The sequence below is a fragment of the Hyla sarda genome, chromosome 12 (assembly GCF_029499605.1).
Source record: "Hyla sarda isolate aHylSar1 chromosome 12, aHylSar1.hap1, whole genome shotgun sequence".
Taxonomy (NCBI): Eukaryota; Metazoa; Chordata; class Amphibia; order Anura; family Hylidae; genus Hyla; species Hyla sarda.
The window spans coordinates 61,111,627-61,183,715 of NC_079200.1; the positions used below are offsets into that span (position 1 = coordinate 61,111,627).

Here is a 72,089-nt window from a genome sequence, read left to right on the forward strand (position 1 = left end):
GATCACACGCAGTACCCCGCCATCGCGTTGCAGGGTGCTGCAGGGGAGACAGAAGGAGCTCCCTCCCTCTGTAAAACACTTATAGCCTGCGGTCGCTTCCGACCGCGGCCGTAAGGGATAAAACTGCCGGGACCGAAGTTTACTTCAGTCCCAGCAGTGCGGCAGGGTCCCGGTTGTGTGATACAGCTGAGTCCCTGCCACGATCTTGTGGGTACAATGGTCAGTACCAACGAAAACCATGGACGTGTATACGCGTACTGGTGCGGGAACGTGCATTGCCACTGCACGTGTATACACATCACATCCATGCTCGTTAACGTGTTAATGTTGTGTCCCCTCAAAATAAGACAAGTGTAAAGAAGTGAATGCAATCAGGATCTGCTGCGCTCCAAAAGCCGGCAAGTCAGTCACCACCACACTGGCTAACTGCTAAGGATCACATTGAGGGTGCCTACCACATAAACAAAGGCAATATTCCATATAGAAGCAAAGGGAAGTAAAGTCGCACTCACGTGAAAATCTTGATGTCCAAACAGAATTTTTATTCAAAGTAGTACAACACACAGAGAAAAATAAGTTTAATTGGCAGGGAGTGAGAACAGCCTTGTTCGGACAAGGGGGCACACCACTGAAGGCTACTAGTTTTACGTCATTAGAGGACGTTCCTTCCGGCCAAAGTATCCCCTCAAAATAACTCAACACACAGCCATTAATGTCCAAACTTTGGCAACAAAAGTGAGTACACCCCTAAGTGGAAATGTCCAAATTGGGACCAATTAGCCATTTCCCCTCTCCAGTGTCATGTGACTAATTAGTGTTACAAAGTCTCAGGTGTGAATGGGGAGAAGTTGTCATAAATTCTGGTTATAGCTCTCTTGCTCTCTAGTAAAGGTCACTGGAACTTCAACATGGCAAAGAATTCTCTGAGGATCTGAAAAAAAGAATTGTTGCTCTACATAAATATTGCCAAGACTATAGAAAGATTGCCAAGACCCTGAAACAGCTGCAATACAGTGGGCAAGATCAAGCAGTGGTTTCATAGGACAGGTTCCACTTATAAAAGGCCTCACCATGATCAACCAGAAGTTGAGTGCACATGCCCAGCATCACATCCTGAGGTTGTCTTTGGGAAATAGAAGGGGTGGGGGATAAGCCTATCAGTGCTCAGATCATATGCCACGCACTACAAATTGGTCTGCATGGTTGTCGTCCCAGAAGAAAGCCTCTTATAAAGATGATGCACAAGAAAGCCCACAAACTAATTGCTGGAGACAAGCAGACAAAAGACATGGATTACTGGAACCATGTCCTGTGGCAAGATAAACAAGTGTTTCTTGCCTACAGTCATGCATGGTGGTGGAAGTGTCATGGTCTGGGGCTGCATGAGTGCTGCTGGCACTGGGGAGCCACAGTTCATTGAGGGAACCATTAATACCAACATGTACTCTGACATACTGAAGAAGAGCATGATCCTATCCCTTCGGAGCCTGGACTGCAGGGCAATATTCCAACATGATAATGACCCTAAACACACCTCCAAGACGACCACTGTCTTGCTAAAGAAGCTGAGGGTAAAGGTGATGGAGTGGCCAATCATGTCTCCAGACCTAAACCCTATTGAGCATCTGTGGGACATACCCAAACATATGGTGAGGGAGGGCAAGGTCTCTAACATTCATCAGCTCAGTGATGTCATTATGGAAGAGTGGAAGAGAACTCCAGTGGCAACCTGTGAAGCCCTGGTGGACTCCATGCCCAAGAGGCTCAAGGCAATGCTGGAAATTAATGGCAACACAAAATATTGACACTTTGGGCCCAATTTGGACATTTGTACTGGCTTTTGTTGCCAAGGTTTAGACACTAACCTGTTTAGGATGCAGGGCATATGGGTACACCCTTGCGTCCTGGTACCTGTTTTTCTGCCGGGCGGTCATCGGAATGGAATGCCTGCTGAACTCATGCCCCCATGTAGGCAATCCCTGCAATTCGCTGGTGAATTTAGACCGGTGAATCGCAGCATTTCTGGGTCATTCGGGGACCCGGTGACCCGGAAAAGGAAGGTGATCGGTGTTGTAAGGAAAAGGTAAAAAAAAAAACACCGCACCATACACACCACACACACTACAATAAAAGTAGAGAAATAGCCTGCAGGGTGTTGTCAGCGGAGGATGCATACACCATGATGCTCTCCAAAACTGAAAGCACCAGTGAAGACGAGGAAAACCCCACTTCCCTGCTGTCTTCCTCATCCTCCTCATCATCTAGTGATGATGAGCTCTCTAGAAGGCGGCGGAGACGTGAGGCCACAAACTCCCCATGCTAGTGACCCAGTGCCCCATACTAGTTGCAACCCTTGCGCCCGCACTAGTCCGACTCTCCCAGTCAAGCTTACCTGTACCCCCTACTGGTGAACTAGTCTGAACTGTCCCAGAGGACTATGAAACTATGTCCCAGTGTCAGGCAATACTGGAGTAGGGACATCCTCTACCAGACCCCACTCTACAGTATAACATAAAAACTCCTCCAAACCATGTAGAGTCAAACAGGCGCTTGAGATCAAAATAAAATCAATAGTTTTCTTTATTCCCACAATGCAACGCGTTTTGCGGAAGTCAACGCATTTCGCGGAAGTTCCGCTTCATCAGGCATGGAAGTTGGAACAAGGTGTGTGGATTTTATAGGGAAAACCTTAACCCCTTCAGGGAAAAAGGATGAACCCTTTACACAGCTGATTACATTTATTATGCAAACCAATAAACATATACATACATAAATCACCAAAACATATTGCACATACAATTATTTTCACAATAGTTTTAAAAAAGAATGAAAAATAAGAATAAAAATAAGAGTGGGAATGAAAGAAAAGGACAAAAGAAGAAATTTTTTTTTCATATATAAATGAAATAAAATAAAAAAATTATATATATATATCTTTTTTATATAAAATGTTAAAAGTAAAAAACATATCTCAACAAGCATTTTCTAGAGTTTCATTAAGACGATCCGGCACCAAGGTTGAGAGAGTGAATATCCAAAATGCTTCCCTACTATTTAATCTCTGGATTCGGTTACTCTACAGTATGGCCATGACACGTCCCTGTTTGTAGGATCCCTGTGGATGTATTTCCATACTCAGGAGAAAAAGCCCTCCAAAATTTGTAACCCAATTTCCCCCATTACCCCTTGTGACAATGAAAAAAAATTAGTGTAAAAAAAAATTTCATTTTTACAGCCCACGTTTCCAAACATGTGTGAAGTGTAAATACTCACTGAACCCCTTGTCACGTTCCTTGAGGAGTTTAGTTTCCAAAATGGTGTCACGTGTGGGGGTTTCCGCTGTTCTGGCACCATGGGGGCTTTGTAAACCCACATGGCCCCCCCGAGTTCAATTCAGCCAAATTCTCTCTCCAAAATCCGCACTTTTACACCCACATATGGGTTATTTCCTTACTCGGAAGGAATTGGGCTACAAATTAGGAGACAAGGTAGGAGACAAGGGGGGGATGTAAATCAGTGCCCCCGTCATTAAAGGGGTACTCCCACCCTAGACATCTTATCCCCTATCCAAAGGATAGGGGATAAGATGTCTGATCGCAGGGGTCCTTCCACTGGGGACCCCCGCATTATTGCTTGCGGCACCCACCTGTGCATAGACTTGCATTGAGGGGACGGGCGTGACGTCACACGGGGGGGGGCGGAGTCCTGACGTCACGGACTTCCGTTCCAGGAGTGGCGACTCAGACCCTCCAGCGGTTCCGGTGAGAACACAGGTGGGTGCCGCAGGCAATAATGCGGGGGTCCCCAGCGGCAGGACCCCCGCGATCAGACATCAGATGTCTAGAGTGGGAGTACCCCTTTAAGTGAGGATAGCAGGGATAGAATCAGATGCCGAGCCCAGGCGGCTGCAGAGTGATGCCAACCCGGGCACCTTTAACATACCTCGGCGCCGTGGAGATTTTGGAGTCCATAATGTAATTTCACATTTCCCGCCGGGTCCCATGATTGGCCGGGACCCATGATTGGCCGGGACCAAGCAGCCAATCAAGGGACCAGCCGGGAAATTTGATCTTACAGTAGTACCTAGAAAAACTCAGCTGCTCCGTTATATGATAAAAGGAGCCCGGGCTGGCATCACTCTGCAGCCGCCTGGGACTCCTGCAGAATGGCTGTAAGATGTGCAGGAGCCGTCCCTGTCATCCCTCAGCGCTACGGTACACGCTGAGAGATGGCAGGGATGGCTCCTGCACATCTCCTGGCCGGCTGCAGGGTTAGGTCAGCCCAGGCTCCCTTTGCTACAGCACCGCAGAGTTTACTGTCATTTCAAATTACAGTGAATTTCTGATTACCACCGGCCAGGAAGCAGAGCACATTACCGCCCACTTCCCTAGCTTGCACGACTACAACCCCCAGTATGTACTTACAGTAAGGACATGCTGCAAGTTGTAGTTGTGCAGCGGGGCGGGTGAGAAGCTTGTCACCTGCCCTCTGCTGCACAACTACAACTCCCAGCATGCCCTTACTGTAAGGGCATGCTGGGAGTTGTAGTTGTGGGGTGGGTGATAAGCCTGCCACCTGCCGCACTATTACAACTTATTAAACTCTTACCTTACTGTAAGAGCCTGCATGCTAGGAGTTGTAGTTGGGCAGCGGGGGGGGGGGGGGGGGGGGTAGGTGACAAGCTTGTCACTCGCCCGCACATCTAACGCACCACAGCATTCTCGGGAGATGTGCGGCACGGGAGATGTGCGGGCAGGTGACAATAATTGTGTTAACCTTTTTTTTTGCTCATTTCAGATCCGTGTATCCTGTGGACTACTTCGGATTCGGTGGACTGCGTCGATCAGCGTTTTTTTTTCTTTCTGTTTAAAGTTTAACAAGGGCTTGTGGGGGAGAGTTTTTTTTTTTTATAATTTTTTTTTAACCTCCTGAGCGGTATTCCCGAGCGTGACTCGGGGTTAATTTTCCCTGCCAGGATCGGTAACCCCGAGTCACACTCGGGGTAGAATTACAGAGTTCCCGGCCGGGCTGCACGATATATCGCAAAAGCAATGCGATATAGCGATGCGGCCCCCCGGGAAAACTTGCGATTATCTGCTCTGGTCGGCTCCCGTTGCAGGGTCCGGCCAGAGCAGGTAAAGAAAAATACTAAAAGTGAGTGTTTCCCTACCAGGGGGCCTCCAGCTGTTGCAAAACTACAACTCTCAGCATGCCCGAACAGCCAAAGGCTGTCCGGGCATGCTGGGAGTAGTAGTTTCACAACAGCTGGAGGTACCCTGTCAGAAAAACACTGAGCTAAATGTAAAAGGAAAAAGTAGTAAAATAAAAAAAACTTTTGCTCACCTAGTCCCGTTCCCTGAAGATGTCGTTCCCCTCCGTGCGCTCTGGTCCCTGCTCTATTCATCTTACAGGACCTTTCACTTTTCAGCCAATCACAGGCCGCGGTGGTGTAAAGCCTGTGATTGGCTGAAGGGGAAAGGGCTTGTTCTGCAGCAAATACACTAGGTTTGAAATCTGCCGGCAAACCCAGTGTATCCTGCTGCAGGACAAGACAAGGTGACAAGGGGGGGGGGGGGGGGGGGGGGGAGAATGTGACAAAGGGGGGAATGTGACAGAGGGGGGGGGGGGGGATGTGACAAGGGGGGGGGGAATGTGACATGAAGGGGGGGGAAATGTGACAGGGGGGAATGTGACAAGGGGGGGAATGTGACAAGAGGGGGGAATGTGACAGGGGAGGGGGAATGTGGCATGAAGGGGGGGGATGTGACAAGGGGGGATTTGACAGGGGGAGGGGAATGTAACATGAAGGGGGAGAATGTGACAAGGGGGGGGGAATGTGACAGGGGGGAATGTGACAGGGGGGGAATGTGACAAGGGGGGAATGTGAAAAGGGGGGAAGAATGTGACAAGGGGGGAAGAATGTGACAAGGAGGGGGGAGAATGTGACGGGGGGATGTGACAAGGGAGAGGGGGAATGTGACAAGGGAGGGGGAATGTGATGGGGGAGATGTGAAATGGGCGGGGGGAGATGTGAGATTCGGTGCAAAAAATTGTACCGCTTTTGGTACAAATTTCCAGAAAGAATCATACCGCCAGGGAGGTTAAACGTGTTGTGTTTTTTTTAAATTTACTTTACAAGCTTAGTAGTGAAAGCTGTCTTATAGAGGGAGTGCATTACTATGCCAGGGCTTAAACATTAGCCACAAAAACGGCTAGCACTAGCCTCCAATTATTAACCCGGTACCCACCACCACAGGGGTGTCGGGAAGAGCCGCTACCAACAGGCCCGATGCATCAAAAATGGCGCTCCTGAGCCTAGGCAGTAATAGGCTGGTGTTATTTAGGCTGGGGAGGGCCAGTAACAATGGTCCTCGCCCACCCTGGTAACGTCAGGCTGTTGCTGCTTGGTTGGTATTTGGCGGAAAATAAAAATAGGGGACTCCCTATGCGTTTTTTTAAATTTTATTATTTATACAAAAAAAAAAAAGCATAATGTTCCCCCAATTTTATTCTTAGCCAAATCCAACCAAGCAGCAACAGCCTGACGTTACCAGGGTGGGCGAGGACCATTGTTACTGGCCCTCCCCAGCCTAACTAACACCAGCCTGTTACCGCCTAGGACCAGGAGTGCCATTTAGGGGAAAAAAGTGGTAACAAAAATTTAATAAACACACACACATATATCACACATTTTTTTCAAAGCTGCAAATTGGTGTTCTGAAGTAATTTATTGGTTTTTGCTTATGTGTGCTAAAAAACTTTTTATTCAAAATTGATTTATTGGTTTTTGCTTATGTGAGCCAAATTTATCACTCCTGTGATAGTATGATAAATGTGCCATACATAAGCAAAAAAAAAAAAAATACAGAACTTGCTTACCAAAGCAAACAATGATAAATCTCCCCCTTTGAGTTTTCTCCTCCACTTTGCTGCTATTCCTGTGAAATACCTAAAAGGTTAACAAACTTTCTGAATGTCATTTTGAATACTTTGAGGGGTGCAGTTTCTATAATGGGGTCATTTATGGGGTATTTCTCACTAAAAGCCCCCTCAAATCCACTTAAAACTGAACTTGTCCCTGAAAAATTCAGATTTTGAATTTTCCGTGAAAAATTTGGAAAATTGCTGCCAATTAATGTCTTCAAAAATAAAAACATGTCAACTTTATGATGCTAACATATAATTTATTTTCCATGTCAACTTTATGATGCTAACATATAATTTATTTTCCATGTCAACTTTATGATGCTAACTTATAATTTATTTTCCATGTCCATTTTCCTTACAAGCAGAGAGTTTCAAAGTTAGAAAATGTATTATGGGTCTTAGAAAAAGGTGGAGCCTGAAATGTATTTTTCCCAACAGGCTCTGCAAAGAAGAACAGCTGGAAGAAATCCTCAAGACGGTCTGGGCCAGATGGAGAAGAAAAAGGAAAGTGCCCGATTCCAATCAGAGAAAACGTCACCTGATGTAACTGTATGTAATCTCATTTATGGTCTGTTGTGGTAATGATGATGGTTGTTGTCAGTCACTTGATGTAAGTATATGTAATCATTTATATGGTATATTGTGCTAATGATGGGGGTTGTTGTCATTCACCTGATGCAACTGTAAGTAATATCTTATCTGGTCAGTAGTAGTAATGATGGGGGCTGTTGTCAGTCTCCTGATGTAACTCTCTGTTATTACTTATATGGTCTGAAGTGATGATGATGGGGGCTGTTGTCAGTCTGTCACCTGTATAGGACGTCCTCCTAAACTTAGATGACAGCTTGACCACGTTATTGCTGTTAAAGAGGTATTCCCATTCTGCATGTGCGTGCATGATGAGGGTGTGGTTATGGCTGAGGGCATAATTAGTGGGCATGGCTAAATGACAATCTATAGGAAAGAAGGTTTCACCATCATCACAGACAGGGATTCTTTACTGTAAGAGCAGAGAGACTATGGAACTCTCAGTTGTGATGTTTGACTTCCAGGGGACCTGGATGTGTTTCTGAAAAGTCGGGAAGGAATTTTCCCCTTATTATGGGGCAATTGGAGTTTTTTTTAGCCTTCCCCTGGATAAATACAGTAGGGTTTCAGGATAACCTTGATGTTGGCCAAGATCAGACCCCTAAATAGAGTGATACCAACTATGTATAACAAAAAAATAAAAAGTATGATACAACATTTTTTTCTTTCAATTTTCTCATTATTTACAAACTGGCCCCCAGCTGCCATCTTTACCGTTTACCACCTCAAAATCACATTGTAGTGGAAGAGCCAAGCAGAGGGCAAAGGCAGCCTCCACAGCATCTAGGCAGCTAAACAGCCAGGATCTGCATTATCTCCAATCCCAGCCACTGATGACACAGCCAGCACCTGTCACTCATGGAGGAGACTCAGATCCGGAGCCCATTCCATACTGTTTTCCCACTGTCCCTGTACCACCCTTCAATGTCCTGAGTGCTTCATGAGGTAGGATTAGGATGTCTGTGGAGTCCAGTGTTCAGTGTGAGGGTCGGTCACTTTTGACAGCAACAATAGTGCAGCATGCAACAGTATGTCAAAGTAACAGACACCAAAATGGTCCAATTATAAGTCAGTGATGTCTATGAGGACACATACAGACCCATTGGGGGAGATTCTCAAAAACTACAGTAACTTCTGTTCCAGTGATATTATTCACACCTTTTTTTTTCTCCTCACATTTTCAAAGGTCTTTTCGCGCCACTTTTTTATTTTTGCTTTATTTTTTTGCAGCAAATTTTTTTGTTTGTTGCAGCCAGATTGGATTTTTTTGCACCAAAACTGCAGATTTTTAGGCCAAATTTTACATCCCAGAAAATTCTGGCGGAAACATCTTGCAAAATAATCCATGATTACTAGTGCCCAGACAAGCGATAACTGTATAAATAAAAGATTTCTGAGCTTAGATGTGAGTGCAGGTGCAGTGACCAAGAAATAAAAATAAATTTTATATATATATATATATATATATATATATATATATTTTATTTTATTTTTAAAAAAATTTTTTGGAGGTTTTTTTAATAGCATTTTTCAAAAAATTTTTTTTTTTATAATTACTTAAACACCTCCCCCCCCCCAAAAAAAAAAAAAAAATTGAAAAAACAATAAAACAACTATTTCTGTGATTTTTACACTATAAAAAAGCTGGTGTGAAATTTTTGATGTAAACTGGACTCTCACCCCTTTGAAAATATCATGTAAAGCAGACGATATACGTGGACATGCCCACTTTTATAAAACTGATGTGAACAGTGTAAACCGCGGCACAAAGCTCTTTGAAAATGTGGTCGATACTTTTAGCGCCAAAATTTTGGCGCAAAATTGATTTTTTTGGGCACAAAATTCTTTGAGAATTTCCCCCTTTGTACGATAAACTGGGCACACTGCTATGGCTTTCTATTATGAATGGACGATCCCATAGGGCAGAGGTGAACAGAACCTGATTAGTCATAGGCAGAGTCTCTTGGGGTCATGTGGGACTTTTGTTCTGCAGTTTCCTAGCAGGTCTGATAGCAAGTTGTGCACATTTGTGGTGATACCTGTAACATTGCCTTTGCCTGCTATACACATGCCGATTTTTTGTGTTTGGTGTGACATTTTTGTCAATAAAATCTATAGATGAGGGTATCATTTACCAGAACTACTGAATGCCAATGCAACAACCTGACCTATTGCAGTGGTCTCCAACCTGTCGCTATCCGTTATTTCCAGAAAACAAAACTACAATCCCTAGCATGGCTTGACCACCTTGTTTCACAAAAGCTGGAGATTGCTAATGTATTGGATAAAGTTGGGTCTCCCTTTAAAATTGTAGACTCAAGGTACCCATACACCTTAGACTAGTCGGCTGTATCTGCTGCTTTCAGTGAATTCAGCCCACTGACTTAGGTGTATGGTGGCCTCTACACCAACAGATGTTATCGGTAGAGGAAAAGGTTTGGTATGTTCGGGGAGGAATAAGACAATGCTAGGAGTCTGCCTGCAGCTTACCACTCCCATCCCTGTAAAGGAAACATGAATGTTCAGCCATGACAGATTTTCCATTGTCAGGAGATATAACTGTTGGACTGACAGTCATTGAAAATATATGACCACCTCTCTCTTCTTCATGCAGTAGAGCAGTTTAGCAGAGTAACAGCCAACATCCATTAGACATAGAGGACAGCATTTCTGCTGAAGGTATAATGGATATCAATACCGTACTTATACATGATTACCTAGCCTGAGATTTGTGAAGCTGCCAAGGCTCTAGATCAGTGTTTTCCAAACAGTGTCTCTACCTGTTGCAAAACTACAGTACAAAGGCTGTAGTTTTGGAGCTGAAGATACACTGTTTGGAAAGCACTGCTCTAAATCAATGGTCTCCAAACTGTGGCCCTCCAGCTGTTGGAATACTACAAATCTAAGCATGCCTGGACATTTTCTCTATCGCCATTTTCAATATCGTAGAAAGACGTTGGGGGAAATTGGTCAATATTTTTATGCCTTGTGAAGCAATCACACAGATGCAGGATTGTTCCAGTTTACAGATATTAATTTTTGCCGCTGCACTAAAGAATATCCCAAGAGCAAATTCTTAAATGGGCCCTGTCAGATTCAAAAACTTTTTATATGTTGTACATCTTGGCAAAACATTAACCTTTCTAATATACTTCATAAGGAAATTTTATTTCCTTTTTATAGAAATCATGGCTTATAAAATCATGGCTTTGTCCAAGCTGAAGCACAGGCATGGGAAAATGTCCAATAAGTGAGGATGGCCTAGCACTACTCTGTGCACTCTCCTGTCTGATAGCACTCCTCTGTGCTCTCTCCTGTCTGATAGGACTCCTCTGTGCTCTCTCCTGTCTGATAGGACTCCTCTGTGCTCTCTCCTGTCTGATAGGACTCCTCTGTGCTCTCTCCTGTCTGATAGGACTCCTCTGTGCTCTCTCCTGTCTGATAGGACTCCTCTGTGCTCTCTCCTGTCTGATAGGACTCCTCTGTGCTCTCTCCTGTCTGATAGGACTCCTCTGTGCTCTCTCCTGTCTGATAGGACTCCTCTGTGCTCTCTCCTGTCTGATAGCACTCCTCTGTGCTCTCTCCTGTCTGATAGCACTCCTCTGTGCTCTCTCCTGTCTGATAGCACTCCTCTGTGCTCTCTCCTGTCTGATAGCACTCCTCTGTGCTCTCTCCTGTCTGATAGGACTCCTCTGTGCTCTCTCCTGTCTGATAGCACTCCTCTGTGCTCTCTCCTGTCTGATAGCACTCCTCTGTGCTCTCTCCTGTCTGATAGCACTCCTCTGTCCTCTCTCCTGTCTGATAGCACTCCTCTGTCCTCTCTCCTGTCTGATAGCACTCCTCTATTCTATCTCCTGTCTGATAGCACTCCTCTGTGCTCTCTCCTGTCTGATAGCACTCCTCTGTCCTCTCTCCTGTCTGATAGCACTCCTCTATTCTATCTCCTGTCTGATAGCACTCCTCTGTGCTCTCTCCTGTCTGATAGCACTCCTCTGTCCTCTCTCCTGTCTGATAGCACTCCTCTGTCCTCTCTCCTGTCTGATAGCACTCCTCTATTCTATCTCCTGTCCGATAGCACTCCTCTGTGCTCTCTCCTGTCTGATAGCACTCCTTTGTAATCTCTCCTGTCTGATTAGCACTCTTCTGTGCTCTCTCCTGTCTGATAGTACTCCTCTGTCCTCTCTCCTGTCTGATAGGACTCCTCTGTCCTCTCTCCTGTCTGATAGTACTCCTCTGTCCTCTCTCCTGTCTGATGGCGCTCATCTGTAATCTCTCCTGTCTGATAGCACTCCTCTGTGCTCTCTCCTAGACAGGAGAGAGCACAGAGTGCTATCAGACAGGAGAGAGCACAGAGGGGTACGTTCACACATACAGGATCCTGTGCAGATTCGATGCACAGGATTTGTAACTGCAGATTAGAAGCTGTGCTCAGTCATTTAGTCATTTCAGCAGAAAATCCTGTGCATCAAATCTGCGTACGTGTGCTAAGGCAATTTTTGCTTGCTGTCAGTGAATTGAAGTCTTTATTACATGCATAGGCTGGGAATCCATCTTGGTCATGTTCTGGTTGCACAATTTCAATAGCTCACATGTATTAAAACAAAAGTCTGTATATGAAAGGAAGAAACCGAAATCACTTTATTCACATCAATGTTGTAATGTCAGAAATGCATCGTCCATAGGTATACATTGGAATGAAATTACAAACAAGGTGCTTTGTATTCATTTACTGCAAAACGTGTACAGGAATAAATGCACATTACAAAGCTAACGAAGATCTTACTGGCATCAGAGAGGACCCATCGCCTGCTTAGGGCTGGGGCAGCTAAATGATAGGCAAAATGCATGTCCTTGCCGCTCTCATAACACCCCCCCCCCCATTGAGCTAAATATCGCTATCTGCAGGCCATGGGTCGCCTTACACCACATGTTCATACACATAAAACCAGACTCATATTGGCAACAAGAAAAACAAAACTAAAAACAATCATTTACTGAGATATCCAAAAATATATCTTCTCATCCTGGATTTACACACACACACAATGTACACAAAAAGACAAAAAAAAAAAAAAGTCTATAGTAATCCGCATCTCCATCCTCGGCTGCTAGAAGTTACCTCGTAAGAGCACGACCAGCCAGTCCGAAAGAAGAGACACTTGATGCTTTATTGCAGGGTACCAAGGAACAGTCGCCGATAAGGCTTCCCTCACCCATCAATAGTCCGGATGCAGAAGTTAGGACTTTTACCGTGGCAAAGTTAAATCCAGCAGGGACATTGATGCAACATATGCCATTGTAAGAGTCAAGTTTACAAATGGTTAAAGCTCTGCTTCGGCATTAAAAATAAAATAAATAAAAAATAAAATTAAGAATTCCATGACGGACGGAAAACATAACTTACAATATATAAATTAGAGACATAATCTTACTGCTTTATCATAAACGGTTCTGTAGGGTTCAGTCAAGATATAGTCAGGGTACATGCAGTACCCTAGTTCTACCACTAGGTCCATTGCTAAAGGTTTCACAAAACAGTCTAAAATATTAGCGGCAGCTATCTAAAGGTAGAAGTGGAAAGAATTTTAGACATCTACCCCAGAATGAAAAAATTGGGTGCAGACAAAAAGGGTGTATTACTGCTGTGTCATTATCGTGAGCAACATGACACAGGCCACATGGGCATGAGCAGAAGGGGTAGGGAAAGCTGGTGCCACTCGCATGACTCATATTGGCAGATTTTCTTATACAGTGGTCCCTCAAGTTACAATATTAATTGGTTCTGGGAATGACCATTGTATGTTGAAACCATTGTATGTTGAGACGAGAACTCTATGGAAACCTGGTAATTGGTTCTAAAGGCACCAAAATGTCATCCAAAATAGGAAAAAGTGAGGATTAAAGAAATAAGTAGATAACTAATATAGATAAAGCAAATCCTTACATATAAAAGTAAGAAAGATCTGCTGGGAGCTGTAAATCACTGTCTATGTCAGTGTTTCCCAAGCAGGGAGCCTCCAGCTGTTGCAAAACTACAACTCCCAGCATGCCCGGACAGCCTTTGGCTGTCCGGGCATGCTGGGAGTTGTAGTTTTGCAATAGCTGGGGGCACCCTGCTTGGGAAACACTGGTCTATGTAAAGGACAGAAGCTTCTTCGGGGGTCCTGTACAGTACGCAATGTCCTAAAAAAAAGTAACATGGAGCAGCCCTCACCTGGTGTCCAAAGGAGCAACTAACCCTGGTACAGGTAAGGAGTAGTACAGAACATGTTGTACCTCCCTGTACTGTAGAGGCGCTACCAGACACCAGTCAGTGCATACACTTCAGTAATACAGGGGTTTTACCAGTGAATGTCCATTCTGATTGGTCAGTTTCTGACGCGTTTCACAGATCTGGACTGTCCGTAGCATTGTATGTTGAGTCTGGTTTCAACTTACAATGGTCTAGAAAAGACCATTGTATGTTGAAACTATTGTATGTTGAGGCCATTGTAAGTTGAGGGATCACTGTACATGAGAGTGGGGAGAACTGTAAGCATCAGGTGAGCTATGTCCCTTGTGGGCTTCTGGCACCAACTGTGTACATTCAGAGGGGAAAGCAACCGTGCAAAGAGCGTGTGCAAATAAAATGCCCTTTTCCATGGCACAAACTACTTATCACAGTGATAATATGGACTTTTTACCTGCACAGGGTCTAGGTAGCCATTTTGCACACCATTGAGAACTAGAACCATTACGGTGCCATGATGCGCTTGATGCCTTATGCCACAGTTATCAAAGTACATTTCTTACCACCTTTGGGGGGGGGGGGGGGGGTCAGCCAGCAATCATCATCCAGAAGACATACAGCACACATGTGCCGAAATAATTCTCTAATATAGAGGTTTTCTTTCAAACAAATTTCTATGTGTAACCATGCTGGCTTTATAATAAGGGACCTTCACAGAGGTTATCTGGAGCAGAATATAAACATATGATTTTTTTTTTTTTTTAGTTCCAAAGCAGTTTAGAGAAACAGATATAATGGTCTATATCTAGCTGTGGAACTATGATGTCGCCACCCTACAGGCTGGAATTGGTAACACATCAGAATGTGACCACATACACAAAAAAGAATGCACACATATACAGTCACCATCAATAGGAAAATACAGACACAGGTAGGGTTAGGGACTAGCAGTAACACATCTATAAATTGCACCAGTATATCCAGTGCTTTGGGCCGTACATGGCCCATTTAAGGTGGAAGTCATCAGGTTATCAGGTAGTAACATCCCTGCTGTCACTGCTGCTAACAAATCTCCACTTTATTACAACATAAAAAAAACTGAAAAATAAAAAACACACCACTAAAGTGCATCCATCATGTTCAGCACAGGAGTGGCCTGCAGTATGTGTACTATATGGTATGCTGCCATGCTGTGTGTTAACTGTGGGTATTACATTGCTTACTGTTTTCAAGGTCTCGCAATGAAAACATTCGATCATGTCCAGCTGACCCAGTGCCGTGCTTATCTCACTTATCATGACTTCTCTCTGTGGTTACACAACAGACAAAATAAAGGACAGCACTGTGTGAACAGGACAGAAGCCTCTGCAGTTGTTAGGACATGCTTGAATTTGTAGTTTTAGAATTGCTGCAGAGGTCTAGGTTGGAAACCACTGTGATACACAATGGGGAGACTTCAATATATACTGGTCTTGAAAAGGTTATCCAGTAATAGAAACGGAGCTAAAAACCAAAACAGCTCCATACCTGTCTTTACGTTGAGTGTGGGAACACAACGTGGCTGCTTTCACTTCAGTGGCAATGAGCTACAATACCACACCCAAGGACAAGTGTGGCGCTGTTTGTGGAAGAAATCAGCTCTGTTTTTTTATCCTGGACAGCTCCTTTAAAGTGTTACTGTCATTAGAAACAACTTTTGACATTTCGATCAGACATGTCAAAAGTTGTCGATAGTATCAGGTCTCACTCCTGAGACCCAATGCGCTTGTGAGCTATTAATCAGGGAGGTGGGGGGGGGGGGGGGGGGGGGGCGTATTGTGCTCCACTCCCCGGCCGGCTGAGAGATCCATTGAGAGATTGAAAACAAATGCTTCTAGGTGTAAACATTACAGTACTACAGCTTGCATGCCATGAATACCTCTGCTGCCTTCATAACTTGGCACACAAAAGTGTAGCTATGATCATATTATACATCCATACGACACTGATCGGAAATTCTGGTCATGTGGATGATGTCTGAATGTAACGTGCGTTGTATCGACTCACCTAGAAGTCACCCAGGCTACATGGTTGAGCTCACCCAGCCAGCAGAATACAGAATGATTGTGCACAGAGGCGTGAACAACATTGCAACTCTGGAAGCTGCAGCTCTGTACCAGCACCAGTGTGAGCGAATGATGGATACACTTTAACAGTCTCTAAATCTAATGGAATAAATAAAATAAATCCTGATACCAGATCAGGGAAAATTCAGGCACATCGCTTTAAAAATAAAAGTATGCATATTTCTTTACAAAGTTTTTTTTTTTTTGGAATGAGACTATGTGGAAGTTGCAGATATAGCTCCATATACAGGAACCCAGGGAGCGCCGCTCCTTATTGCCTACTATGTCTAAGGTGTAGATTTGTTTCTTGGCTCATGTACGTCAGAATGCACATAATAATCATTTTCGAGGCTCCTTATAGAGCACAGAACCCTAAAACCGGACAGCTTCCCAGAGAAGCATCTTTGTTTATTTATTTGAATAACAAGCAATACGGCTGCCCTTGGCTGCTGTAGGCTTGGTCATTCAGCTTTTTCAGACTCTTGAAGTGCAAACCAACATATCCATGTACATACTATAATACCGCAATGAGGATAGATCACCATATATAATTAGACAGATTTGCCATTAATGCATTTGTTAAAGCTTGGTGACAATTCTTACAAGAGCTGCAATGGCAGCCATGTTGGAAACAGATATAGCTAAGATGAGGACGGCTCATGGGCATATATTTACTGGCATATTACTGAATACTGGTTTTAGGATGTAATGCTCTGTAACAGTCATATCTTGTAGAATATATGTTACAGACATCAGTACTGTCCAATAGGATCCATGTGAAAATTCACATTAACATCCTCAATGCCAGAGTGATTTGTGACACATTACCAAGGCACTGAAGGGTTAATTGTGCTTGTTTCTAATCCCCCAAAAAGGATAAAAAAAAGCCCCCATCCCCCCCTTTACTGACACTCAATCTTCTCCTTTGTCCTTTTGGGGTGTCACACACACAACATCTTGTGTATAGGAAACTAATCCTATTATTCTCATACAGTCAGATACAAAAGATAGCTCTGAATATTCAGAATTAAATAAAGAAAAAAAAAAACCAATCTAGACTGCTAAAAGGGAAGAGCAGTTTTACAATGTGAGACTGGGTGAAGATCAGACATATGTAGCAGATCCGGCCCCTCTGCCCTAGTAGCCAACTACTCTCACTACGCTGTGCTTTTGGTTAATTGTTAAGTAACATACTGCTCTACTGCGGGGCATACGGACGCTGAGCTCCATAGATGTTGACACTGGAGGGGAGGAGCTTGCTGCCAACTCCCTGGAGTGCGGCACCTCTGCCTGGATCTCATCTACTGCTGCTTGGTCAAGCGCCGATAATGAGGTAATACTTGGGCCTCGGGGAGGTAGAGTGCCAGCTCCATGGCCACCAGCACAGTCAGCTCAAATAGAACCAGGTCCCTTCTGTTAGATCGGAAGCGCTCTTCTAACTTCTAGAAAGAGGAGAGAAGGAGAATGTTAGTGACCAGGTTCTTCACAGCAGGTACGAACATTCATAGGACACCATTTGGGCATTTCACAAACACAATCCCTTTGTTGCAAATAGTGGTTGAATGGGATCTCCGACAATGGGCAACAATAGAGGGAGAGTCCTGTGATATCCATATGGCCTAACAGGACTTATGGTTGGGGGTTTCTACATGTGACAAACTGATTTAACCACTCAGTAACCAGCCTATTTTGGACCGTGAAGGGGTATATAAATATATATATATATATATATATAATTTTTTTGCACTTTACACTGTTCACTTTGTGGCAAAATTAACATCTGGCACGGAAATTCTGCCATGTGCACAGTGCAGGAGAATCCCACTGAATTCAATGGGACTCTGCTGCAGCGGAATCTCTATGCCCAATTCCAATGTGGAACCCGGCATGGAAATTCCGACGTGTGCACATAGCTTTAGGCTCTCAGCTGCCATAGTAATCCAATGGCACCCTGCAATCACATGATGGGGGTAGCAACTAACTGACAAAGGAAATTAAATGGCAGAGGTAAAATGTCCAGGATCACAGGTTCTCAATCTTTAGAGCTGCAGTTTTCATGTCATAATACACCTGAACACCCATTTCCCCCTGACAAGGAAGAGCCAAGCAGAGTTTATTTTTCGGCATCAAAAAATATGCATGCAGCAGAATTAGGTTCCCTTGTGGTTATCGCAAACAAAGTATTGCCAGTCACTGATGGGTTAAGCGACTTTACAGCTGTTCTAATAACAAAATGGTACCCACCAAAGTTTTAGTCAGAGCCAGACGATAGCTTGCCATGTCTGCCCCTTTCTTAAAGCGGACCTGTGACTAGTTATTTTATATAGAACCAGGAGGCTTGCCTAAGTGTCGCCGCTGCCTCCTGGGCCACAGCCTTTTTTTCCCCTCTCTCTATAGGTCCCTCCATTCCTTAGATATGTTCCTCCCCCTCATTGAATTATGCGCGCTATATTTATATATATATATATATATATATATATATATATATATATATATATATATATATATATATATATCGCTGGCAAGCCAAAAGGACATGGATGTCAGTGACTGACTAGAGGTAGAGATATCAGCTAAAGACTGCTTTGTTACATAAAAGGTAATGGTTCTATATAAAATAACTAGCGAAAGGTTCTCTTTAAGCCCAGCATGGACCCAATACTTACATCTAGAAGATGCTTCAGCTCAGGCTTCTTAAAGTCGCTGCTAATTTTGGCAGCTAGAAGCACGCTGGCTCCAGCACACAGTTTGCGGTTCTGCTTGTTCACCTTCCCTTGCATGACCAGCTTCTCAAAATAAACGTAGGACATGGCCACTGTGACAGGCTCCATGTTACACTCCTTCGCCACATTCCTCATCTCACGCTTCAAGCTGGTGACCGAGAAAGTGGAAGAAAAATAAAAAAATATAAGTAGCACATAAGATGGGGGAAAAAAAAGGAAGCAACATAATGCAGACAGTTGAAGAACAGTATATGAGAGGCATCAGAGAATACATATAGATGTAAGAGTCCTCTACTCTGTGACCTTACAGAAAAGAAAAATGGAACGTAGCACTCACCCCAATGTTGCAAATACCCATGGATTCTTTATTTCATAGACATCTGGGATAGTTACACGCAGGGACGGGAAGAACAAACAACATGGGCTCCTCCGAGCTCAGAGGAGCGTCGATGGCTCCGTTTCGCGGCTAAACCAGCTTGGTCACGCCTCGAGGCGTGACCAAGCGGGTTTAGCTGCGAAACGGAGCAGTCAATGGTTCTCTGAGCTTGGAGGAGCCCATGTTGTTTGTTCTTCCCATGTTGCCTGTAACTATCCCAGATGTCTTTGAAATAAAAAATCCACAGGTTTTTGCAACATTAGGGTGAGTTCTACGTTCCATTTTTCTTTTCTATTGGATTTTTGCATCTGTTTTCTCAACATTTGAGCACCACCTGTTGCTCTGTGTTTGGGTCTCCACACCGCTTAGTATATGTAAAAACCTCCTGCCACTTGGTGCCGAGCAGCTACCCTCTTTTGCCTGCATTACCTTCTGATCTTGCTTAGAGTCAGCTTTACATGAGGAAACTTCTCCTTAAACATCTCATTCATGTCTTTCTTCAAGTCACCTGGTTTCACATATTCAATAACTGTTGTCTGGAAAATAAGTTTAACACAAAGAGATACTCAGAAGATAGAAATCCAACTTTACTGTGTGCAGAATACAGGTGCACTTTATAGCATGTAGTAAATATTTGTATGGGGCATGAATCACTGACATCCTAACGTGGAGCTAAAATTATGAAACTGATAAGACATCAAGCAACGGAAAGCAATATTACTAGGGATGCACCAAAATTATGTGCCGAAAATTTCAGGGGCATGGCCTAAATTACACAGCGTACAGGTATGCCCAGGGACTTAGCGCACCAGAACATGCCTGTATGCCCCGAGTCCCACTGCGGCTATGATGCGAGTGCCGGAGCTGCTCTTGCATCATAGCACATGGGTCCCGGCTGCTTTTAGCAGCCAGGGACCCACCGGTAATGGTAGAATTTGTAGGCGGCTGATGTTGTTGCGCTGATGACATCATGAGCTGCGCCACGTGAATCTCTTCTGGTAGCTGTGGTAACCCGGGCTGACAGGGAGCTGTCTGCTGCTGAGCTACGGGACCACGAGCTTTGTGGATGAAGTGGCTGAGGCGGTGTCTGTGGGGTCTGAGTGGAGGAGGTCACTGTGACTCCACGAGTTTTCCGCCATAGTACGGCAGCTGCTCTAGATCATACCCAGCAGCCATCTTCATAAGAGGGAGCCCGGGAATATATAGTGCAGTGTTTCCCAACCAGGATGCCTCCAGCTGTTGCAAAGCTACAAACCCAGCATGCCTCGACAGCCTTCGGCTCCCTGGTTGGGAAACACTGATATAGTGTATGATCGTCCGGGATAGAGTACCCCTCCCCATAACAGTATATGGCTTATAACAGTGATAGAGTAATGGTGTAAACAAAACAAAAAATAAAAAAATCGAAGCCCAAAAATATGGATTTTTCATCAGAAAAAAAATTTCAAGTATGTAAAAAAAAAAAACATCAGAACTAGAAAAAGAAAAACAAAGAAAACTTCATATCATGGTGCAAAAAATAAGCCCTCATACATCCTCATATGTGGAAAAATAAAAAAAAATTATATAAAAACTTTTTTTTTTTTTTAAGTGGGCGGGGCAATGCATTTTCAGTTTTCAGCCAAGCACAGCCTAAATTTTCAGTTTTGGCCCAAAATTTCCCTTTTTCGGCGTTTCCCTAAAAATTACCATATAGGAAGCAAAGATGAGAACACGCTTGTGTTTTCCGCAGGGCCACTGAGGATCATCCAGGATATTGGGATTATATTCAACAGTATCAGATTCGGTGCCTAAAATGGAAGAGACAGAAAGAATGTGTGAAGGAAACCAGGGTTTAGGTTAATTTAGTCCATGATATAAGATACTGCAGTACATAATAGAGGGGGGAAAAAACAAACTGCTAAAAAAACATTACTGTTGTGCCTGTAAACTGCTCAGATTACATAAACAGGGGTCTATACACAGATCAGCCATAACATTAAGACATTATTGTAACATTATCTAGTGACAATTGTGCATGTCAAGGGGTAGGATGTTTTTCAGCAAAGAGCAGTTAGTGTTTGAACTTTATATTGAAAACAGGAGAAGAAAGGCCAGTCTTGTAAGGAGTTCCCAGTATTAGGTGGTTAGTACTAGGACTGTATGATTTGGGAATAATGTGTGATTGCGATTATGGAGGTAAATATTGCAATTTCAATATGCGATTGCAATATAATAAACGGTGAAATCCCCCCATTTCATGTCCAATTCCGCTATTTTATATAGCCAACCTGCCCTATTTCATGTTCATTAACTGAACATAAAATGAAGGGGAAAGGATACGAATTTGGGAGAAAGTAGCTCAATTACTCCTCCGAATTTCATGTGCCTGGTATAATCTAGACTGCACACTCTCTGGCATTATTTCATTGCTCTATGGTGCAGCGCAGCCGCATAGAAGGGAACACTGGGAGTAAGTGACTTCCCTTAAGGGTACGTTCACACACACAGGATCCTGCACAGATTTGATGCGCAGGATTTGTAACTGCAGATTAGAAGCTGTGATCAGTCATTTAGTTTACATTGAAATCTGCAGCAGAAAATCCTGTGCATCAAATCTGCGTACATGTGAACGTATCCCTAAAGGAGTTCTGTAGTGAAACATAATTTATCCCCTATCCAAAGGATAGGGAGTAAGTTATAGATCGCGGGGGGGGGGGGGGGGGGGGGTCTGACTGCTGGTCATTTTCATTAATGTTATATTTTAATAGTTTTGACATTTACGCACACAGAGATACCACATGTTTATTTTTGTTTACATTATTTTATTTTAACAAGGGGGAAAAAAGAGGGCGATTTAAGCTTTTATTAGGGGAGGGGCTTTTTTCTTTACAATTTTTTTAGTCCCCATAGGGCAGTGTTTTTCCAAACAGTGCGTCTCCAAGCAAGCCAAAGGCTGTCTGGGCATGGGGCATGCTGGGAGTTGTAGTTTTGCAACAGCTAGAGACACACTGTTAGGAAAAAACTGCCATGGGGACTATTACATGCAATCTTGTCATTGCAGACACTGATTAATGTTGTGCCATAGCACAACATTAATCCTTGTTTATTGGCGCTCCATTACTACAGGCTGCTGAGGCTGCCTGCATCATTGGAGCGCCGACCGGACAAGCCAAAGGCAAGTAGGGAACCCGTCCTCTCAGCTGATCGGGACCCCGCAGGTTTTGCTGCAGGCATCCTGATCAGTTCCACTGAGCAACTGGCATGCCTTTTTGATGCCACAATCAACTTTCATGAGGGGTGGTGGGGGTTAACCTCCTCCAATCGCTAGGCACTGCTGGGAGGGGAAAAAAGCGAGACTTATGCTGGAGGGGCCGGACCGCACTGCACGGAAGTTGAGCTATAGCTGCCCCCGGGACCGGAGCCAGGATGTCTGCTTCCGTGCTGCATGGCCCGGCCCCTCCAGCATGTGTCTCACTGTTTCTTCTCCCAGCACTACCTACATAATTGCAAAATGTTACAAAGGTCTGTTTAATAATTGCAAGATCTTTATAATTGCAATTCACAATTATTGTGATTTGATTGTGATATATCGTGCAGTCCTAGTTTGTACCTTCCAATAAGAAAGGAGAACTGGTGGCCAGGGTCATAAGCACCCAAGGCTCATTGATATGTGTAGGTGATAGCGAACCTGTCCGGTCTGATCCAACAGAAAAGATGCTGTAGAGTAAACTGCTAAAAAAGTTCCTGCTGTCTATAATAGAAAGAGGTCAGATCACACAGGGCATTGTGGCTTGCTGTGTAGCTGCAGACCAGTCAAAGTATCTGTGTCCCCTGTCAAACTCCGAAAGAATATACTGTACAATGACCAGTGCATCAGAACTAGAGTGATCGAAGAAGGTGGCCTGGTCTGATAAATCACAGAGATGGCCAGGTGAGTGTGCATTACTTTCCTGGATAAGAAATAGCACCTAGATGTAGTATGGGTAGAAGACAAGCCAGCTGTTTTCCTCGTAACTTGCAGGGTGTTCAGAAGTTACTGTTGATGTCTTAGTACAGATACCATAAAACACCTTCAGAGGTATACGGCCGGGTTCACACTTAGGAATTTCTGGCCGAAATTTCAAAACTGAATTTTGCTCAGAAATTTCGTAGTGTGAACCCGGCCTAAGGAGCCTAGGTCTTAATAGGTCAGAGCACAATACGGACCAACACAATATTAGACAGGTACCCCCCGCCCCCTAGAAAAAATAAGCTAAATGGATGAGACCCTAAAATGCGCTTGCGGCAGAGGGGACAGGGCTCTCCCACAAGTCACCTGTTAGAACTGCCCTGAATATGACAACCTGTCAAGAGCTATTACCATGTTCACCTCCTGCAGACACTGGAGTAAACCTGGCGCTGGAGAAGGTCCGTTTGGAAGCATCATGGGGACCCAACCTGACCTGTGGTGGCTGGCCATCTTCTTTTTGGCTAACAAGGGCGTTGGTTGGATATAAAAACTTTGCATAAGAAACGACCTGGGAAAAAATAAAAACAACATAAAAGACCTGAGGACTGCAAGAAGTGAAGAATGAAACAGTGCAGGAAGTCTCCTATAACAGAGGTGGACACAAGCTGTTTGCTACCTCATAACTCACACAATACGGCTGCATCTAACAAAGGTGCACTGGTCAGAAATGCAAGGTATATACTTCTTTGTATATAATGGAGCATTGAAACAGATGTGAACTTAGACTTAGAAGCTGCCCATTTGGATGTGACTGGTCCCCTAAGCCTGAAAAGATTGTGAAGCATTGTGCAGCTGACACCCCAAGCGATCAATTCTAACCAATAAATGGAAGAAATACCTGGCAATTACTGAAATAAATGGGAGCATCCGAGGTATGCTTCTATTTAGTGGCTCAGCTCCAACCCTCTCTTAACTGCACAGTAGACCATTCCTGATTTCAGTCATTAATAATTCTTACCTCCCCTTCAGCCCCCAGCTCCACACCTTCAATTACAAATGCCGGCTCTGTGGTGGAGATGGCACCCCCGGATGGGTGCCGCTGCTTTGTCCCTTCCACTCGCAGGTCACTGTGTAACAAAGCATAAAGAAGCATTAGAATCAGAGGAGACCTCACATGCACCAGATGACGGACCCTCCACATCCCCATCACAGAGCTGCTGCAATGTTCCCAGGCTGACCCCTCAGCTTATAACTAGAGCTCCAAGCAGAGGAGCCCAGAGTCCTCGCAGTCTGAAAGAGCAGATTTCTGTCCCCGTCCTCCACAACTCCTGGCAATCACTTTGTTGCGAGGGACAATGCAAGCTCCACTGCCACAAACTTCCCCTTCCTTCCTGCTCTTCCACAAATTACCAACAGGACATCACAGACAATGGCCAAACACAATTAAATGTTGGCACCCCTGAAATGTTTCTAGAAGATTAAGTATTTCTCACAGAAAAGGATTGCAGTAACACATGTTTTGCTATACACATGTTTATTCCCTTTGTGTGTATTAGAACTAAATCAAAAAAGGAAGGAAAATAAGCAAATTGGACATAACATCACACCAAACTCCAAAAATGGGCTGGACTAAAATTATTGGCACCCTTTCAAAATTGTGGAAAAATAAGATTGTTTTAAGCATGTGATGCTCCTTTAAACTCACCTGGGCAGGTAACAGGTGTGGGCAATATAAAAATCACACCTGAAAGCAGATAAAAAGGAGAGAAGTTCACTTACTCTTTGCATTGTGTGTCTGTGTGTACCACACTAAGCATGGACAACAGAAAAAAGGAGAAGAGAACTTGGGAACCAAAATTGTGGAAAAATATCAACAATCTCAAGGTTACAAGTCCATCTCCAGAGATCTAGATTTGCCTTTGTCCATAGTTCGCAACATTATCAAGAAATTTGCAACCCATGGCACTGTAGCTAATCTCCCTGGGTGTGGACGAAAGAGAAAAATTTATGAAAAGGTGTCAATGCAGGATAGTCCGGATGGTGGATAAGCAGCCCCAAACAAGTTCCAAAGATATTCAAGCTGTCCTGCAGGCTCAGGGAGCATCAGTGTCAGCACGAACTATCCGCCGACATTTAAATGAAATGCTATGGCAGGAGACCCAAAAGGACCCCACTGCTGACAGAAACATAAAAAACCAAGACTATATTTTGCCAAACTTGAGTAACCAAAATCCTTCTGGTAAAACGTCTTGTGGACAGATGAGACCAATATAGAGCATTTTGGTAAAGCCCATCATTCTACTGTTTACCGAAAATGGAACGAGGCCTACAAAGAAAAGAGCACAGTACCTACAGTGAAATATGGTGGAGGTTCAATGATTTTTTGGGGTTGTTTTGCTGCCTCTGGCACTGAGTGCCTTCAATGTGTGCAAGGCATCATGAAATCTGAGGATTACCAATGGATTTTGGGTCACACTGTACAGCCCAGTGTCAGAAAGTTGGGTTTGCGTCCGAGTTCTTGGGTCTTCCTGCAGGACAGTCACCCCAAACGTCAAAAAGCACCCAGAAATGGATGGCAACAAAGCACTGGAGAATTCTGAAGTGGCAGCAATGAGTTAAAGGGGTATTCCAGGCCAAATTTTTTTTTAATATATATCAACTGGCTCCGGAAAGTTAAACAGATTTGTAAATTACTTCTATTAAAAAATCTTAATCCTTCCAATAGTTATTAGCTTCTGAAGTTGAGTTGTTGTTTTCTGTCTAACTGCTCTCTGATGACTCTCGTCCCAGGAGCTGTGCAGTTCCTATTGGGATATTCTCCCATCATGCACAGCTCCCAGGACGTGACATCATCATTGAGCAGTTAGACACAAACCTTCAGAAGCTAATAACTATTGGAAGGATTAAGATTTTTTAATAGAAGTAATTTACAAATCTGTTTAACTTTCTGGAGCCAGTTGATATATATATACATAAAAAAAAGATTTTGCCTGGAATACCCCTTTAAGATCTAAATCCCATTGAAAACCTGTGGAGAGATGTTAAAATTGCTGTTGGGAAAAGGCGCCTTCCAATAAGAGAGACCTGGAGCAGTTTGTAAAGGAAGAGTGGTCCAACATTCCAGCTGAGAGGTGTAAGAAGCTTATTGATGGTTATAGGAAGCGACTGATTTCAGTTATTTTTTCCAAAGGGTGTACAATCAAATATTAAGACTGCCAATAATTTTGTCCAGCCCATTTTTGGAGTTTGGTGTCATTAAGTCCAATTTGCTTTTTTTCCCTCCCTTTTTTGGTTTAGTTCCAAAACATGTGTTACTGCAATCCTTTTCTGTGAGAAATACTTCATTTTCTTGAAAAATTTCAGGGGTGCCAACATTTACGGCAATGACTATATACTGACCCATTTGAAAGTGCAGTACCACTGTGTGTGTGTGTGGTGGCGCTGTAGAATTTTACAAGGGTGAAGAATGTGACTTGTGCCTTTATCAACATATTCATATAATAAAGACCGGTCACTGCCTCTTACAAGATAAACATAGTCCTCTCTTGAAATCTATTAACCCCTTAAGGACTCAGCCCATTTTGGCCTTAATGACTCAGACAATTTAATTTTTACGTTTTCATTTTTTCCTCCTCGCCTTCTAAAAATCATAACTCTTTTATATTTTCATCCACAGACTAGTATGAGGGCTTGTTTTTTGCGCGACCAGTTGTCCTTTGTAATGACATCACTCATTATATCATAAAATGTATGGCGCAACCAAAAAACACTATTTTTGTGGGGAAATTAAAACGAAAAACGCAATTTTGCTAATTTTGGAAGGTTTTGTTTTCACGCCGTACAATTTATGGTAAAAATGACGTGTGTTCTTTATTCTGAGGGTCAATACGATTAAAATGATACCCATTATTATATACTTTTATATTATTGTTGCGCTTAAAAAAAATCACAAACTTTTTAACCAAATTAGTACGTTTATAATCCCTTTATTTTGACGACCTCTAACTTTTTTATTTTTCCGTATAAGCGGCGGTATGGGGGCTCATTTTTTGCGCCATGATCTGTACTTTTTTTTGATACCACATTTGCATATAAAAAACTTTTAATACATTTTTTATAATTTTTTTTTATAAAATGTATTAAAAAAGTAGGAATTTTGGACTTTTTTTTATTTTCTTTCGTTCACGCCGTTCACCGTACGGGATCATTAATATTTTATTTTAATAGTTCGGACATTTACGCACGCGGCGATACCAAATATGTCTATAAAAAATGTTTTTTACGCTTTTTGGGGGTAAAATAGGAAAAAACGGACGTTTTACTTTTTTATTGGGGGAGGGGATTTTTCACTTTTTTTTTTACTTTTACATTTTTTTACATTTTTTTTTTTACACTTGAATAGTCCCCATAGGGGACTATTCATAGCAATACCATGATTGCTAATATTGATCTGTTCTATGTATAGGACATAGAACAGATCAGTATTATCGGTCATCTCCTGCTCTGGTCTGCTCGATCACAGACCAGAGCAGGAGACGCCGGGAGCCGCACGGAGGCGCTGCGGGCGATCCGATCGTTCATTTAAATCGCGAACTGCCGCAGATGCCGGGATCTGTATTGATCCCGGCACCTGAGGGGTTAATGGCGGACGCCCGCGAGATCGCGGGCGTCGGCCATTGCCGGCGGGTCCCTGGCTGCGATCAGCAGCCGGGATCAGCCGCGCATGACACGGGCATCGCTCCGATGCCCGCGCTTATGCTGACACGGGCATCGCTCCGATGCCCGCGGTTATGCTTAGGACGTAAATGTACGTCCTGGTGCGTTAACTACCACCTCACCAGGACGTACATTTACGTCTTGCGTCCTTAAGGGGTTAAAGGGGTACTCCAGTGAAAAAGTTTTTTTTGTTTTTTTTAAATTAACTTGTGCCAGAAAGTTAAAGATTTGTAAATTACTTCTATTAAAAAAAATCTTAATCCTTCCTGTACTTATTAGCTGCTGAATACTACAGTGGAAATTATTTTCCGTTTGAAACACAGAGCTGTCTGCTGACCTCATGAGCACAGTGCTCTCTGCTGACATCTCTGTCCATTTTAGGAACTGTCCAGAGTAAAAGGAAATCCCTATAGCAAACATATGCTGTTCTGGACAGTTCCTAAAATGGACAGATGTCAGCAGAGAGAGCACTGTGCTTGTGATGTCAGCAGACAGCTCTGTGTTTCAAAAAGAAAAGAATTTCCGCTGTAGTATTCAGCAGCTAATAAGTACAGGAAGGATTAAGATTTTTTAATAGAAGTAATTTACAAATCTGTTTAACTTTCTGGCACCAGTTGATTTAAAAAAAAAAAAAATATATAAAATAAATACATTTTTTCACCGGAGTAACCCTTTAAGATCATTGCCTCCTTATATGAAGTCAGCACACTGATCTCCTAAAAATCCTTTGTGCTTAAGACAGTGTTTCCCAACCAGGGTGCCTCCAGCTTTTGCAAAACTACAACTCCCAGCATGCCCGGACAGCCTTTGGCTGTCCGGGCATACTGGGAGTTGTAGTTTTGCAACAGCTGGAGGCACCCTGGTTGGGAAACACTGTCTTAGGAAGTCAACTCCTACATCTTGACACTGTCCGTTACATAAAGCTTTGTCTTCAATAGCAGGATCACATGAGTGAACAGGTCATCTGCCTCTTGCTGTCCAAAAATCCTCTGCGCTGCTTTTCTTTGTATACAGGCATTGTATCCTTTTATACTTGCCCGAGTTATTATTCATAGCTAGAGATGAGCGAACTTACACTAAATTCGATTCATCACGAACTTCTCGGCAGTTGATGACTTTTCCTGCATAAATTAGTTCAGCTTTCAGGTGCTCCCGTGGGCTGGAAAAGGTGGATACAGTCCTAGGAGACTCTTTCCTAGGACTGTATCCACCTTTTCCAGCCCACCAGAGCACCTGAAGGCTGAAATAATTTACGCAGGATAAGTCATCAACTGCCGAGCCGAGAAGTTTGTGACGAATCGAGTTTACTGTAAGTTCGCTCATCTCTATTCACAGCATTGCTGACATCTATGGTTGCACAACCTCTGTTCCCTATGATGTCTACTGGTACCTGGAGGGCATCTGACACGTGTGTTGCACAATCACATCCTGTTACACTGGTTTATGAGGTTTATCTATAGGATCCAAGTATACAGTTTGCTCAATATAACTGGCAATGTATCAATACTAATAGAAAGAGCGTTCACCTGATCCTCAGACTCTCCCCATACGGCAGAATGGAGAAGGCAGCGCACAGCGATCTCTTGGCGCAGATTAGGACAATTCTAGAAAAACAAGAGAAGGTAGAGGTCACATGATAGAGCAGTGTTTCCCAACCGGGGTGCCTCCAGCTATTGCCAAACTGCAATTTGTTGTAATTTGGCAACAGCTGGAGGCACCCTGGTTGGGGAACACTGTATCATACAGGTCTTCTATCGGGCAGGACCTCAGTTGTGACACGTACCTGCTGTTGCGGGTGTCATACTGTCTCATACTTTTGATGAAGTGTGTCTTCTTCAGGACGGACTGTCGGGGGGACTCAGGGACCTGCTTGGACCTGAAATTAAATGAGGACACAACCATGAGTGGGACTACATTTTTAGGTTTGCGTGACAGTGATAGGGTTAGTAGATGACAAAAGGGTTGTGCGGAAAATCAGAGCAGAAGATTCAGTTTATGAGCTCAGTAAAGAGCAGCTACCCCCCCCCCCCCCCCCCGTATAATGCAATGTGCTAAAACACAAGCGAAGAGTCTGCAATGTTGAAAAATGAAATGCAAATGGTGGCAAACTAGCAGGTAGTGTTTGTTGTCATGAGAAGCCCAAGAATCTGCTTCCTAAGCAAGTAAGTAGAGATGAGCGAACTTACAGTAAATTCGATTCGTCACGAACTTCTCGGCTCTGCAGTTGATGACTTTTCCTGCATAAATTAGTTCAGCTTTCAGGTGCTCCGGTGGGCTGGAAAAGGTGGATACAGTCCTAGGAAAGAGTCTACTAGGACTGTATCCACCTTTTCCAGCCCACCGGAGCACCGGAAAGCTGAACTAATTTATGCAGGAAAAGTCATCAACTGCCGAGCCGAGAAGTTCGTGACGAATCGAATTTACTGTAAGTTCGCTCATCTCTACAAGTAAGCTCCTGACAACACTGCCCTGCACTCAAGCACTGGGTGTGCCCTCTCTCAAATCATCAAAAGTGCTAAATTTAAGGGTGTTCTAGGAGGAGGAGGAGGAATACCCCCCTGCAGAAGAGCATTAGTGAGGCATTAGTATGGAGCAGCAGATCCATTAGACGTGTTAGGTAGGAGTCTCAAATACCTCTGAAGTGGTGTAAATTCTGCAATTTCCTCTAGGAACTCTAGAGAGCAGCGCTGAGACAGGTGACGTCGCCTGGAAGATGGAGGCAGTTATCAGAACAAGCTGAACGGCACAGAACCCGAAGTGCCAACCTAGCTCTAAACCTTTAAAGCGCTTACTTTAGTAATTAAAAAGGGGTATTCCAGGAAAAAAACTTGTCTTGGGAACTGCACAGAGTAGAAGAGGTTTGCTATGGGGATTTGCTTCTACTCTGGACAGTTCCCGAGACACGTGTCATCAGAGAGCACTTAGAAAAGAACAACTCAACTTCAGCAGCTCATAAGTAGTAAGAGGATTAAGATTTTTTTTAATAGAAGTAATTTATAAATCTGTTTAACTTTCCGGAGCTAGTTGATTATATATATATATATATATATATATATATATATATATATATATATATATATATATAATAAAAGTTTTTTTTCCTGGATAACCCCTTTAATGTTCACCCATTTAGATACAGGGTTAGGACAGAAAACAGGAGCTTTACCCCAGGTGAAGTGAAGTGCCACTCAGTTCCTTTCTCACAGTTTATGGTAAAGGAGGATGGGACCAACCTTATCCATTACTGCTGCCGATGGCAACTGCAAAGGGTGCCCTAGGCTTAGCATATGCCTTGTAAAGACCTGGTATAGATGTATATCCCACCCTATCACATTATCTACCTCCCCTATCAGGTGGAAACTGGGACTTTACTCAATAATCTTTGTGATGCCTCAATCTTTGTTAACCCCCTAAGAAGCACTTTTACCATAAAATGTACCACAAAAACAAAAAATTATTATTTGCTTTTAGGGGGGGGGGGGGGGGGTTGGTTTTTATGCAGTGCACTGTATGGTAATAATAATCCATTATCTTTATTCTGTAGGTCAATGGGATTATGACAATACCCAATGTACATAGTTTTTCTATTATTTAACTACTTTAACTCCTTAAGGACTCAGGGCATACCTGTACGCCCTGATCCTGCTAATGGGGTTTAAATCATTCTCAAGAGCGGAGAACGGGTTAAACCCCGTGGGTCCCGGTTGCTACGGGCAGCCAGGACCCATGCCCGGCATTAACCCTTTAGACGCTGTGATCAAAGTTGATTGCGGCATCTAAATTGAAAGTATCTATCCCGGCAGCTCAGCGGAGCTGATCGGGACTATTGCGACAGAATCACGATGTCCCGATCAGCTTACTGGACGACGGGAGGGTCCTCACCTGTCTCCTCGTCGTCCAATCGGCGATCTACTGCTCCATGCCTGCGCAGCAGAGCGCTGGTAACACTGATCAATGCTATGCTATGGCATAGCATTGAACAGTGTATGCAATCAAAAGATCGCATGGTAAAGTGGTACCTATATCATATGAGGTACCAGCGTGTGCGTAAATGTCCAAACTATTAAAATAAGGTTAGCTAAACCGCACGTTCGATGGCGTACACGTAAAAAAAATACCAAAGTCCAAAATTGTGAATTTTTGGTCACTTCATATACCATAAAAATATTAATAAAAAGCGATCAAAAAGTCCTATCAAAACAAAAATGGTACCAATAAAAACTACAGACCGCGGCGCAAAAAATAAGCACTCATATAGCCCCATACGCAGAAAAATAAAAAAGTTATAGAGGTCAGAAGATGAGAATTTTAAACATACTAAAATTTTGGTGCATGTAGTTATAATTTTTTTGAAGTAGTAAAATACATAAAACCTACATAAATTGGGTATCACTGTAACCGTATGGACCTATAGAATAAAGATTAGGTGTAATTTTTACCAAAAAATGCACAGCGTAGAAACAAAAGCCCTAAAAAAGTAGCAAAATTGTGTGTTTTTTTTAATTTTTTTTTTAATTTCACGCCACAAATAATTTTTTTGTTACCCTGCTGATTAGGTTATAAAATAAGAGATGTCATTACAAAGTACAATTGGTGACGCAGAAAACAAGCTCTTATATGGGTCTGTAGGTGCAAAATTGAACGCGTTATGATTTTTGGAATATGAGGAGGAAAAAACGAAAGTGCAAAAATGAAGATTGTTTTGAGTCCTTAAAGGAAAACTGTCAGCTTTCTCCCCCTTTCACTAACCAGGGGTACTGGCTGATAGTGCGGGGGACGCTGATCAGTTTGATGCCTACCGCGCCCAGATCCGCCGTGCCGTTCGGCCGTAATCTTCAATTTTTGGTATATGCTAATGAGGCGCTAACTGGCACTCTGACGTCACCGCCGCCGGCCGCAGTGCCGCTTAGCTGATCAATATTCCTCCACTCTCTCTTCATTACAGAGCGGGGAAAAGAGGGAGAGGCGGGAGGGAGGAATATTGATGAGCTGGGCGGCGCTGCGGCCAGCGGCGCTGACATCAGAGTGCCAGTTAGCCTGGCCAATGCCAGTTAGCACTTAATTAGCATATACAGAAAAACGAAGATTACGGCCGAATGGCATGGTTGATCCGGGCATGGTAAGCATCAGACTGATCAGCGTCTCCCGCACTACCAGCTGGTTGGTCCTTAAAGGGTTAAAAAAAAAAAAAAAAAAAGGCAAACTTTAACAAAATTGGTATGCATAAAATTGTCCTTTTCTGACCCCTATAACTTTTTTTTATTTTTCCATATACAGGGATGTGTGAAGGCTCTTTTTTTCATCATGGTCTGTAGTTTTTATCAGTATTTATCGCTATTTTTGTTTTGAAGGGACTTTTTGATCGCTTTTTATAATTTTTTTTCCCGATATATGATCTCATTTAAAAAAACTGTATTTTTGGTGTTTGGTAATTTTTTACGTTTACCACGCTGGATCATAAACATATTTTAGTAGTTTGGACATTTACGCATGCGTCGATATCAAATTAAAATATAAATTTGTTTTTATTTGCTTTTTGTAAAATAGAAAATTGTATTTTTTTTATTAGGAGAGGGGTTTTATATAATTTTAGAGACTTTTTTTTATTTTACATGTTTTTTTCCCCATAGGGGACTTTTATGCAATCATTAGGTTGCATTTACTGTATAATGCTATGCCTATGGCAAAGCATTACACAGTGAGATCAGCGATTGCCAAGCCAGAATACATCAGTGAATCGGCGATCGGCGGCAGGTAAGGGGACCCTCCTCCGCCATTGTAGCTTACCGAACCCCGTTATCACATTTTGGGGTTTTTGTAAGCTCCTCTGAGCTACCACAGATTTTTACTTTCACTTTAGACGCCATAATTGTCAATGATCATGGTGTCTAAGGGGTTAAACGACAAACAGTGAGTGTCTGGCTACTGATAAAGAAAGTGCGCTTGCTTCAAAGCCACTTAAGGCATCGGGGCGTCCTTAAAGGGGTACTCCGCCCCTAGACATCGGATAAGATGTCTGATCCCCAGCGGCGAGACCCCCGCGATCTCTTTGCGGCACCCAGCATTCGTTTAGAGCGTCGTGTGCAGCGCTAGAGGCTTGTGATGTCTCAGCCACACCCCGCTTGTGACATCATGCCCACGCCCCCTCAATGCAAGTCTATGTGAGGGGGCGTGACAGCCGTCACGCCCCCTCTCATAGACCTAAATTGAGGGGGCGTGACCATGGTCACGAGCAAGGCGTGGCCGTGACATCACAAGCTTCCACCCCACATCGCCAGTCCTCCGGCTCAGAGCAAAGTTCGCTCCGTGCACCAGATGTCTGGGGTGCTGCAGCCGAGATTGCGGGGATCCCCAGTGGTGGGACCCCCGCGAGCAGACATTTTATCCCCTATCCTTTGGATAGGGGATAAGATGTCTAGGGGCGGAGTACCAAGGGGTTAAGGTTTGTTACTTTTCTTGCAGCAGCTCAGGCAGAAAAGATAAATACACTTAAAAAACGCTGGATGACCCCTTTAATTGACATTTATCTATTTGATTTCTACTAATGTCTGGCTGACTAGTATATTGGATTTTACCTTCATTTTCCTTGGCTTTTATTTTCGGAGCTATCAGACTTTTAACTCAGACTTAAAATCGTGACAGTCCATGATTTCAAGTCAGAGTCAAAAGTTTGGTATGCTCCGAAAATGACCGACTATCTGACTACGATCAGGTCTGCACAGGCCATAGGAGTGAATGTGTCAGTGCCTGTCTGTGGACGGCTACGATTTCAGCTTCACAAATCTCATGGAGGTACCAATAGTGATGTAAACCAGGCCTTACACGCCGAGCAGCAGCCTGTCCACAAGGTAATAATAGCACTTGTCCTCCACTAGGATAATGCCCTAATCTGTGCCCTGCAGCTGCTCTGATCTATTTGCGGGGTATAGGTATAACAAGCAGCGGCTCCTGTTACTCATTCCTCATTGTGCATTTACGTTTTGAACAATAGCAAATTATCAGGATGGGATTGTGTCGCAAACACTTCAGCTCTCAGGGCATAATAGGAGTTGTAGTTCTGCAACTCCTGGGGAGCCACAGGTTAGGGAACCTTCCCCAATAGGGGTGTAAACTGCAACAGGGAACAGTCTGCGCAAATCAGTGCATCCCTATAGAATACAGGAAGAAGAGGTTAAATCTACTGGTGCAGAAATAAGTCAAAAGTCAAGAGGCTGCTTGTTGTGCAATGTCAGTCCAGGCAGTCTGGGTAATAAACCCCTGCAGGATCAGACAGGTGAAGCAATGGTAGGATCAGTGTATACAGACACTGCAAATATATAAGCCTACAGGCATCCGGGGTCATGTGACTGGTCTCAATACAGATAGCCACTTTGTTCTGAGACCAAGTCAGACGATCAGCTGATCACCACCGCTCCCTATATAAAGCCATTCCTTAATGTCACCAATACCCCCTATGTTCTCCAGTGACGACCTCTGCCCTGCAAATCTGTCAACAGGTCATTGTTTATGGCAGCCTGCAGATTCCAGAGACTGTATGGCTATGTTCACACATGCAATTTCTGCGCGGACATTGGGGGGAGATTTATCAAAACCTGTCCAGTGGAAAAGTTGCCCATAGCAACCAATCAGATCGCTTCTTTCATTTTTCAGAAGTCTTGTTAACCCCTTAAGGACCAGGGGTTTTTCCATTTTTGCATTTTCATTGTTTCCTCCTCACCTTTAAAAAAAAATCATAACTTTCAATTTTGCACCTAAAAATCCATATGATTGCTTCTTTTTTTGCGCCACCAATTCTATTTTGTAATGACATCAGTCATTTTACCCAAACATCTACGGCAAAACGGAAAAATCATTGTGAGACAAAATTGAAAATGGTAAAAATGACACCTTCTCTTCATTCTGTAGGTCCATACGATTAAAATGATACCCTACTTTTATAGGTTCGATTTTGTCGGACTTCTGGAAAAAATCATAACTACATGCAGGAAAATTTATACGTTTAAAATTGTCATCTTCTGACCCCTATAACTTTTTTATTTTTGTGCATATGGGGCGGTATGAGGGCTCATTTTTTGCGTCGTGATCTGAAGTTTTTAGCGGTACCATTTTTGCATTGATAGGACTTATTGATCATTTTTTCATGATATAAAAAGTGACCAAAAATACACAATTTTGGACTTTGGAATTTTTTTGTGCGTACGCCATTGACCGTGCGGTTTAATTAATTATATATTTTTATAATTCGGACATTTCCGCATGCGGCGATACCACATGTTAAATTTACACAGTTTTTTTTTTTTTTAAATGGGAAAAGGGGGGGTGATTCAAACTTTTATAAGGGGAGGGGTTAAATGATCTTTAATCACTTTTTTTTTGCAGTGTTATAGCTCCCATAGGGACCTATAACACTGCACACACTGATATTTTACATTGATCACTGGTTTCTCATAGGAAACCAGTGATCAATGATTCTCCCGCTTGACTGCTCATGCCTGGATGCACTGAGCAGTCATTCGGCGATCGGACACCAGGAGGCTAGGTAAGGGACCCTCCTCGTGTCCTACAGCTGTTCGGGTCGCCGCGGCGATCCCAAACAGCCCCCTGAGCTAACCGGTAGTGATTTACTTTCACTTTAGACGTGGCGTTTAACTTTGAACGCCACGTCTAAAGGGTTAATAGCGCACGACACCGCGATCAGTGCTGCGCGCTATTAGCCACTGGTCCTGGACGTTGTTAGAGGCCAGGCCCGACCCGCTATGAAGTGGGGCCACGTCGTACCAGTACGTCCTTGGTCCTTAAGAGGTTAAAAATGAAAAAGGCGATCTGATTGGTTGCTATGAGCAACTTTTCCTCTGGGCAGGTTTTGATAAATCTCCCCCATTGCCCCGACAGTGGTGCGCCGGCAGAACATGCTGGTGCTACGACTGCTCGGAAATGCGCCATCTCATAGACGGCAATACATTTTTGAGCAAACTATGCAGACTGTGTGCACAGCGCAGCAGAATCCCATCGATATCAACAAAACTCTGCTGCTGCGGGATCTCTGTGCAGAATTCTAATGCGGAATTCTGCACGGAAATTCCATCGTGTGAACATACCCTACAGCTATTAACCCTTCCGGACAGACCTGAGTGAGATGACCTAATAGGGACAAGCTGGGGGGCACCATGGCACCAACCCTGTGTAAAATACAGTTCTCACATCATGTAGAGTAATGGTCCTGCATAGGTGGCCCCTCTTTCATACAGGCACAGCACATACTTCCCATGATCGGCCTCAGCCAGTCATATATACTTTGTATAAGGTGCACTATCTCAGTAGTGACCTCAGGCTTGTTTCTATTAGGCCACCTCTTACATATGGCACAATGGCCCAGATATTAAGCTGCCTTAAACCAAAGCTGTCTGGTCCCCCATAGAAACCAATCACAGTTCAGCTTTGTTGTTATGGGCAAAACCAGACGGATTGGATTTCAGGCAGACTGGTAAACCTGGGAAACGAATGATGTAATGTCACCATGATGTCATCACATATCCACTATGATGTCACGTCTCCACTATTACACAATGACTTTACTGTCCATTATGACACAACCACGTGCCGTCTTCACTATGACATTAATGACTTCCATCTCCATTATGGCACTCTCACAATGACGCCACGTCTAGATTACAATGTAAAACTTCCTCCAACTTGGCGACGGGATAGAGAGGCGCTGGAATTGTCTCAGAATCCGGAGACATTTCAATAAAGCTGCGGCATGTTTCTTCTAGTCCTGCTCCCTGTGGGTAGGTCTGCCGCAGCTAGCCATCACTATGACATCACATCTAGACTATCGCACAATGATGACACACAATCACATCATGTCTCCACTATCACACAATGACGCCATGTCTCCACTATCACACAATGACGCCATGTCTCCACTATCACACAATGACGCCATGTCTCCACTATCACACAATGACGCCATGTCTCCACTATCACACAATGACGCCATGTCTCCACTATCACACAATGACGCCATGTCTCCACTATCACACAATGACGCCATGTCTCCACTATCACACAATGACGCCATGTCTCCACTATCACACAATGACGTCATGTCTCCACTATCACACAATGACGTCATGTCTCCACTATCACACAATGATGTCACACTATCACACAATGACGTCATGTCTCCACTATCACACAATGATGTCACACTTTCACACAATGATGTCATGTCTCCACTATCACATAATGATGTCACACTATCACACAATGACGTCATGTCTCCACTATCACACAATGATGTCACACTATCACACAATGATGTCATGTCTCCACTATCACATAATGATGTCACACTATCACACAATGATGTCATGTCTCCACTATCACACAATGATGTCATGTCTCCACTATCACACAATGATGACACTATCACAAAGACACTATCACACAATGATGTCATGTCTCCACTATCACACAATGATGTCATGTCTCCACTATCACACAATGATGTCACACTATGACACAATGATGTCACACTATCACACAATGATGTCTCCACTATCACACAATGATGTCTCCACTATCACACAATGATGTCTCCACTATCACACAATGACGCGATGTCTCCACTATCACACAATGACGCCATGTCTCCACTATCACACAATGACGCCATGTCTCCACTATCACACAATGACGCCATGTCTCCACTATCACACAATGACGTCATGTCTCCACTATCACACAATGACGTCATGTCTCCACTATCACACAATGATGACACTATCACACAATGACGTCATGTCTCCACTATCACACAATGACGTCATGTCTCCCCTATCACACAATGATGTCACACTATCACACAATGACGTCATGTCTCCCCTATCACACAATGACGCCATGTCTCCACTATCACACAATGACGCCATGTCTCCACTATCACACAATGACGTCATGTCTCCACTATCACACAATGACGTCATGTCTCCACTATCACACAATGATGACACTATCACACAATGACGTCATGTCTCCACTATCACACAATGATGTCACACTATCACACAATGACGTCATGTCTCCACTATCACACAATGATGTCACACTATCACACAATGATGTCATGTCTCCACTATCACACAATGATGTCACACTATCACACAATGATGTCATGTCTCCACTATCACACAATGATGTCATGTCTCCACTATCACACAATGATGACACTATCACAAAGACACTATCACACAATGATGTCATGTCTCCACTATCACACAATGATGTCATGTCTCCACTATCACACAATGATGTCACACTATCACACAATGATGTCATGTCTCCACTATCACACAATGATGTCACACTATCACACAATGATGTCACACTATCACACAATGATGTCTCCACTATCACACAATGATGTCTCCACTATCACACAATGATGTCTCCACTATCACACAATGATGTCTCCACTATCACACAATGATGCCATGTCTCCACTATCACGCCATGTCTCCACTATCACACAATGACGCCATGTCTCCACTATCACACTGACGCCATGTCTCCACTATCACACAATGACGCCATGTCTCCACTATCACACAATGATGACACTATCACACAATGACGTCATGTCTCCACTATCACACAATGATGTCACACTATCACACAATGACGCCATGTCTCCACTATCACACAATGACGTCATGTCTCCACTATCACACAATGATGTCACACTATCACACAATGATGTCACACTATCACACAATGATGTCACACTATCACACAATGATGTCACACTATCACACAATGATGTCACACTATCACACAATGATGTCTCCACTATCACACAATGATGTCTCCACTATCACACAATGATGTCTCCACTATCACACAATGATGTCACACTATCACACAATGACGTCATGTCTCCACTATCACACAATGATGTCACACAATCACGTCATGTCTCCACTATCACACAACAATGTCACACAATGACGTCACGTCTCCACTATCACACAATGATGTCACACAATCACGTCATGTCTCCACTATCACACAACAATGTCACACAATGACGTAATGTCTCCACTATCACACAATGATGTCACACTATCACACAATGATGTCATGTCTCCACTATCACACAATGATGACACTATCACAAAGACACTATCACACAATGATGTCATGTCTCCACTATCACACAATGATGACACTATCACAAAGACACTATCACACAATGATGTCATGTCTCCACTATCACACAATGATGTCATGTCTCCACTATCACACAATGATGTCACACTATCACACAATGATGTCATGTCTCCACTATCACACAATGATGTCACACTATCACACAATGATGTCACACTATCACACAATGATGTCACACTATCACACAATGATGTCACACTATCACACAATGATGTCTCCACTATCACACAATGATGTCTCCACTATCACACAATGATGTCTCCACTATCACGCAATGACGCCATGTCTCCACTATCACGCCATGTCTCCACTATCACACAATGACGCCATGTCTCCACTATCACACTGACGCCATGTCTCCACTATCACACAATGACGCCATGTCTCCACTATCACACAATGATGACACTATCACACAATGACGTCATGTCTCCACTATCACACAATGATGTCACACTATCACACAATGACGCCATGTCTCCACTATCACACAATGACGCCATGTCTCCACTATCACACAATGATGACACTATCACACAATGACGTCATGTCTCCACTATCACACAATGATGTCACACTATCACACAATGACGCCATGTCTCCACTATCACACAATGATGTCACACTATCACACAATGATGTCATGTCTCCACTATCACACAATGATGTCACACTATCACACAATGATGTCATGTCTCCACTATCAGACAATGATGACATGTCTCCACTATCACACAATGATGACACTATCACAAAGACACTATCACACAATGATGTCATGTCTCCACTATCACACAATGATGTCATGTCTCCACTATCACACAATGATGTCATGTCTCCACTATCACACAATGATGTCATGTCTCCACTATCACACAATGATGTCATGTCTCCACTATCACACAATGATGTCACACTATCACACAATGATGTCTCCACTATCACACAATGATGTCTCCACTATCACACAATGATGTCTCCACTATCACACAATGATGTCTCCACTATCACACAATGATGTCATGTCTCCACTATCACACAATGATGTCACACTATCACACAATGATGTCACACTATCACACAATGATGTCTCCACTATCACACAATGATGTCTCCACTATCACACAATGATGTCTCCACTATCACACAATGATGTCTCCACTATCACACAATGATGTCTCCACTATCACACAATGATGTCTCCACTATCACACAATGATGTCTCCACTATCACACAATGATGTCTCCACTATCACACAATGATGTCTCCACTATCACACAATGATGTCATGTCTCCACTATCACACAATGATGTCACACTATCACACAATGATGTCATGTCTCCACTATCACACAATGATGTCACACAATCACGTCATGTCTCCACTATCACACAACAATGTCACACAATGACGTCACGTCTCCACTATCACACAATGATGTCACACAATCACGTCATGTCTCCACTATCACACAACAATGTCACACAATGACGTAATGTCTCCACTATCACACAATGATGTCACACTATCACACAATGATGTCATGTCTCCACTATCACACAATGATGACACTATCACAAAGACACTATCACACAATGATGTCATGTCTCCACTATCACACAATGATGTCACACTATCACACAATGATGTCACACTATCACACAATGATGTCACCACTATCACACAATGATGTCACCACTATCACACAATGATGTCTCCACTATCACACAATGATGTCTCCACTATCACACAATGATGTCTCCACTATCACACAATGACGCCATGTCTCCACTATCACACAATGACGCCATGTCTCCACTATCACACAATGACGCCATGTCTCCACTATCACACAATGACGCCATGTCTCCACTATCACACAATGACGCCATGTCTCCACTATCACACAATGACGCCATGTCTCCACTATCACACAATGACGCCATGTCTCCACTATCACACAATGACGTCATGTCTCCACTATCACACAATGACGTCATGTCTCCACTATCACACAATGATGTCACACTATCACACAATGACGTCATGTCTCCACTATCACACAATGATGTCTCCACTATCACACAATGATGTCTCCACTATCACACAATGATGTCATGTCTCCACTATCACACAATGATGTCATGTCTCCACTATCACACAATGATGTCATGTCTCCACTATCACACAATGATGTCATGTCTCCACTATCACACAATGATGACACTATCACAAAGACACTATCACACAATGATGATATGTCTCCACTATCACACAATGATGATATGTCTCCACTATCACACAATGATGTCATGTCTCCACTATCACACAATGATGTCATGTCTCCACTATCACACAATGATGTCATGTCTCCACTATCACACAATGATGTCACACTATGACACAATGATGTCATGTCTCCACTATCACACAATGATGTCATGTCTCCACTATCACACAATGATGTCACACTATCACACAATGATGTCATGTCTCCACTATCACACAATGATGACACTATCACAAAGACACTATCACACAATGATGTCATGTCTCCACTATCACACAATGATGTCACACTATCACACAATGATGTCACACTATCACACAATGATGTCACACTATCACACAATGATGTCACCACTATCACACAATGATGTCACCACTATCACACAATGATGTCTCCACTATCACACAATGATGTCTCCACTATCACACAATGACGCCATGTCTCCACTATCACACAATGACGCCATGTCTCCACTATCACACAATGACGCCATGTCTCCACTATCACACAATGACGCCATGTCTCCACTATCACACAATGACGCCATGTCTCCACTATCACACAATGACGCCATGTCTCCACTATCACACAATGACGCCATGTCTCCACTATCACACAATGACGTCATGTCTCCACTATCACACAATGACGTCATGTCTCCACTATCACACAATGATGTCACACTATCACACAATGACGTCATGTCTCCACTATCACACAATGATGTCTCCACTATCACACAATGATGTCTCCACTATCACACAATGATGTCATGTCTCCACTATCACACAATGATGTCATGTCTCCACTATCACACAATGATGTCATGTCTCCACTATCACACAATGATGTCATGTCTCCACTATCACACAATGATGACACTATCACAAAGACACTATCACACAATGATGATATGTCTCCACTATCACACAATGATGATATGTCTCCACTATCACACAATGATGTCATGTCTCCACTATCACACAATGATGTCATGTCTCCACTATCACACAATGATGTCACACTATGACACAATTATGTCACACTATGACACAATGATGTCACACTATGACACAATGATGTCTCCACTATCACACAATGATGTCTCCACTATCACACAATGATGTCTCCACTATCACACAATGATGTCTCCACTATCACACAATGATGTCTCCACTATCACACAATGATGTCTCCACTATCACACAATGATGTCTCCACTATCACACAATGATGTCTCCACTATCACACAATGATGTCTCCACTATCACACAATGATGTCTCCACTATCACACAATGATGTCTCCACTATCACACAATGATGTCTCCACTATCACACAATGATGTCTCCACTATCACACAATGATGTCTCCACTATCACACAATGATGTCTCCACTATCACACAATGATGTCTCCACTATCACACAATGATGTCTCCACTATCACACAATGATGTCTCCACTATCACACAATGATGTCTCCACTATCACACAATGATGTCTCCACTATCACACAATGATGTCTCCACTATCACACAATGACGCCATGTCTCCACTATCACGCCATGTCTCCACTATCACACAATGATGTCTCCACTATCACACAATGATGTCACACTATCACACAATGATGTCATGTCTCCACTATCACACAATGATGTCATGTCTCCACTATCACACAATGATGTCATGTCTCCACTATCACACAATGATGTCATGTCTCCACTATCACACAATGATGTCATGTCTCCACTATCACACAATGATGTCACACTATCACACAATGATGTCACACTATCACACAATGATGTCTCCACTATCACACAATGATGTCTCCACTATCACACAATGATGTCTCCACTATCACACAATGATGTCTCCACTATCACACAATGATGTCATGTCTCCACTATCACACAATGATGTCACACTATCACACAATGATGTCACACTATCACACAATGATGTCTCCACTATCACACAATGATGTCTCCACTATCACACAATGATGTCTCCACTATCACACAATGATGTCTCCACTATCACACAATGATGTCTCCACTATCACACAATGATGTCTCCACTATCACACAATGATGTCTCCACTATCACACAATGATGTCTCCACTATCACACAATGATGTCTCCACTATCACACAATGATGTCTCCACTATCACACAATGATGTCTCCACTATCACACAATGATGTCTCCACTATCACACAATGATGTCTCCACTATCACACAATGATGTCTCCACTATCACACAATGATGTCTCCACTATCACACAATGATGTCTCCACTATCACACAATGATGTCTCCACTATCACACAATGATGTCTCCACTATCACACAATGATGTCTCCACTATCACACAATGATGTCATGTCTCCACTATCACACAATGATGTCACACTATCACACAATGATGTCATGTCTCCACTATCACACAATGATGTCACACAATCACGTCATGTCTCCACTATCACACAACAATGTCACACAATGACGTCACGTCTCCACTATCACACAATGATGTCACACAATCACGTCATGTCTCCACTATCACACAACAATGTCACACAATGACGTAATGTCTCCACTATCACACAATGATGTCACACTATCACACAATGATGTCATGTCTCCACTATCACACAATGATGACACTATCACAAAGACACTATCACACAATGATGTCATGTCTCCACTATCACACAATGATGTCACACTATCACACAATGATGTCACACTATCACACAATGATGTCACACTATCACACAATGATGTCACACTATCACACAATGATGTCACCACTATCACACAATGATGTCTCCACTATCACACAATGATGTCTCCACTATCACACAATGACGCCATGTCTCCACTATCACACAATGACGCCATGTCTCCACTATCACACAATGACGCCATGTCTCCACTATCACACAATGACGCCATGTCTCCACTATCACACAATGACGCCATGTCTCCACTATCACACAATGACGTCATGTCTCCACTATCACACAATGACGTCATGTCTCCACTATCACACAATGATGTCACACTATCACACAATGACGTCATGTCTCCACTATCACACAATGATGACACTATCACAAAGACACTATCACACAATGATGATATGTCTCCACTATCACACAATGATGTCATGTCTCCACTATCACACAATGATGTCATGTCTCCACTATCACACAATGATGTCATGTCTCCACTATCACACAATGATGTCATGTCTCCACTATCACACAATGATGTCATGTCTCCACTATGACACAATGATGTCACACTATGACACAATGATGTCACACTATGACACAATGATGTCACACTATGACACAATGATGTCACACTATCACACAATGATGTCTCCACTATCACACAATGATGTCTCCACTATCACACAATGATGTCTCCACTATCACACAATGATGTCTCCACTATCACACAATGATGTCTCCACTATCACACAATGATGTCTCCACTATCACACAATGATGTCTCCACTATCACACAATGATGTCTCCACTATCACACAATGACGCCATGTCTCCACTATCACGCCATGTCTCCACTATCACACAATGATGTCACACTATCACACAATGATGTCTCCACTATCACACAATGATGTCTCCACTATCACACAATGATGTCTCCACTATCACACAATGATGTCATGTCTCCACTATCACACAATGATGTCACACTATCACACAATGATGTCTCCACTATCACACAATGATGTCTCCACTATCACACAATGATGTCTCCACTATCACACAATGATGTCTCCACTATCACACAATGATGTCTCCACTATCACACAATGATGTCTCCACTATCACACAATGATGTCATGTCTCCACTATCACACAATGATGTCACACTATCACACAATGATGTCATGTCTCCACTATCACACAATGACGTCACGTCTCCACTATCACACAATGATGTCACACAATCACGTCATGGCTCCACTATCACACAACAATGTCACACAATGACGTAATTTCTCCACTATCACACAATGATGTCACACAATGACATCATGTCTCCACTATCACATCTCAAGGATATGGGAATTCTAAGCAAATCCAATGAGTCACGTGGTATCACTGAGAAGCAGCTCTCACCAACTTGTCCGAGGCCCCTGTATACCAAGTGGAGCCCAACCAAGTTCATCAGGTGATGACTATTGGTGGAGTTCCCCTTTAAGAGGGTTCCCCAGGAGGAGGGGGATTCCCTGGAATTTCTGCGGGGTTTCTCCCGGTTTCGGGGGGGGTGTGTCCCCGTAGAGAAGCCTCTTACCTCTGTTTCTCCACGCTGGGGCCCGCGGTGCCCTGGAAGTGACCCAGGGAGGAGGGCACGGGACGGACCGCTGAGACCGGGGTACAGAAGCCGATCTTCCCCTCCGGCAGAGGAGTGTCCCGAGAGAGAACAATTCGGGGGCCGTTAGTGGGTAGGAGCCGTGGGGATGGGGTGAGCGGTGTCTGTGATGCCGAGGGCGGCTCCAGAACTTCCCGGGACGGGTCATGCTCACAGCTCGGCAGCGGAGGGGGACACAAGGGACGGCCGTCCAGGGAGATGTTATTGAGGAAGAAGAGGGCGGCCTGTCGGCGTCGGGAGTCGCTTCCCCGCTTCCTTCTCTGTGATACGTGGCCATGGGGTAACTCTACGGAGCGGCCTCCGGGGCCTGTTACACCGGGAGAGCCGCAGGTCGCCGCGGCCATTCTCTAAATGAGGCCCCGGACCGGGGAACGGCCAGTCTGCCGCCGTCCCGCCCACCCTCATACGCTATTGGCTGGTGCCAGGGTAACAACAAAAGACTCGTTTACTGATTGGAACGGCAGCCTGTCAATCATTTTCGTGTAGAAATAGGCGGGGAGGTCACATGTCACTTGAGGACAAACGTCTATGTGATGTCGTCAGTGCTCCAGCCTTATTAGTATTCTAATTTATTCAATGAATGGGCGGGGCCAGCACAGGAAGATCCGCCTAGTATTAGAGTGGGCTATTCGTAAGGGACAGCTTCTGCTTGATAAAAGTGGGGACATCACCATAGCGACAAGTCACAACAATGCAATTCGAAAAAGAAACCAATAATCGAATATATTGCTATAAGCATCAGAGCTACATCACACACTAAATCTACTTTACGTTCATGGAGTTCCCTTTTAATTTTTGCGATTTTTTTTCCCCCCTCTGTGACTCTATTTTTCCATCCACAGACCCATATGAGGGATTGTTTTTTGCATGACCAATTGTACTTTGTAATGACACATTCTATTTTACTATAAAATGTACAGCAAAACCCCCAAAAATATTTTTAGTGGGGAAACTGAAAAGAAAAACGCAATTTTACGACTTTTGAGGGAGGGGGAGTTCATTTTTCTGCAGTGCAATTAATGATAAGAATGATAGTACAATTTAAATGATCCCCAACTTATATAGTTTTTCTATTATTGTACCACTTAGAAAACTTTTTTTTTTTTATAGTGTGATAGCCTGGGGGAGTAGGGTATAGGGGGCGTAGCTGTGCGGTGACTAAAGGGTGCTTGTTAACCCTTGCTGTTCGTGACCCCAGGGTGTGGGCTCCTCAGTAATGCTTATCCTACTGCCACCCTTCCCAAGAGTGATAGGGAGGTAGATAATAATGAAATGTCCACAACCGGAAAGTTTTCTGAAACAGTTGTAACTTTTACTGAAGATTTTATGCAAGTTTCATAACCGAAACGGTTGCTATACATGCAAGCTTTCTTTGCAGATTGACAAAGGTTGGGACTTTAGCAATTTATATTCTTTAGTATAATATGCGCTGTTCCACTGGATTTAGGGGATTTAGTTGTCAGTAGTAGTCACGCTAGCTTTAGCGGGGGTAGTTTAGAACTCACGGTTTAGTTTAGGCTGAGGCCGGTAGGTTTTCAGGCCTAGCTTGTCTTTGCAAGTTGCGCAGATCCGTCCTGTTAGTCTGGCATCCACGAAAGCAGCAACTCAAGAGAGCGATAATTGGCTACAGCTCCCTTATATGGGCAGGGGCTGGACTAGTGCTAATTGGTCCAATACTTCTGTCAATCACCATTACAAAGGATTATGGGCAACATGTGACCCAAGGACCTCCAAAGGTCCTCCAACATACCATAGAGGATATTAACATGGTCACATGACTGAAGGTCCTGCGATGCTTAACAAGGTAAGTACTATACATTATATTAACCTCTTAAGGACCCAGCCATTTTACACCTTAGGACCCGGCCATTTTTTGCACATCTGACCACTGTCACTTTAAACATTAATAACTCTGGAATGCTTTTAGTTATCATTCTGATTCCGAGATTGTTTTTTCCTGACATATTCTACTTTAACATAGTGGTAAACATTTTGGGTAACTTGCATCCTTTCTTGGTGAAAACTCCAAAATTTGATGAAAAATTTGAAAATTTTGCATTTTTCTAACTTTGAAGCTCTCTGCTTGTAAGGAAAATGAATATTCCAAAAAAAAAAAAAATTTTTAATCACATATACAATATGTCTACTTTATGTTTGCATCATAAAATTTACAAGTTTTTACTTTTGGAAGACACCAGAGGGCTTCAAAGTTCAGCAGCAATTTTCCACAAAATTTTCAAACTCACTATTTTTCAGGGACCAGTTCAGGTTTAAAGTGGATTTGAAGGGTCTTCATATTAGAAATACCCCACAAATGACCCAATTATAAAACCTGCACCCCCCAAAGTATTCAAAATGACATTCAGTCAGCGTTTTAACCCTTTAGGTGTTTCACAGGAATAGCAGCAAAGTGAAGGAGAAAATTCACAATCTTCATTTTCTACACTCGCATGTTCTTGTAGACCCAATTTTTGAATTTTTACAAGGGGTAAAAGGAGAAAATGTATACTTATATTTGTAGCCCAATTTCTCTCGAGTAAGCACATACCTCATATGTCTATGTAAATTGTTCGGCGGGCGCAGTAGAGGGCTCAGAAGCGAAGGAGTGACAAGGGGATTTTGGAGAGTACGTTTTTCTGAAATGGTTTTTGGGGGGCATGTTGCATTTAGGAAGCCCCTATGGTGCCAGAACAGCAAGGAACGTAGGAACGTAACAAGGAATTAAGTGAGCCTTAATACCCCACAGGGGTTTCCCGACTTTTGCATATGTAAAAAAAAATATATTTTTCACTAAAATGTGCTTCCCCCCAAATGTCACATTTTTGCAAGGGTTAATAACAGAAAATACCCCCAAAATTTGTAACCCCATCTCTTCTGAGTATGGAGGTGCCCCATAAGTTGACCTGAATTGCACTACGGGCGAACTACAATGCTCAGAAGAGAAGGAGTCATATTTGGCTTTTTGAGAGCAAATTTAGCTCGGGGGGCATGTCGCATTTAAATGCCATACCATTTTAGAAACTAGACCCCTTGAGGAACGTAACAAGGAATAAAGTGAGCCTAAATACCCCACAGGGGTTTCACGACTTTTGCATATGTAAAAAAATTACAATTTTTTCACTAAAATGTGTGTTTCCCCCCAAATTTCACATTTTTGAAAGGTTTAATAGCAGAAAAGACCCCCCAAAATTTGAGACCCCATGGAAGTACCCCATAAGTGGACCTGAAGTGTACTGCAGGGGCACTACAATGCTCAGAAGAGAAGGAGTCACATTTGCAAACTTTGCTGAAATGGGGGGGGGGGGGGGGGCGACATGTCGCATTTAGGAAGCCCCTATGGTGCCAGGACAGCAAAAAAAAAAAAAAAACACATTCCATACCATTTTGGAAACTAGACCCCTTGAGGAACGTAACAAGGGGTAAAGTAAGCCTTAATACCCCACAGGGGTTTCACGACTTTTGCATATGTAAAAAAAAATGTATTTTTTTCACTAAAATGTGAGTTTTCCCCAAAATTTTACATTTTTACAAGGGTTAATAGCAGAAAAGACCCCCCCACAATTTGTAAATACATTTCTTTGGAGTAAGGACATACCTTATTTTTTGATGATAATGGCTCGGCGGATGCACAGCAGGTCTTGCTGGAGTGGGCCTTGAGCTTCATATGGAGCCAGGATGTGGGACCCCCCCTCAAGGAGCGTTAATGGGGGAGCACTGAGCCCTAAAATAGGGGAACACTATAGGGGACAACTGGGGTATACAGGTGGGGTACAGAGGCCCGTATTATGGGGTACAGTGGGCCAGAAAATTATAATAAAAAAGGATATATTCCCAGAATGATGACCCAGAGCATAGCCAAAACTAAAAAATATGCCCACCCCAAACCCTATGCTCTGAATCATCATTCTGGGAATGTGATGTGTGTGGCCGTCCTTAACCTGTTGCCTCAAATGTGCACCCGCTCAGGTGGAGAGAGAGCGCTGCGCATTTGAGGCAACATAAAAAAGTCCCCGATGATAGTGACTCAGTAACCTATGACCCATTTTTTTTAAAAAAAACACCCCCAGAGGTCTTGTCAGGTTTTTTTTTTTTTTTTTAGGTTTTTGGGGCAATTTAGAGATTTATGGGGTTAAAAATTTGGAATGTACTCTGAACTTGGTACATTGGTCAAATTATGGAAAATTAACATAAAAAGGGAAAATTTAGGGCTCCATGGAAGTGTGATACTCCCTGAAGCAGCCTATGCAGAGGCCCGGATTATCTGGGCAAGTGTCACATTGATATGTGGTGTCCTTCCGAATCCCACTCCTGAAACACACTCTGCATTTTTTTTGGGTTCGTCCCTTATTTCCAATGGGGGGGATCACACCTGGAAAGTGTTGGCCTGGGAGGATCCTGGCGCCTATAACTCCAGACCCTTGGGAAGTCCGGCCTGATCTTTCCCAGTCAGCAAAGATCAGGAACCTTAGGACTTCTTCTTGGTACTGGAGGAATGTCCCTGTGTTGCCAGCATACTGGGATAGTACAAAAGCGTTGTACATGGCAACCTGTACCATGTAGACCGCAACTTTTTTGTACCATGCCCGTGTTTTCCGCATGGCGTTATATGGCTTGAGGACTTGATCTGAGAGATCAACTCCCCCCATATACCGATTGTAGTCCAGAGTACAATCGGGTTTGAGGACCGGTCCCACGGTACCTCGCACAGGGACAGGGGTGCTGCCGTTCCCATGAATAGTGGTGAGTATAAGGACATCCCTCTTATCCTTATACTTCATCAACAACAGGTTATCATGGGTGAGGGCACGGGACTCACCCTTGGGGATAGGCGTCTGGACCAAATTTAGAGGGAGGCCTCTCTGGTTCCTCCGCACGGTCCCACAAGCGGACATGGATCTGGCGGAAAGGGATTTGAACAGAGGCATGCTGGTATAAAAGTTGTCCCAAACGATTTTCCCGCTAACAATCTGGGGGTTAAATACGGGAATCTCGTTCCTCATACACTCTAAACTTGAGAGTGTACCCGGAGGTACTCTCACAAAGTTTATAGAGCTTCACTCCATACTGTGCCCGCTTCGAGGGAATATACTGGCGGAAGATGACTCTCCCCTTAAAACTGATGAGAGACTCATCTACAGAGAGGTCCCTGAGCTGTACGTAGGCCTCCAAAAATTTGGCCCCAAAGTGATCGATGACCAGCCTCACTTTGTAAAGCCGGTCATGGGCGGGATCACATCGGGGTGGACATGCCGCATTATCTGCATAATGCAGACATTTCCGAATCGCCTTGAACCGCTTCCGTGTCATCGCCATACTGTAAAGCGGGGTCTGATGGACGTCCCCGCTCCAGTACTGACGAGCACTTGGTTTTTTGACCAGGCCCATATGCAGCGTGATGCCCCAAAATGTCCTCATTTCCGCTTCATCAATGGCGTACCATTCATTGGACCTGGCCAAAAACGAATCTGGGTGGTGGGCAATGAACTGCTGGGCATACAGGTTTGTTTGCTCCACCATGTGATTGACCAGGCTGTCACTGAAAAAAAACTTTAAAAAGTCCAGATCAGTGAATCCAGCATGGCCAATCCGGATTCCTGTGTCGCCAACAAACTCAGGAATCCGTGGCTGATAACCCTCTAGGGCGCTCCAGACAGGGTCATCGGAAGGGGGCTCCGGTGCACTTGTCTGGGGGGCCGGACTCCTATTACGAGCGGCATTGCCACTCGTACTAGTGTCGGCCACTGGGTCACTCTCATGGGGGGTGCGTGGCCTCGGCTGGCGGCGTCTCCGACGCCGTACAGGGGGCTCATCATCACTGCTAGATGATGAGGAGGGCGATGAAGAACACAAAAATGTAGGATCTTCCTCGTCTTCACTGGCAGATTCGGAGTCTGAGGCTAAAAAAGCGTAAGCCTCCGCTGCCGAAAATGCCCGGCGGGCCAACGCCTTTTTTCTACGGTGGCGGGGGTGGGGCGGTGGAGAGGGTGTGTGGGGGGGGGGGGGGGCAGGGAAGTGTGTAGTGTGTGGTGCTTGGTGTAAACTTACAGGGAAAAAAAAAACTGCGGGCAAAAAAAAAAAATGGGTGGCACTCGCAGCACCCTGAACCCCTAATAGGGCCCGGGGTCACACGGATCAGGTGACAGAGGACCCTTGGGGACCTATTAGGGGGTCAGGGGGGGGGTTACTTTTTTTTTCCTGTTTTTTCACTTTTACTGTTTTTTCTACTTTTACTTTCTTTTGATTCCATACCTGTCCCTGGAAAAAGCTCACCCTGATCTAATGGGGTCCTCTTCTTCCTAAGGGTCTCCGATGCTCCGAGGGGGGATCCCGGTCCTTATCTTCCCGCACTGCCCGCTGACTGAACTCAGTAAGCGCGCAGAGCGGGGAAAAGGAGCCGTTAACCCCTCCTCTGCCGCACTGCTATTGGCTGGACGATCGCCAGCCAATAGCAGCGTTGCTGGGGAGGTGACAGTATTGTCACCTCTCCCCAGCAACGGCAGTTGATTGGCGCTGTATCGGACACCGCCGATCACCATTTATTACCCGGTCATCGGGTCACAATTGACCTGAATGACCGGAATCGGCGCAGATCGCTGGCGTGAATTCGCTTGCGATCTGCGCCGATCGCCGACATGTGGGGGTCCCGGGACACCCCTCGGCATTTGCACGGCATGCCTGCTGAACGATTTCAGCAGGCATGCAGTTCCGATCTCCGCCCGGCGAGCGGCGGAGACCGGAATGACTCAGGACGTATGCATACGTCCTGGGTCCTTAAGTACCATGGTCCCAAGACGTATTTTATTTTTCTGTATACAGAGATATTTTTTTGCGCCCTGATCTGTAGTTTTTATTAGTACCATTTTTGTTCAAGTGAAACTTTTCAATCACTTGTTATTATTTTTTTTTTTCCGATATAGGATGTGACAAAAAATTAGCTTTTTTGGCATTTGGTAATTTTTTTTTACTGTTTACACTGTGCACCATGTGGGGTCATAAAAATTATATTTTAGTAGTTCGGACAATTCTAAACGTGGCGATACCATTTTTTTTTTTGTTTGTTTGTTTGCTTTTTTGTTCTCTTTTGTAAAGTGCGAAAAGAATGGTGATTTTAATTTTATTTAGGGGAGGGGCTTTTATATAATTTAAACTTTGTTTTTTACTTTACATTTTTTTATGTCCCCATGGAGACTATTATAGGCAATCATTAGATTGCATTCACTATACATTGCTATGCACAGTGAATAGATCAGCGCTCCACTGATACAGCATTATTGGAGCCACGATCCAGCAGCAGGAGGCTGCCATTACAACTGATTGGACCCCCCAAAAATTGCGCAGTTGGGTCTAATGAGAACCACAAACATACATGTCTTTACTTATTTTAGATGCTGGGATCGGCTTTGATCACAGCCTCTAAAGGGGTTATGACATCATTAGTGGTGAGTGTTCGGCTACTGCCATATGCATGCAGGCGCTCACTTTATAAACACTTAATGGTCTATTCGAGTGGTCTCTAACCTGCGGACCTCCAGATGTTGCAAAACTACAACTCCCAGTATGCCCGGACAGCCGTTGGCTGTCCAGGCATGCTGGGAATTGTATTTTGCAACATCTGAAGGTCTGCAGGTTGGAGACCACTGGCCTAGATCAGTGGTCTTCAAACTGTGGTCCTCCAGATGTTGCAAAACTACAACTCCCAGCGTGCCCGGCATGGTGGGAATTGTAGTTTTGCAACATCTGGAGGTCTGCAGGTTGGAGACCACTGGTCTATTCACACATACAGTGTTCTGTGCACATTTGATGTGCAGGACTTGAAGCTGCCAACGGTTGTCTGGGCATGCTGGGAATTGTAGTTTTGCAACATCTGGAGGTCCGCAGGTTGGAGACCACTGGCCTAGATCAGCGGTCTTCAAACTTTGGTCCTCCAGATGTTGCAAAACTACAACTCCGGGCATGCTGGGGATTGTAGTTTTGCAACATCTGGAGGTCCGCAGGTTGGAGACCACTGGTCTATTCACACATAAAGTGTTCTGCACACATTTGATGTGCAGGACTTGAAGCTGCAGATTTTATGCTGCAGATTTCCATATAAACTAAAAGACTGAACACAGCATCAAATCTGCAGCTTTAAATCTTGTGCATCAAATATGCGTAGGATACTGTACGTGTGAATAGACCCTTAATCACCAGATTTTACCATATATAACCATGCCACGCGTTATTTATGGTAAAATCTCATGACGGCTTCCCCTTAACACAGCAGGGTGTATATATACACGCCCCGGTGCGATACGGCAAGGGCTGTCACCTGGCAGGTATTTTACCGATAGTGATGAGCGGCATTGGTCATATTCGAATTCGTGATATTTCGTGAATATATAGACGAACATGGGTCCTATATTCGCGAATTTTGCATATTCGTTATATTCGCATATTCGAGGAAGAAAACAGTGAGGGGGTGGGCAGCTTTACTATTGGTTGCTGAGATGTTGTTGATAACCTCTGACAAGTGTATTTGCATCATTCTAATTGGCTCACAAGTGAAAAGAAGGAATATGCCAATATTCACATATGCGAATAAGCGCATATGCGGAAAAAAAAGTGAATATTCGTAATTTTAAATATTTAGTGAATATATTCGCAATCGGAAATTCAAAATGCGAATATTCGCGCCCAACACTATTTACCGACACAGCCAGTATTTTTTTTTACCAGTGTCCTGGTATCTTTACACTATCTTTACCAGGGCTATTCAGCAGCTGGTCACTGTTCTAAAGAGGTACCAGCCCAGGCTGCTGAACAGGCACTGCAGCCACCTTAAAGGGGTAGGGGATAAGATGCCTGATCGCGGGGGTCCCACCACTGGGGACCCCCGTGATCTTGCATGCAGCACCCCAGTTAAAATCAGTCCCCGGAGCATGTTCGCTCTGGGTCTGATTACCAGCGACCACGGGGCCAGCGGCGTGTGACGTCACGCCTCCGCCCCCGTGTGACATCACGCTCCGCCCCTCAATGCAAGCCTATGGGAGGGGGCGTGACAGCCGTCACGCCCCCTCCCATAGGCTTGCATTGAGGGGCAGAGCGTGCCGACAAACGGGGGCGGAGGCGTGACGTCACACGCCGCTGGCCCTGTGGTCGCTGGTAATCAGACCCGGAGCTAACATGCTCCTTTGGATAGGGGATAAGATGTCTAAGCGCCGGAGTACCCCTTTAAGTCTGTAACCAGTAGAGTTTCTTAGTGCCAGAAGGACTACATTGCATACTGCAGTGTGACTGTGAAACACATGACAGATGAGTTAGAGAGAAAGGTGGGCAAGCTATCAGGAATGTGTCAGGAACTGAATGCCAAAGTGAGAGATCTAGAGGACAGAGGACGGCGATCAAATGTAAGAATAGTGGGGATCCCAGAAAAATTAGAAGGAGTAGACTATCGAGGGTTTGTTAAAAACTGGATACTGAAAAATTTTGATGGACAAGGTCTATCCGATTTGTTTGAAGTAGAGAGGGCGCATAGGGTTCCATCAAAACATCCCTTACCAGGAGCCCATCGGAGAACAATTCTTGTTAGGTTACTATCGGCGATAGACAGAGACGTAATTTTGAGGGCAGCTAGAGGGGTAGATAGAGAAATTGATGGTAACAAAATAATGTTGAATGCAGACTATTTGAGCGCAACACAGCAGGAGAGGTTAACTTTTATACATGCTAAAAAGAGGCTAAGAGAAGCAAATATCAGGTGCTCATTATTATTTCTGGCCAAACTCAGGGTGATATATAAAGATAGGTCATGGTTTTTTGCCTCAGTGGAGGAAGTACATGAGTGGCTGGAAAAGGAAGGGATCAGGTAAACTATAATAAATTAAATTCCCCTCCATATAAAGAAATTAAATATATTGCTATATTGTAAGGGGGGAAATGGATAAGCTGGCTGGCCTGGTGGGGGGCTTGAGATAGAGGAATTGTCGGAAAATGTTTTGGAATTGTGAAGGGGGGGGGGGGGGATGGCAGAAGGGGGGCAGGTTTTTTTTCTTTCTCACTCTCTCTCCTAACACGTGAATGAGGGTATTGGTTTGGAATGTGAGGGGGCTGGCGGATAGGGCAAGACGGACGGCGGTCTATAAAGTAATTGATAAACATCTACCAGGTATTATTTGCCGATTAGAGACACACTTGACAAAATATAAAATACACATTTTGAAGAGGAAGTGGATCGCAAAGCAATTTCACTCAACACATACTTGTTATTCTAGAGGGGTGTGTTAATACACAAAGGGATAAAGGTAGAAGTGTTAAATTCAAAAATAGATAAAGAAGGTAGATACGTATTTTTGGTATTAAATTGGGAGGGAAGAAGACTGCTGTTCGCATTTGTCTATGTGCCACCCCCTTTTCATCAGGAATATTTAAGGAATTGTGCCAGTTTGCTAATGATAAAGGAGGTATCCCAATTATGATGATGGGTGATATTAATGCAGTAATGGATGAAGGGAAAGATAGATTAAGGATAGGGAGACAAAATCTGAGTGGTGGAATAACAGGATTAAAAAGAATGGGGGAGGAACTAGGATGGGTGGATTACTGGAGAGAGAGAGAAACCCAGAATCGAGAGTATATTCATGTTATAATAAATCTAAGAAAACATTATCCAGCATAGATATGATAATTTGCGACAAGGAAATCATCCCATGGATAGAGGGTATAAAATATGAACCTCAGAGTATATCCGATCATACACCGTTAATGCTCCAAATGGTAAACAGAAGAATACGCCAGACAAACACGAGAATACTTCTGGATAGAAGTATGGGGAGAGGATAGTGAGGTAGGGGATAAAATAAAAGCATACTTTGAGATTAATGATGGAACGGCTTCAGAGGGGATGGTTTTGGATGTTTTTAAGGCGGTATTGCGAGGTATCTGTAAGCAGAAAATCATAAGGATGAATAAAAAAATCAAAGATAGAGGAAGAAGAGAATAGAAGGGAAGTAGAGGAGACAGAACAGCACTTTGTAGTAACAGGCTGGAAAAAGATAGAAGAGAATGGGAAGAGGCAATAGGGAGGCATAAAGAACTATTAACAGCAAGAGAAGAGAAAACATTGTTCCAGTCAGAACAGAAGAGATATCTAGAAGGAGGGAAGCCAGAAGGTGGTTGGCTAAATTTATAGAAGAAGGAAAAGGAAAAACATCAATAGCAGCCATCAAAGATAAAGGGGGACGGATTGTAAGAGAACAGGAAGAAATCCTAAAAGTCTTTCTAGATTTCTATAAAGATCTGTATACCTTACAAATAAAAATAGAACAAGAAGACATGCAAAAATATGTGGATGTGAACAACCAAAATTAACAAAGGAAGCTGTTGAGATGTTGGAAGGTGAGATCAGAGAAAGTGAAGTGTGGTGGTAAAAGAAGCACCCAGATCAAAAGCCCCAGGACCGGATGGGATACCTGTATAAAAAGTATGCAAGTGTTTTAGTTCCCAGATTAGTGAAGTTATTAAGAGATATCTTAAAGAGAGGAATACTACCCTCCTCGATGAAGGAGGCAGAAATAACGCTGATTCTTAAGCCTGGGAAAAATGAATGCGTATAGTCCAATTTCGCTGCTAAATACCGATATGAAGATAATGGCAAAGAATTTAGCAGTGAGACTGGCGAAGGTAATGCCTTTATTAATATCGAAAGATCAGTGGGGATTTATGAGCGAAAGAACCATGGCAGATAATGTGAGAAGACTGTTTGGAAATCTGCAAATGGAAGGGGAGGGGGGGGGGGACCCGCTTCATCCAGGCTGTTAAGGCCTTCGACAGGGTGGAGTGGTCCTACCTCTGGACTGTAATGAGGGGATATGGGTTTGGTGAAGAATTTATGAAATGGATGGGAATTCTGTATGACTCTCCCAGGGCAGCGGTTTTGGTGAATGGTGTTCAGTCGGAAGGATTTCAGCTGACTAGAGGAGCCAGACAAGGTTGTCCTCTGTCCCCCCATGTCTTCGCCCTATATATTGAGCCGTTGGCAATAAGAATTAGAAATATGAAGGTGGTGTAGGGGTTTGGATGTTGGGGGACAGAGGACAGAATATCACTCTTTGCAGGTGATATTTTGTTGTATATTCAGAATACGCAACAGGCATTAGAGGTAGTTATAGAGGAAATAAAGGAATTTGGGAAGAAATCGGGATTGAGTATAAACTGGAATAAAACTGTATTGATGCCACTAGATGAACAAATATCCCATGGGAGACTCTAGATAGTAGGAGAAGGAGAAACGTTTAAATATTTGGATATAAATGTTGGAAGGCAAGTTTCAAAATATCCGGAATTAAATGTGTGACCCATTTTAAGAAAGATAAATGCAAAAATAAAAATCTAGATAGGTCTACCACTTAGCATGGCATGGCAGATAGGATTTGCCTACTAAAGATGATAATCCTGCCCCAGATCTTGTTTGTGTTGACCAATAGTCCAGTATGGTTAGGAGAACGAATATTTAAGGAAATTGAAGCTATGGAAAGGGAATTGGTTTGGAAAGGGAAAAAACCCCGAATGAAATTAGGTCACTTATGTAGGGAAATGAAGAACAGAGGACTAGCGGTTCCAGACTTCAGATTATATTACATAGCGGCACAGTTGAGGTATTTAAAGAACTGGAAAGAAATAGATTCCTTTGCCAATATGGTAAAGGGAGAAAAGGAGGAGTATGAGGAAATGGGAGAATTCTTAGAATCCAAGTTGGGTGGGAGGGAGCCAATAGTGGAATGGTGGATAAGGTATGGGCACAAATGAAAAAAGTAATGAAGGTGGAAGGTTCCTTAGATTGCACAAGACTATTAAATAACACGGTTCCCTCCCGCACAGGAGTGGAGATTTTGGGATAGATATAACTTAAAGGGGTATTCCAGGCAAAAACTTTTTTTTTTATATATCAACTGGCTCCGGAAAGTTAAACAGATTTGTAAATTACTTTATTAAAAAATCTTAATCCTTCCAATAGTTATTAGCTTCTGAAGTTTTCTGTCTAACTGCTCAATGATGATGTCACGTCCCGGGTGCTGTGTATGATGGGAAAATATCCCCATAGGAGCTGCACAGCTCCTGGGACGTGAGTCATCAGAAAGCAGTTAGACAGAAAACAGCAACTCATCTTCAGAAGCTAATAACTATTGTAAGGATTAAGATTTTTTAATAGAAGTAATTTACAAATCTGTTTAACTTTCCGGAGCCAGTTGATATATATATATATATAAAAAGTTTTGGCCTGGAATACCCCTTTAAAATATGTTGCACAATTTTTTGAAGGGGAGAAACTCAGATCATTTGAGGAGCTGAGTGCAAAATATAAAATTCCTAATAATATGATGTCGTTATTTAGATATGCACAGTTAAGGGAGGCAGTGAAGAAAATAGATAAGAAAGAGAAGTTAAGAATTCATGAGTGTTTGATAATGAAGGTTTTAAGGGGAGACACGAATAAAAAAATAATTTCTAAGATATATAAAATAATGGATGTAAAAAATCAGGGAGTGAGGCACTTTAGTATAAAGGAGTGGGAAAGAGATATAGGACAAGTAACAGAGAGGGAATGGAGGGTGATTTGGGAAGAGAATTTGAATATTATTAAAAATTATTCACATAGGATAACACAATTTTTTATAACACACAGGTTATATTATACGCCACAGCTTTTGGGAAAAATAGATACATCAAAAAAATATAAGTGCCCAAGATGTGAGAGGGATGGAACAGAGTTTTTCCATATGTATTATGAGTGTCCTGTGCTCCCGTGGAAAACTCTTTTTTTTTATTTTTTATTGCCAGAAATCTAAACAGATTTGTAAATTACTTCTATAAAAAAAACTTAATCCTTCCAGTACTTTTTAGGGGCTGTATACTACAGAGGAAATGTTTTTCTTTTTGGATTTCTGTTATGTCACGACCACAGTGCTCTCTGCTGACCTCTGCTGTCCATTTTAGGAACTGTCCAGAGCAGGAGAAAATCCCCATAGCAAACATATGCTGCTCTGGACAGTTCCTAAAATGGACAGCAGAGGTCAGCAGAGAACACTGTAGTCGTGACATAAGAGAAATTCAAAAAGAAAAACATTTCCTCTGTAGTATACAGCCCCTAAAAAGTACTGGAAGGATTAAGATTTTTTAATAGTAGAAATTTACAAATCTGTTTAACTTTCTGGCACCAGTTGATTAAAAATAAAAAGTTTTCCACGGGAGTACCCCTTTAAGGAATTCTGGTGGAAAGTGATAAGTATGACGGAGGGAAGATTAGATAGCTTGATTATTAGGGGGAGGAAGAACAGAAGGAAGAAGGATGGATAAGATTCTAAGAGGAAAAGTGCAATTCGTAACCAGACTATTGGTGGCAAGAAACTGGATGTCTAAAGAAGTGCCAAACATTGATGAATTTAATGCCACAGTAGGCAAGATGATAAATTTCGAGTTTCATTGGGCAGTTAAGGTTGGATGTCTGTCAAAGTTCCATGCAATTTGGGATAAATGGATTAAAGGTATGACGGAGAGAGAGAGATTGAGTTCGGTGGAGAGTCTTAGATAAAAGGATTTTTTTTTCTCCTTTCTGCCATGGGGTGGGATGGGGGGGGGGTCTATGATTGTATATCTGTAAGGGGAGGTGCTCTGTCCGACCAAAATCAGAAGCAATTATAAGATGAGAAGTGGTTATTATTAAAATTTTCTCTTGTGAATTTTTTTCTTCTTTGTGGTTTGTTTTCCTTCATTTTTTCCTTTTGGCTCCTCTTTCTGGTTGCCTCTCCACTTCCCTCTCACCCTCGGCTCCCCTCTCCCCCATGATGGAATGGAAGTTGCGTGATTGAGGGCCCTACCACTGGAGTAAGTGAATGAACAAGAGAACGAGTAACCTCCTTATTATAAAAAAAAAAAAAAAAAGGGAAAAAAGGAAAAGGAAAGAAACAAAAAATAAAGAAAAAAATAAAAGATAGTTGTTAAAAATACTCCCCGAAATTGGTGATCCTTGAGGGTGTGTAATAAACGCATCAGCAGTGGAGCATAGATAATCATGGAGGAGTGGGGTGCGAAGGTGCAGCACTCCCCACTGGCAAGGGGAGAAGGTTAATAAGCAAGACGATAATTAACAAGGAGAGAGAGAAAGGAGAGAGGGAAGGAAAAGGGAAAAGGAAAGAAGAAAAGAAGGGGAAAAATAAATGGAAAAGAAAGAAGATGTAAAGATGAAGGATAAATGGTAGAGAGAGAGAGAGTGAATAAATAAAGTGTGGGGCCCAGATTGTAAGTTTGAGTTGGGAGGTGGGGATAACATTATTGTTTTATTCTGTTTTTGTTTGTTTTTGTATAATTATATGGTGGCTTAGTTAGGAGGTGATATGGGAGGGGGAGGAGAGGAGAGGTATTATTCAAATTAGTCTATTTGGCAATAAGAGTATGTTAATGGTACTGGTCGGATAGGGCACTGGAACCGGATCTGAGAAATGTATAAGGGAGGGAGGGGGGTTAGGGGAAAAAACTTTTGGTAATGTTGATGGTATTTAAAGAAAAGTGAAAAGTAATTTTATAAAAAGAATGTAAAATTTTTGCCATTGTAAATTAAAAATAATAATAATAAAAAGGTAATAATAGTAGCTCCCTTTAGGTCATAATAGGAGCCCCTTTAGCTAGTAATAGTTGCTCCATTTAGGTAATAATAGTAGCCTACTTTAGATATTCCTAGTGTCCCCCCTTTAGGTCATAATAGTAGCCCCCTTAGATAGTAATAGTAGCCCCCTTCGGGTAGTAAAAGTAGCCCTTTAGGTAGCCAAGATGCTCACCTGGCTCCTGTGTAGTGGGGCCTCTCTTCTCATCTTCTCCTCCAGTATGTGCTCTGGCGCATGACGATAATTATTAATTGTAGCCCCCTTTAGGTAGTAATAGTCACCCCTTTAAGATAACAATATTATCCCCCTTTAGGTATTAAATAGTAGCTCCCTTTAGGTAGTAATAGAGCCCCTTTAGATATACATAGTAGCCCTCTTTAGGTAGTAATAGTAGCCCCCTTAAGGTAGTAAAAGTAGCCCCCTTCAAGTATTAATGTTAGCCCCCCTTAAGGTAGCCAAGATTTATAGGAAAAAAAAAAAAAAAAAAACATGCTCACCTGGCTCCGCATAGTGTGGCCTCTATTCTCGTCTACTCCTCCTGTATGTGCTTCAGTGCATGATGATGATGTCACTCATGTGCCAGAGCGCAGAAGAAGAATGTTTGGCCTATTGGGGCTGCCTGCATATTGTGGGCAGCCACAAGAGTGATTGACAGGGCAAGGAGTATGTCAATCAACCGAGCACTGCAACTATCGATTGGCGCTTCTGTGAATGGCCCCGCCCACCGGGCAGATGCCGGTGTGCCTGATGGCCAGTCCAGCCCTGACTCTGTGTATTATCCCTTTACTGTGACATCACTGTGTTTATTATCCCTGTACTGTGACATTATAATGTGTATTATCCATAACTGTGACATCACTGTGTATTATCCATAACTGGGACATTATAGTGTGTATTATCCCTGTACTGTGAAATCAATGTTTGTACTATCCAAGTACTGTGACATCATTGTGCATATTAACCCTTTACAGTGACATCACTGTGTGTAGTATCCCTGTACTCAGGGTCGGTGTAAGGGCATGGCAAACTGGGAAATTGCCCAGGGCCCCCGTCCTCCAGAGGGCCCCCTGTGGCTGCTATAGTGTTTGTAGCTGGGGGAAGCAGTGTAGTCCTGCAGCCAGCAGCATTCAGGATTGAGCCTCGCTGCAGAGTTCAATCACATAGTGCTGGCAGTGAGAGGCTCCTTTAACTACCCCCTTCCCCCATCTCCTCCTCCTCCTGCTGTTGCTGTCGCACAGTTTAGCTGCCTGTTGGCTGATTATGTGAAAGTTGGTCTGTAGGCACCAGGAGGCATGAATATCTAGCAGCTCCTAAAGTATTTAATGCACCCAGCCAGCCTTCAATAAAAGTAAGTATATGTAATGTGTAGATGTACATGTGTGATGTAAACAGTTCATCTGTTACATGTATTTGCGTGTAGTGTGCTGTATGTGTGTGTAATGCATGTATGGATATACACACATATGAGTGAGTACGTATGTGTTGTATGTATGCATGTGTATATGTATAGTTTTTTTTTTATATATTTGATATACAGTGGTGCATCTGTCACTATCTGTCACTAGGCCTACCTAAGGCCCAACCCTAGTGCAGCAGATATTGCAGCAGTGGCAAAATCTCATGGCGCTAACACTTGATATATAATTATCAGTGTTTCCCAACCAGGGTGCCTCCAGCTGTATAGACTGTTCAGGCATGCAGTGATTTGTAGTTTTGCAATAGCTGGGGGCATCCTAATTGGGAAACACTGTTTTATGCATGTGTGTGTGTATATATCAATGTTTCGCAACCAGGGTGCCTCCAGCTGGCCGAATACTACAGATCCCAGCATGCTGAGAGCACTCTGGTTGGGAAATATATATATATTTTTTTCTTTCCTATGATATATACACACACACGCACAGTAGCGTCACAATTAAGACGCTGAATGATTGTAAACTGTCCTATTCAAATGAAAGGGATCAGTTCAAGCATCAGTTTCCCTCCAGTGCACGCCTGATATATGTGAACCCACCTCATGCGGACTGCAGGGTGCCAGCGTACAGCGGGTATCTACCACTATGTTACTGTATGTGAGAATATTGCTCTATGTATGGTGGTTTTTATTTAGGAACAATATAGCAATATTGTGGGTGTCTAGCAAATATTGTCTGTCTACAGGGACATACGCTTTGTGGCTTGTGCTCCTGATCTTTTAACCCTTTCAGGACTCGTTTTTCCTTTTTTCACTTTCGTTTTTTCCTCATCACCTTCTAAAAATCATAACGCTTTCAGTCTTCCACCTACAGACCCATACGGGGCTTGTTTTATGCGCTACCAATTTTACTTTGTAATGACATCAGTCATTTCACCACAAAATATATGGCAAAATAAAAAAAAAATATTTGTGGGGAAAAAAACCGCCATTTAGTAGTTTTAGCAGCTTCCGTTTCTACACACGTGCACTTTTCGGTGAAAGTGACACATATTTATTCTGTAGGTCCATATGGTTACAAGGATACCCAATTTATGTAGGTTTTATCTTATTGTACTAATTAAGAAAATACAACTATATGCACCAAAATTAGTATGTTTAAAATTGTCATCTTCTGACCCTTATAACTTTTTTATTTTTCCATATATGGGGATATAGGGAGGCCTCATTTTTTGCGCCGTGGTCTGTAGTTTTTATTGGTACCATTTTTGTTTTGATGGGACTTTTTGATCGCCTTTTTATACATTTTCTAGGGTATACAAAATTACCCAAAATACGCAATTTTGGATATTTTTATAGTTCAGACATTTACACACCTGGGAATACCACATATGTTTATGTTTATTTTTGTTTACATTTTTTTTTATGGAAAAAAAGGGGGGGGGGGGGGTGATTCAAGCTTTTATTAGGGAAGGGGTTCTTTCACATTTATTAACTTTTTTTTACACAATTTTTTTTGTCTCTGTAGTGGACTATTATATGCAATCTTCTGATTGTATACACTGTTCAATGCTATGCCATAGCATAGATCGGTGTTATCGGCGATCTGGTGATCCAAACGATTTCACTGCGGCGGTCCCGAACAGCCTGACTGAGCTGCCGGGAATGGTTTTAATTTCACATTAGACCTGGCAATCAACTTTGATCGCCACATCTAAGGGGTTAATGCTGGTCATCACCACGATCGGTGATGTACGGCATTAGACATGGGTCCTGGTAGCTGATAGCTGCCGGGACCATCCGGCTATGATGCGGGGTATGCCCGTGAGCCCACGTCATAGCAGGGTAGCGGGCACAGGGCATAAAGGTATGCCCTGCGTCCTTAAGAAGTTAATAAACTTGCAACACTCTTGGCATGCTACATCCTGAATTAAAGGGGTAGTCCAGTGGTGAAAAACTTATCCCCTATCCTAAGGATAGGGGATAAGTTTGAGATCGCGGGGGGTCCGACCTCTCGGGCCCCCTGCGATCTCTCTGTACGGGGCCCCGGCTCTCCGCCGAGGTAGCGGGTGTCGACCCCCGCACGAGGCGGCGGCCGACACGCCCCCTCAATACATCTCAATGGCAGAGCCGGAGATTGCCGAAGGCAGCTCTTCGGCTCTGCCATAGAGTTGTATTTAGGGGCCGTGTCGGCCGCCGCTTCGTGCGGAGGTCGACACGCCCCCTTCCCGCGGGTTGTCGAGGCTCCGTACAGGAGATCGCGGGGGGCCCCAGGGGTCGGACCCCCCGCGATCTGCAACTTATCCCCTATCCTTAAGATAGGGGATAAGTTGTAAACCACTGAATCACCACTGGACTACTCCTTTAACTAAATGTGACTGACTTGTTCAGCTTTTAGGGCCCCACTTTTAATTTTGCCCAGGGCCACATTAAGTAATAAAACCGGCCCTGCATGTACTGTGACATCACTGTGTGTATTCTCCCTGCATTGTGACATCCATGTGTGCATTATCTCTGTACTGTGACATTTATAACGTACCGGTCAGGCGACAGGAGGTGGATCCACTGAACCAGAGGGGTGATGGCGTGGGCCGTACCAGGGGAACGGAGTCTAAGGGACTACTGGTCTTCACCAGGGCCTGCTGCAAAGCGGGATGGTCTTGCTGCGGCAGGTAGCCCCCAGGTCGTTCCACCCAATAGCGACTCGACCCCTCCGGTAGCTGAGAATGGCGCGGTACAGGATGAGCAGGCAGAAGAGTAGTCAGACATAGCAAAGGTCAGGGCAGGCAGTACAGGTTCACTGGCGGTAGTCACTGGCAACGGGTCGGCAACAGGCAAGGGCAAACACAGAACAGAGGAACGCTTTCACTAGGCACAAGGCACTAAAGATCCGGCGAGGGCAGGAAGGGGCAGGAAACATTTATACACACAGTGAGAGCCAGGCACCAATCAATGGTGTGCTGGCCCTTTAAATTACATGAAGCTGGCGCGCGCGCTCTAAGGAGCGGGGCCGCACGCGTCTGGGGACAGAGACAGCACTCGGGAACGGAGCTGCAGGTAAGGAGGAACAGGATGCGGCGCGTGTGCGGGGATCAGCCGCCATGCTCACCGCAATCCCGCTGGAAGAATCCCTGCGCTCTTGGCCAGCGTGTCGGGAGGCGCCGGGAATCAGTAGACAGGGGCCGAGACAGCGAGCGCTCCGGTGCAGAGAAGGGGACTGGAGCGCACACTGTTACATCCCCCCCCCCTTGGGTCTCCCCCTCCTTTTGGTACCAAGCCCTCCCAGTCGACCAGAAAAAATCTTCTCCCCCGGATGAACTTGGATGCCAAAATCTCCTTGACAGAGAATACGTCCGTAGTGCCGGTCACAGGGGTAGGAGTAGAGACCTTGGGGGAGAAGCGATTAAAGTGGCAGGTTTTAGGAGGGAGACATGAAAAGAATTGGGGATCCTGAGGGAGGAAGGAAGATGGAGTTGGTAGGATACTGAATTGATTCACTTTTTGATCTTATAGGGTCCCAAGTAGCGAGGACCCAACTTGTAGCTAGGAACCCGGAATCGGATATATTTGGAGGAGAGCCACCAGGAGAAAATTCTGGAGGAGCTCTGCATCTCTTGTCAGCCTGAGACTTCATGCGGGCAGAGGCTTTGAGGAGAGCAGTGCGGGTCTCTCGCCAGATGGAAGAGAAATCTCGGACAAGGTAGTCAACAGCCGGTACGGGAGAAGAGGAGGACAGTGGCAGAGGTGGAAGAGGATGGCGACCAAAGACTACAAAAAATGGAGACTTGTTAGAAGCAGAGGAGTGTTTGTAATTATAAGAAAATTCTGCCCAGGGAAGCAGATCAGACCAGTCACTGTCGCGTGAGGACACGAAATGGCATAGATAGTCTCCTAAAATTTGATTCACCCGTTCCACCTGGCCATTGGACTGAGGGTGATGGGAAGATGAGAAATCCAACTTGACCCCGAGCTGACCACATAGAGCCCTCCAAAATTTGGAAACAAATTGTACCCCACGGTCAGAGACAATGTGCTTGGGAAGACCGTGGAGGCGAAAAATATGCTGGAAAAACTGTTTGGCTAACACTGGTGCAGATGGAAGACCTGGCAGAGGTACGAAGTGGGCCATCTTCGAGAAGCGGTCAACTACGACCCAAATGACCGTCATTCCATGGGAGGAGGGGAGATCGGTAACAAAGTCCATGGCGATGTGAGACCACGGAACCTCAGGAATAGGGAGAGGAAAGAGGAGACCAGCAGGCTTCTGGCGAGGCGACTTGTCCCGAGCACAAATCATGCAAGCTTGGACATAATCCGAGACATCTTTCTCCATGGTAGGCCACCAGTATCTTTGGGAGATGAGATGAAGAGTCTTCTGTACCCCAGGATGACCTGCGAATAAAGAGGCATGGCCCCACTTGAGGACTCGTAGACGCTGACGTGGAGGCACATAGGACTTGCCTGTGGGGAGAGAGTGCAGTTCCACTGGAGCAGCGGCAATTAGGCGCTCAGGCGGAATTATATGCTGGGGAGTTAACTCGTCTCCCAGCACGTCGGAAGTGCAGGAAAGGGCATCAGCCCTGATGTTCTTGCTTCCTGGACGAAAATGAATCACGAAATTAAAGCGAGCAAAGAACAAGGACCAGCGAGCCTGACGTGGATTCAGCCTTTGTGTGGATTGGAGTTAGGCAAGGTTCTTGTGGTCCGTGAAGATACTCTCAGGGTGGATGGAGCCCTCGAGAAGATGTCTCCACTCCTTGAGTGCCAATTTTATGGCCAATCGTTCCCTATCGCCAATAGAATAATTTCTCTCGGCGGGAGTGAAGGTCTTATAGTAAAATCTGCAAGAAAGAGTCCTGCCCCTGGGTGATTTCTGGGTAAGTATGGCTCCGGCTCCCACGGAGGAGGCATCCACTTCCAGAGAAAATGGCTTAGTGGGGTCAGGTCTGGAGAGTACTGGTGCGGAGGCAAAAGAAGCTTTCAATGACTGGAAGGCTTCTTCAGCTTGAGAAGGCCAAGATTTGGGATTAGCCCTCTTTTTGGTCAGAGCTACAATGGGTGACACCAGAGTGGAATAATGGGGAATGAATTGCCTATAATAGTTGGTGAAACCTAAAAATCTTTGAATAGCACGGAGTCCAGAGGGGTGTGGCCAGTCCAGTACCGCTGAGAGTTTGGCTGGGTCCATCTGTAGACCCTGGGCTGAAATTATGTACCCAAGAAAGGGCAGACTGGGCCGCTCGAACAGACACTTCTCGATCTTTGCATACAGGCGATTCCTTCTAAGACGAGAAAGAACTTGACGGACATGGACCCGGTGTTGGTCCAGGTTGGAGGAGAAGATGAGGATGTCGTCAAGGTACACGACCACGCAGGTGTAAAGCAAATCTCTGAAAATGTCGTTGCCAAAATCTTGGAATACAGCAGGTGCATTTCAAAGACCGAATGGCATCACCAGGTATTCAAAATGGCCATCCCGGGTGTTGAAGGCGGTCTTCCACTCGTCACCTTCTCGGATCTGATTGTAGGCTCCTCGCAGATCCAACTTGGTGAAGATCCTAGCCCCACGGAGGCGTTCAAATAGCTCTGAGATCAAGGGAAGAGGGTAATGGTTCTTGACAGTAATCTTGTTTAAACCTCTGTAGTCTATGCAAGGACGGAGGGTACCTTCCTTCTTGGTACCAAAGAAAAACCCGGCCCCAGCGGGAGAGGAAGATTTCCTTATGAAACCTCTCTGCAGATTTTCACGAATGTACTCTGACATGGCGAGAGTCTCTGGTGGTGAGAGTGGGTAGATTCTACCCCGAGGTGGCGTAGAACCGGGCACCAAATCGATTGGACAATCGTAAGGTCTATGAGGTGGAAGAACTTCGGCTTGCTTCTTGCAGAAAACGTCAGCGAAGCAGTGGTAAGGCTCCGGAAGACCAGGTGACGGAGGAACAATGGGGTCTCATTTGACAAGAACAGACTTGAGACAACGACCGGAGCAGGAGGGACCCCACTTCAGGATCTCTCCGGAGGTCCAATCCAGGATGGGACAGTGGCGCTGAAGCCAGGGCAAACCCATGAGGAGTTCTGAGGAACAGAAGGGGAGGACCAAGAATTCCAGCGTTTCGGTATGCGAAAATCCAATACCCATCTGTAATGGTAAACAAACAATAGATGAGGTCCGGCACAATAGTAGCAGGTAAAATCAGGTGCTTTATTCAACATGCAGAATAGCAAATGGTACAGGAGACAATAACCTACGCGTTTCGGGCTGTTGAGCCCTTAGTCATGGCATAAAAACATGGTGTAATAATGGACTTATATACACAGATATCCAGTCACATGATCATTAAGACACACAGAGAATCAGGATAGATATAAAAAGCGGCATGGATCCAGACATATAATCCACCTATTACATATAAATACCTGGTTACAAAAAAGATATGAAAAGATGTATAAACACACAGGGTATGTATATGGAAAATCTCCAGCCCTTTCTCAATGGTTTAAATTCAATTATCCATACATAGTACAATATTATGCTATATATATATATATATAAAGAATTCATATATATGAATATGTATATATACATGTACACATATATATAAAACAAACACATACATACATATATATGGAGGTATAGGAGAAATAGGGAAATCGGAGAAGAAGCCATCGGGACAAAATATCAGTGATAAACATTAACCCCTTAAGGACCGGAGGTTTTTCCGTTTTTGCATTTTCGTTTTTTGCTCCTTGCCTTTAAAAAATCATAACTCTTTCAAATTTACACCTAAAAATCCATATGATGGCTTATTTTTTGCGCCACCAATTCTACTTTGTAATGACGTCAGTCATTTTGCCCAAAAATCTATGGTGAAGCGGGAAAAAAAATCATTGTGCGACAAAATTGAAAAAAAAAACGCTGTTTTGTAACTTTTGGGGGCTTCCGTTTCTACGTAGTACATTTTTCGGTAAAAATGACACCTGATATGTATTCTGTAGGTCCATACGATTAAAATGATATCCTACTTATATAGGTTTGATTTTGTCGGACTTCTGGAAAAAATCATAACTACATGCAGGAAAATTAATACGTTTAAAATTGTCATCTTCTGACCCCTATAACTTTTTTATTTTTCCGTGTATGGGGCGGTATGAGGGCTCATTTTTTGCGCCATGATCTGAAGTTTTTAACGGTACCATTTTTGCATTGATAGGACTTATTGATCACTTTTTATTCATTTTTAAATGATATAAAAAGTGACCAAAAATGCACTATTTTGGACTTTGGAATTTTTTTGCGCGCACGCCATTGACCGAGCGGTTTAATTAATGATATATTTTTATAATTCGGACATTTCCGCACGCGGTGATACCACATATGTTTATTTTTATTTTTATTTACACTGTGTTTTTTTTTTTATTGGAAAAGGGGGGTGATTCAAACTTTTAATAGGGGAGGAGTTAAATGATCTTTATTCACTTTTTTTTTTCACTTTTTTTTTGCAGTGTTATAGGTCCCATAGGGACCTATAACACTGCACACACTGATCTTCTATGTTGATCACTGGTTTCTCATAAGAAACCAGTGATCAACGATTCTGCCGGATGACTGCTCATGCCTGGATCTCAGGCACTGAGCAGTCATTCGGCGATCGGACAGCGAGGAGGCAGGAAGGGGCCCTCCCGCTGTCCTGTCAGCTGTTCGGGATGCCGCGATTTCACCGCGGCTATCCCGAACAGCCCACTGAGCTAGCCGGCATGCTTTCGGTTTCACTTTAGACGCGGCGTTCAACTTTGAACGCCGCGTCTAAAGGGTTAATAGCGCGCGGCACAGCGATCAATGCCGCGCGCTATTAGCCACGGGTCCCGGCCGTTGTTAGAGGCCGGGCCCGAACCGCTATGATGCGGGGCCACGCCGTGGCCCCGCGTTATAGATCGGGAGTGGACACATGACGTTCCAGTACGTCATGTGTCCTTAAGGGGTTAATAAGTAAGTATAAGATCCTGACGTAAATTGAGTCCGTTGGGCTCTCTAGTCCCCAACATAAACATCCAATAGGACTCACGATTTAATAATAATCTTCTCATATTTCCTCCTCTAACAGGTCTTTTGACTCTTTCAATTCCCAAAACCCGTAAGGAATCCACATTCCCATTATGGGTATTTTTAAAATGCCTGGACAGAGCTGAGATATTAAATGAAAGTGCATTTCTAGCATCAGACATGTGTCTGCGTATCCTAGTTTTTAATGTATTGCTAGTACACCCAACATATTGGCAATGACATGATTCACAAGAAGCTAAATAAATAATATTTTTAGAATTACAATTAATGTAATCCTTCATATGATAGATTTTATTATTATAGTAAGATTGGAAATGTTTGTCCACATGCATATGTTTGCACGTGACACAAATATTGTGGCCACATTTCCAATTGCCAATATGTCGTAACCATCTACTTTCCCCATCTCCCTTATTTTGGATGGAACTATTGTACATGCTTG

General features: G+C 43.6%; 1 protein-coding gene across 3 annotated transcripts; it reads right to left on the reverse strand.

Annotated features, from left to right (window-relative positions):
• Positions 1-16,749: 16,749 nt before the first annotated feature.
• CABLES2 (Cdk5 and Abl enzyme substrate 2) lies at positions 16,750-47,045 on the reverse strand. 3 transcript variants are annotated; one of them, XM_056547743.1, is made up of 10 exons: positions 46,459-47,045; positions 30,230-30,301; positions 29,379-29,471; positions 29,122-29,199; positions 23,898-24,006; positions 23,300-23,447; positions 20,638-20,738; positions 19,378-19,484; positions 18,516-18,720; positions 16,750-17,291 (listed from the first exon to the last, which is right to left on the reverse strand). In XM_056547743.1, exons 1-10 carry the CDS (start codon positions 46,878-46,880, stop codon positions 17,151-17,153), a joined length of 1,476 nt encoding a protein of 491 aa, XP_056403718.1. In that variant the 5' UTR covers positions 46,881-47,045; the 3' UTR covers positions 16,750-17,150. The 3 variants fall into 3 exon arrangements, with proteins under 3 accessions (XP_056403718.1, XP_056403717.1, XP_056403719.1); XM_056547742.1 differs by having other exon boundaries at positions 23,291-23,447; positions 46,459-47,043; XM_056547744.1 differs by lacking the exon at positions 30,230-30,301 and having other exon boundaries at positions 23,291-23,447; positions 46,459-47,042.
• Positions 47,046-72,089: the final 25,044 nt, after the last annotated feature.

Excerpts from the sequence above, each read along its gene's own strand:
- CABLES2 (XM_056547742.1), bottom strand. The coding sequence starts at position 46,880 with ATGGCCGCGGCGACCTGCGGCTCTCCCGGTGTAACAGGCCCCGGAGGC. Across the intron at positions 29,472-30,229 it reads GAATTTACACCACTTCAGAG|GTCCAAGCAGGTCCCTGAGT; the intron begins GTATTTGAGACT and ends ATTTAATTTCAG. Across the intron at positions 24,007-29,121 it reads GGGGAGAGTCTGAGGATCAG|TGACCTGCGAGTGGAAGGGA; the intron begins GTGAACGCTCTT and ends TTTGTTACACAG.